Source organism: Muntiacus reevesi, unplaced genomic scaffold (genome assembly GCF_963930625.1).
Source record: "Muntiacus reevesi unplaced genomic scaffold, mMunRee1.1 SCAFFOLD_57, whole genome shotgun sequence".
NCBI classification, from domain to species: domain Eukaryota; kingdom Metazoa; phylum Chordata; class Mammalia; order Artiodactyla; family Cervidae; genus Muntiacus; species Muntiacus reevesi.
Genome location: NW_027078029.1, coordinates 402,238 through 474,326, shown reverse-complemented (window position 1 = coordinate 474,326; position 72,089 = coordinate 402,238). Strand labels below are relative to the sequence as shown.

General features: G+C 38.1%; 1 long non-coding RNA gene across 1 annotated transcript; it reads right to left on the bottom strand.

The window, feature by feature from the left end:
* Positions 1-18,885: 18,885 nt before the first annotated feature.
* LOC136155420 (uncharacterized) lies at positions 18,886-51,699 on the bottom strand. The gene is made up of 6 exons (XR_010660815.1): positions 51,647-51,699; positions 35,965-36,043; positions 29,873-30,184; positions 27,899-28,029; positions 20,930-21,028; positions 18,886-18,981 (listed from the first exon to the last, which is right to left on the bottom strand). It is a non-coding gene; the product is annotated as an uncharacterized lncRNA (long non-coding RNA).
* Between the last annotated feature and the right edge of the window lie 20,390 nt (positions 51,700-72,089).

Here is a 72,089-nt window from a genome sequence, read left to right as displayed (position 1 = left end):
GGTGGAATTGTTTTCTGGTCGAGTTAAAGTAACAATGGAGGTGGCAGCAAGGGCTCTCCAAATTTCTGGCTGTCAAAAAGTTTTACCCTTAGTTGTATAGGACAACATGGGGGGAACAAATTGATTATAATGCCATCTGCTGGGCACCAATGGCCAAGGGAGGGAATCATTATTTTAATTGCTAAGCCTACTGACAGCTCCTAGATTCTGACTTGGATTTGGATTGCTCCAGTCTTGTACCAAATAATTTCCACCTCCCGGTATTCTATAATCTATGTTTGAATTATAAGTACAAGATTTCCATACTGGGTATCCCAGGCGGTTGTCTATAGTTTTCCATATGACATCTGACGGAGCAACATCAATACAATTTGGATATTTTGGTGGAGCATTAAGGAACAAAGATTTATAGGGGTCAAGGACCCCAGGCATATGAGCCTGTAATATCCAAACCAGCCGATCTCCTGTATTGTCTGAAAATTTTGATGCTGGAGAATCTGTCAGAATTGTTTTGGAGGCTCCAACACGTCCCTCCTTAGAGGGAGTGATGAGATCACTTGTATGACTATGGGGGAAGTTAAAGCAAAGGGGAAGGTCATCTGTTAATCCCCTAAAAGTATAGTTAAAATTGATGGGATAATGATCTTTATCATAAGAACTATAGGATCCTCCCAAGAGATGAGGCTGGTCTGTGTTGACCCGTATAGGGTCGCTGTTCCAAGTAACTACTTGGAAGGTCAGGGGACCAGGGAAATATGCCCAGTATTTTTCTGAAGTAGAGGAGGTAGCACTTGCCTGACAAGACAGTAAAGCAAGCATAGCAATAAAAACCCTTTCGGGAGAGGCTGAAGATCCCTGCAGGGAAGCTATTCCCTGTGCTTGATGACAGAGTGACTTAATTTGTCCCCATGTGGGTATGGAGGCTTGTTGAGTTGTCCACGCAGGACGTCCTGGTGGTCTTCTGCGACGTGAAGGAGTAGGAGGTTGGGCGCCATCTTTCATGCAAAGCCATGACATCTGTTTAGTGGGTGGATCCGCCGTTGGTTCCTCCGGGATCTCTGTTGCCGGTCATTTCCAAGTCTGCTGGACTTCCCGGGTGAGTGACCGAGGCGAGGGCAGAGGAGTGCTCTTCCTCTTTTGTGGCTGAGGCTGCGAGGGAACCGGAGGTCTGGGGGACTTCGACATGGCAAATCAGTCTGTCTGGGATCTAAATTGGCGAGTCAGCACCCTGTGGGAAAATACAAGCATACCCTCGCCCACTGGTTAGCAAGGGATCAGGTCCCTTCCATAGTCCGGAAAGGAGGTCTTTCCACTTTACTAAAGGTTTCATATCTTTTTGTTCTGGGTTCCAGTGACGGAACATAGCTGTTAAACCGGCTTGATCAGCGTTAAGGTTATTGAGCACAAAGAGGGCGTGCTGCAAAACGTGGTGTGGAGAACTGTATTTGAACTGCCCTTCTTGTAATTTAGAAATTTGTGTTTTAAGTGTCTGATGTGCCCTTTCTACAATTGCTTGTCCCTGGGGATTGTAAGGAATTCCTGTAGAGTGGGATATACCGAATTGGGCACAGAAATTTTTAAGGGACTTAGATGTATAAACTGGAGCATTGTCTGTCTTAATTGATTTTGGCATTCCTAAATAGGAAAAACAGGCAAAAAGATGTTGAACTACATCTTTATAGGCTTCTCCCATTCTGGCAGTAGCCACAATGACATGGGAGAAGGTATCTACAGTAACATACACAAAGGATAGTTTTCCAAAAGAAGGAACATGTGTTACATCCATCTGCCAAAGCACATTAGGTAGTAAGCCACGGGGATTTACCCCAAAAAGCAAAGCGGGAACTGAAGTAGGGCAAAGTTGACATGTTCTAACAATCTCGAGTGCATATTCCCTAGGAATGTGGAACTGGTATTGCAGGGCAGTTGCATTTTGATGATGCATAGCATGTGAGGCTTTAGCATCTTCAAAATCACTGGCCACTATGGTTCGGGTTAGCAAATCTGCCTCTTGGTTAAACGTATGGAGGGGTCCAGGTAAATTAGAATGAGCTCTTATATGTCCAACATAGAATTGTTTTGACCTTTTCCAAATTTGCTGTTGAAGGGTAGATAACAATATAAAAATTGTGGTTTTATTTTCTGGTAAAACAGCCGTTTCAATTTGAGGGAACAACCTAACTACATACTGTGAGTCAGAAAATAAATTAAAAGCCTGGTCTAAAAACTCTTTGAACGCCTCTATCACGGCTGTTAATTCTGCTTTCTGGGCTGATGTTTCCCCAGTATTTAAAACCCTTTTTGAAGTCTGGGTGACAATAGCAGCCTTTCCATTAGAAGACCCATCTGTAAACACCAACATTGCCCCCTCGATAGGGGAAACTTGACACCTTTCTTGAAATATCACCGGATGTCGTGAGAGGAAATTTAATAAAGGACTAGCAAGTAAATGGTGTAAAATTTGTCCTGGATAATTACCAATGACAATCGGCCAGTCTTCATTTAATGATAGAAGGGCATTTAGTTGCTCTTTATTATAAGGCACTATGATTTCAGATGGTTCTTTTCCAAACATTTCAATGCTTCTATGTCTCCCTTTAATTATTAAAGTAGCCACTAGTCCTGGATAACAGGCCACAACCTTTTTGGCCGTGACAGGTAAATGCAACCATTCTAGGGGACCCTCTTGCCAAAGCACCCCTGTAGGGGCCACAGCTGTGGGCAACACTATAAATTGCCATGCCATACTATAATCAAGTCTCTTAATATAATTTTTATCTAAAGCTTCTTCTACCTTCATTAAGGCTTCCCTGGCTGCAGGTGTCAGCATTCTAGCAGAGGTGGGGTCTGGATCCCCTTGAAGAATGTCAAAGAAAGGCTTAAGATCAGAAGTAGTCAACTTTAAAAAGGGCTGAATCCAATTTATATCCCCTAACAACTTTTGATAATCATCTAAAGTAACCAAATTATCTTTTCTAAGCTGCAAAGGTACATGAGTAACTGTTTCATTATTTAGGATTCTTCTCACATATGTTATAGGCATATTCACTTGGATTTTTTCAGGGGCCACCTTTAGGCCCCAGCGATTCAAAGTCTCTTGCAATTTAATCAAAACTTACTGTAAATAAACCCTATCCGGGTGTGCTAGCAATATATCATCCATATAGTGGACTAGATAGACATCCCGATGTTTCTCCCTGATACCTTGTAGGGCAGCGTCCACAAACTTTTGACACAATGTGGGACTATTTTTCATACCCTGGGGAAGAACCTTCCATTGAAATCTCTGATGAGGTTGTCTAAAATTTTCTGAGGGAAGACTAAAGGCAAATCTCTTTTTATCTTGAGGGTCTAAGGGAATAGTAAAGAAGCAATCTTGAAGATCAATCACTATAACATTGTAGCCTTGGGGAACAGCCACAGGGGAGGGAAGGCCAGGCTGTAAGGCTCCCATATCTTACATAGTGGCATTTATTGCTCTTAGATCTTGCAAGAGTCTCCATTTCCCCGATTTTTTTTTTATTACAAAAACTGGCATGTTCCATGGACTATTTGAAGACTCTATATGTCCAGCCTTTAATTGTTCTCTCACTAACTGTCGTGCTGCTGAAAGTTTTTCTGAATTTAAAGGCCATTGTTCCACCCACACTGGATCAGGAGATTTCCAGACTATGGGGTCAGCGGCGAGAACAATGGCCTCTCTTATAAATTTGGATATCTTAAGCCTTGTCTCTCTCTTCTTATTTTTGGGACAACTGGCTCAATTTGTCTCTCTTGATCTTTACTCAGACCCATAAAAGGATTATAACTTATCTGCGACATCTGTGCAGCCACCTTTTCATCTGGGCAATACAGCAAAACTCCCATCTGAGCAAAAATATCTCTCCCAATGAAGGAATTACATAAGGTTGAAAATGTCCCTGGCAGTCTTTATCTACATACCAAAGTAAAATTTGTGAGCTCTTTGTCACTGAAGGTGCTCTACCAATGCCAACCAACTCATTAGCTGTGGTTTGAGTTGGCCAAGCACTGGGCCAGTCACTGCCCGCAATACAGGAAATGTCTGCTCCCGTGTCTAGCAGGCCAGTCACCTTTTTACCATTAACTAGAATTGTCTTCATAGGTCTTTTTTGAGTAACTTGTGTAACCCAAAAGGCATAATCACTTGAATCAGACCCCCTGTCCCAACACTTGGCAGCTGAAGCTGCTTTTCTTGTGTCAGCATGACAAGGTAGCATCAGCAACTGAGCTATTTTCTGTCCTTTATAGATTTGAATAGTCTTAGTGGGGGGAGACACCATTATTTGAATTTCACCAGTATAGTCTGAGTCTATGACTTCTGGAATCACTGTGATCCCATGTAAGGATGTGGGGCTCCTGCCTATTAATAGTCCCATCGTTTCTCTAGGCAAAGGGCCATGAACACCAGTGGGAACTTTCACAGCGGTGGAGTCAGGTGTTAGTATTGTTGTGACGGTGGAACAGAGGTCCAGTCCTGCACTGCTTGGGGTTGCTCTGATGAGTTCTGTGACGGGATGAAGGGTATGAATGGGTTTAATGTCGTTGCCCCAATATTCAAGCTTGAAAAGGTTTAGAAGTGTAAGCAGGGGCGTTGTCAGTTTTAAGACATTAAGATAGCACAAGTCTAACAGTGAGGGGTTATTTTTGGTAGAAGCAGAATGAGCTTTTATATGTACCATAATCTTAAATAACACTTATTTATTGAAAGATTCATTCTAAGAAAACTTTTTTCTCTTAACATAGAGAGTAGACTAAATTCCAGTCTGTTACCAATTTACTGGATAGCAAACAAACAAATTTTTTTAGTTAATCTTAGAAAAGTCTTTTTATAAATCTCGAAGAACTAGCAGTATTTTTTTAAAAGGCATGAGAGTGAAACCATACAAGGCATGTTTAAAATCTAATTAAATTGTAGCCTGGTCATTGCTGTGACTTCTAACACTTTAACGTGATAGCTAAAATGATAACTGACAATATTTTACCAGGACATATCAGATTTTCATGAATTTCACATAATTTCTAGGATATCTATATAAGTAACATCAACCATACAATATAACCTGAAGATTTATCACTCCTCCAACAGTAATTCCCATGCAATTTAACAGGTCAAATGAACTCAGGTAGTTTAATAGCTCTTTGGGATGTCTCAGGGGCCCTCTGAAGCATCCCAAAGTCAGCTAGAAGTCAAGTTATTTAGGCAGTTTTGTCAATAAATATCAAAAGGGTTTATAGTACTCTGTCAGGTAGAATCATATAGATCACTGTGAAATAATATATTTACTTAGCCAAAGTAAAAAAGATTTTAAAGGTAAACATAGAACAGACCACTTTAGACGTAAAGAAACTTAAAATCCATTATCAAAGGCAGTTCAACGTCTCAAGAAAACTTGTATTTATGCACAAAACTCTTCCCTTGGAGTGTACTTTCCATCAAGCCTTCTTAACACTTTTTGTACCCATTACTTTGTTCTCCCATCCTGAAACAGCCACCTGTAAGTCAGACTTACTTTCTTTTCCCTTCGTAAAATGTAACTTTATTTTTTATACCTTTTTTACTGAACACACACATCCTACTTTCTTTAAGCAACCAAGAATTTACCTTTATATTAGCACTCTATAGATTGGTGAACATAAATACCAGTGATAATTTCTAAAAAATTTCTAATGAACATCTCAGGATGGCATCAAACATTATTTATTAATAGTCTAAAATCTTTAGTTTCTCTGTAAGTTAGTATTCAGTAATGAATGTTTCAGAATCTTATTTTATTTGGAAATGACCAAGCTATTTAATAAACTTCTGCTATTAGTTTAGCACAACTTTAGAAATTTAGGTTACCAAAACCTAGAGAAACTGTTTTAGACAGATATTTTTAATCTTAATAAAGTTTAAAAGCTCATATCTCACTTACCTTCTTTTTTTTTAAGTTTCTTACTTGAGGTACTTTCCTTGCTGACAAACTTGTAACAGATATTACAGTATAACAACATTTAACTTATAATAAACCTAGGCATAATGAAAATATTTTACTAGATGTTAATTACTCTAAGACATGTCTATATTAGATAGGTCAACAAACAAACATTAATATCAGGTATTTAATATTGAATATTTTTTAGTTTACCTGAACCTGGAATTTATTGTTTAATTTAGAATTATTTGATTTGTAAGCACTTACCTTTTTTTTTTAAGCCAATTAAATAGAGCTCTTTTACAAATTAACCTAAAAAATACTACCCAAAGACAAAGATATACCAAGACATATTTAGACAGACACAGTGCGAGATCTAGCTTCATATTTTAAGTTTGGTGATGAATTAGATATTATAATATAAAATTTACTAGTTTATAAAAAAGTTGAAATAAATAAAAAATTTTAAAGGCTTTTCCCCTTTTTCTCTCAGTCTCAGGAGTTAGAGATGGTCTAGATAAGTGTTCCCTGGTCTCAAGGCACAGGGAAAGAAAATCAAGTTCTAACAAAAAGCAAAATAGCCATCAAAAATCACAACACAGAACACAGAGTTAAAACACACACATATAAACCTGGCAGTCCTCATCAGACACTCCCTTAAATACAAGAATACAGTCTCTCAGAAAACCTTCTAGATAGACACAGAACTTCAGATGTCTTCAAAGATTTTGAGGAGGAAAGGAAAAGGAGAAGGAGGAGGAGGCGGGAAAGGGGGGGGCAAAAAGGGTGGCCTTACAGACGTCTCCTGCCACCTGCAGGTACCCAGGCATCCAGAGAAGGGAGGACTGGAACTCGGCCCTAACGGAATTCGAGTTCTCTGCCAAGAGGAGGTGATCAGTCTCCAATCCTCAGCTCAAGCTGAGGCCCTTCGACCAAATTACTGGGGGATTAGAAAAACGGGAGGGATAGGAAGGGCTAAGGAGAGGACAGAGAGAGGGAAGGGGAAAGAGGTCAATAAAGTCTCTTGTTCCTTACTAGTCGGGGCACTCTGGCCAGTTGTCTGTGTCAGGAGGAGACCAGGGACAAAAGGGTCCCAGTTGCGGCCGCTGGGTCTGGTCCATTGGCAGGCAAGCTGGCCTCTGAGTACCCTGAGTGGTCAGGATGTCAGTCTCAGGGAAGAAGAGTTCCCACCAGTTGCAGGAAGGGGGACCCCTTCTAGGGCCCGTAACTGAGCTCTTATAAATGAATTGTCGGAGGAGACACATGTGCTGAGAAAGCAAGAGATCTCATTGGAAAGAGCACCGGGGTGGAGGGCAGGAGGGTAAGGGAACCCAGGAGAACTGCTGTCTTCTGGAAAACAAGGACATTGCTCTTGGACAAAGGGGGAAAAGGACTGAACACTGGTCTTTTTAACTTTAATTCCTCTGTAGTTAAGAAGTTGCATTATGATTCCAATAAAAAGTTGTCTTTCTTTTAACTCACTGTTACCCATTTTTGTTGCTAATTAGAAGAAGAAAAAAAGAGAAAAAAGGAAGAGGCTTAATTTAGAGAAGAAGGAAACTGAAACGTACCCACTTTTCTTACCCTACCTTTCTTATGTAGGGGGGCCTGTAGCGCCCTAGTAGGGTTGTAAAGAAGAAACCTAAAGCCTACCCACTTTCCTCACCCTACCTATCTTATGCAGGGGGCCCTGCAGCACCCTAGTGGGGTCCTAGCCGTCCTGAAAACTGAACAATGGGGGGGGCTTACCTTCGGGTTCCCTGTTCGTGGTGCCACTTGCCGGGATCCAGCCTCGACATGATCCAGGGGGTACCCTCAGGATGAACGGCGTCGGCGAGAGAGAGAGAGAGAGACGTGAGACTAGCCTTGATAGGCCCAAGTCTGTGTTTTACTTTCTGACAACCGGTTTTATACCCTTTCACAGAATGTTTTTAAGGTACAAGATGTTTACTCATGATTTCACAGGATTAGCATTACATCATTTTGAATTTTAGGAAAAGCAGGATTTTTTTGCTTTCTAATTCTATAGTAATTTTTAGCACATGATCTTCTGGCCTTGAGGCTATTAACATTTTATGCAGGTCAAGTGATTGTAAACCTATTTTCCGATTTTATGGTGACCTTAACTGAAAGGTAACAGGGTCATAGGGAAACAGTACAGAGTAGAATTATATTCTTGTTAATACAAAAATTAATCTTAGTGCAAAAGTTGTCAGTTGCGTTTATCTAAGAAGTTTACCCCATACAGACTCTGCGGCTTCAGTGAGGCAACTTCTGCCTAGTATTCCTGGCTAACAATTAACAACCGTCTCATTGTTACCACACTAGGGCTAAGTTCTTATTTGTCTAGATCTTTAACTATATTAACAATGGTTTTTATAACACAACCTTAGCACATTAAAGGCAAAAATACAGCAAGCAAAACACAGCAAGCAAATCACAACCCAATAACCACCTATAGAATAATTTTCTTATGTTTTCTAATAGGACTCCTTTACCCCTTAAAAGGGCTCTATGTCTATTAGGGCTTTTATATAATCAGGTTCTTCATGCTATTTTATGATTAGGATATTATAAGCAATCATGCATATTAGTACCAAGCGCATAAATGCATTTGGCTAACAAAACTACCAGCAGAGGTGTTTGAATTAAAACACTCCTTTCACCCTGAATAATCTCATAAAAAACTACCACCTGGGAAACTTATTGATTAAAGTTCTAAATTGATTCTTATTTGGGAAGAGATCGGGGAAGGCCTTCCTGTCTGTGTCAGAGAAATTAGGGAGTAGTCCATTGAGGCAGGCATCAGAAAGACAGATATCATCTTTAAGGTTAGAGCCGGGGGCAGCTTTTCAAAATTCCTGAAAACCTGATCTGCCTTGCCTGTCAGGCTTTCTCCTCGTGACCTTGTCATGGGTGGGATCTTGTGAACTAGCCTTTTCGAAAACCCCTGAAAACCTGATTCGTCTTGCCCATCAGGTTTTCTCCCTCATGGCCTTGTTAGGGGTAGGGTTTCGTGAGCTGACTTTTTCGAAACCCCTGAAAACCTGATTCGCCTTGCCTGTCAGGATTTCTCCCCTATGGCCTTTTTAGGGGTAGGGTCTCATGTGTTGGCTCCCGGCAACAGGCGGTGCTGCTGGGCTTGCCCAGGAGCTGCCTGACAGACTCTGGCTCACCCGAGCTCTCTGACGGTGCAGGGGGCAGGAACAGACGTGTGCATGTGGTTCTGCCTTGGCCTGGGAGTGTGGAGCCCCTCGCTGGCCCCCAGGCTCAGGGGCAAGGACCCTGAGAGAGGACCACCCTGAGGCGTTTTTTCTTAATAGAAAAATACTGCAAAAATTGCTTAAAGTATCTAGAAATATAGGCAGGGCCAGTGTCTGTTTTAACAGAACTAGGAGTTTATGGTGGAGGTTTCTGTATCTAGGAATACAAAAACTCAATATTTAGAATCAGAGACTATATTAATGGGGTAAGGATATAGGCAAATAACTTGAATAAGAGCATATAATTTATTTCATTGAGCAGAATGAAATTTAGTGTAAAAGACTTGTATTTTTCAACAGACCAGAAAGAAGCTTCGGCGTTTTTTAGTCCCATTTATATAAAAAAACCTCAGCTTGTGGTATAGGCTGTGAGTTGATAATGCGAGAAATAATAAATCTAGTGTTTCTGAAGAAATTTCACAGCTTACCAGAAGGATCATGATATGAAATTTTTCTACAGTATTTTAGAAAAGTTATTTGGAAACCAGTATATGTTGGTAATGTGTTCTCAAATCGAGACTTATTCGTAATAAGGTTTTATTAAAGTATAAAGGAGATAGAGAAAGCCTCTGACATAGGCATCAGAAGGGGGCGGAAAGAGTGTCCCCCTGCTAGTCTTTGGCCAGATGTCATATAACTACCAGCAGTCTGTTAATTAGAGAAAGGAAATGTCTCAAAACTGAAGAGAATAGCACCAGGCCCCTCACCTACAACATGTACTCTGCGAAAACCTAAGCACCGGGTGAGTTGTCTCCGGCCACAAAATGATTGACATGAATCTTGAAGAAAGGCAGGTTTTCTAGCAAATACACTTTCATTCACATAACTTAAGAGAACATTTGCATGAGTAAACATACCAGTTTGTCAAGTCTGAATATGAGTCTTAGGCAGAACCAACTTGAAGACAGAGTCTGGGGTAAATGTATAGCACATTAACACAGTATTTTAAGAGAAACCTCTTTGCAAATTCATATAGAGAAGAAGAAAAATTATACATACATACATATATATATACACTTACTACAACTGACTTCCAGTTAGCTGTGGTAGAACAGGAAAAAGAATATCCAACTCTGTATTCTTAACATTATGAAAATATTATTCGTTTTATTGTTTACAGTCATCCAATTCTAACTTTCTGAAGTAAGCATTCAGAAAAATAAAAAAACTGTCTAACTACTAGGCGGTCTCCCATCCAAGTACTAACCAGGCCCGAACCTGCTCAGCTTCCCAGATCAGAGGAGACAGGGCACGTTCAGGGTGGTATGTCCTTAGACCGAGGCAGCTGCCAGGCGCCCTAAGAGCTCTGCATTGCACCTCCCTTTTTGTTCTGACCTGCTGGTCGGGCCTTGAACCGCAGCTCTCCACGGGGGGCGCGCGCTGCACTTGAGCCAGCCGCACGACCCGTGACTGGACTCCGGCCGGCCAGGCCCTGCAGCTCGGAGAGCAGCCGACGCCGCCCCAGCCCCGCACACCGCCACCCCCAGCCAGCACCCGCCTGGCCCGGCCCGGGGCGCTTCTGGGAACCTGAGCGGCTTTGCGAGCCTGCGGGAGCTGGGTGGGGCAGCGAGCGGCGCCGCACCGCTCCCCCCCCACCGCCCCCCACCATCCCGTTTGCTACTCAGGGTTCACGTGGCTCCGGAGGTGTGTCGCTTTGGCCCGGGGCCGCGGTCCTCGGAGCCTCCTGCGGGACACCTTTTCGGGATGGGTAGAAGCATTTCCCACTACAGACAAAAGAGCCCACACAGTGGCCCAAATCCTCCTCACAGAAATTATCCCCAGGTTTGGCCTGCCTTCATCCCTACAGTCTGATAATGGCCCAGAATTTACATCCAAGGGCACCCAACAACTTCCTCAATTCTTACAGACACCCTGGAAATTTCACATTCCATACCCTCCCCGGTCCTCAGGAAAGGTAGAAAGGATGAGTAGAACAATCAAAAAAACCCTTACCAAACTAACCCTTGAGGTACATCTGAATTGGAGTAAACTTTTACCAATTGTTTTCCTCAGAATACAGGCTTTGCCCAGAAAGCCCCTGGGGCTGAGCCCCTTTGAGGTGATGTATGGAAGGCCCATGCTCCCTCCTGGACTCCCCCCTGAGCCTCCTCCCATACCAAGCTTCCTACACTCCCCCCTCTGCTGACGCAACTCCGCAATGCCCTCTGGAAATACATCAGTCACAATCTGCCTGCCCCTGACCCCCAAGCCTCCCTGCCCCCTTTACAAATTGGGGACATGGTCTATCTGTCTGATCATCCCCAGGGTGACCTAACCCCACAGTGGCAGGGACCATTCAAAGTCATCCTCCTTGCCCCAACTGCAGCTAAACTCAAAAAGGTCGCCTCCTGGGTACACCTCTCTCGTCTAAAATGGGTCACCTCCAATCCTGCGCTGCCCTCCTTAAATGACACCTATCAGGTCTCCCGCACAGCACCCACCTCCTTAAAATTCACCCAGCGACAACCCCTGCCAACTATCGGAGAGGACACTGAATGACCTGGACTCTCTTCAACCTACAACTGCTCCTGACCCAACTACTACAAGACCTCTGGATCAGCGCCCCAACAGGAACTTCCTTCAAAGACCTGACTGCACTGGTGTCTCAACTGTGGCTCCAGGGAACCTTCTACAACCTGACTCCAGACGAAATTGATTTCTTTACTCTCATTCTCTACATCATTCTACATCCTAATGAGCACTGTTCCTCCTCAGATTCAAATCACCACCAACTTGGGGCCTTCTGCCCCTCACCCTGACTGACCTCTCCCTGTCTCTCTAACTATAGCTGCACTCCTAATCTTAATCCTTGCTGTAGGCCTAGTAACTGTCTCCCCTCAGGACTGGCCACCTATTCTTCATCTTTCCGTGGGTATCGCCTACATTGCTAGCTGGGTTCTACTCCTAGGGTGCTATTTCCTCTGTACTGTCTAACTAACAGCCCCATGACTCCCCTGCTCCTTATCCTTGCTGCACTCCCCAGCCTCCTGGCTACTCCCTGCCCCTGCTCAGACATTTATTCCTACGTACATTCCTCATGTTACAATACAGCTCCAAAACCATGCACCATGACATGAACCTCGGGGGCGGGAAGTCCAAATCCCTACTCACTGTCAAAGTACAAAAGAGAGGGAGTTTCATGAGTACCTGCCATAAGCCAAATGGAAGAAACATATGTTTCTATCCCATTACCCACTGGGGGTACTCAGACGGGGGTGGGGTACTAGATCAAAATCGGGAAAAGAAACAAGAACAAGTTACAAAGAACATAATTTCCCGGTTACAGTTGACCCCTGAGCCTTACAAACACCTAGACCTCCTTTCCCAATTACGGCCTCTCCTAAAACCTACCTCTGGCAACCAACACCTTCCCCGCCTTCTCAACTCTTCCTTTCAATTCTTCCAGTACACACCACACACATCCCAGTGTTGGATATGCATGTCACTCTCTCCCTCACCACACAGAGCCATTCCCTTACCCTCAACCTGGCTGTCACAGGGCAACTGTACTTCCCCTTCCCAACAGAAAACTACACAACTCATTGGGCCAGTCTCTGACAATGTCCTTACTCTCAGCCTCTTCAAACCTAACCTGTATTGACTACTCTAGTCCCAACTGCACTGGTCTTACAAACTCCACTCCCTCCTTCTGTTCCACTTGGGTTCTCTGGAACAGCACAAATAATTGCACCAATCCAGGAATCTTCATTCTCTGTGGGACCTATGCATATTCATGCCTCTCCTTAGACCCCCGTGGACCCTGCATCTTGGTCTTCCTGACCCCAGGCCTAACATTCCTCGAAGAGGGAGAGCTAGAACAAAGAGTTTACCCCCCAAGGGGAACTTTCCCACAGAAAAAGATGAGCTGTCATCGCCCCCCCCCCCCTCCTGGTTGGGACTGGCATAGATAGCAGCAGCCCTAAGGCACCGGGATGGGAGGCATCTCGACCTCTGCCCATTTCTATTACAAGCTGTCCCAAGAACTTAATGAAGACATGGAGCAGGTAGTAGAGTCCTTCGTTTCAATCCCAAAACAAATTAACTCATTAGCTTCTGTGGCCCTACAAAATAGGCGAGCCCTGGACCTTCTCACTGCAGAAAAGGGAGGGACCTGCCTTTTCCTAGGAGAGGACTGCTGCTATTTTGCTAATGAAACGGGGATAGTCCAGGGTCGAGTCAGAGAACTTAGAGACAGAATTGAATGCCGCAGAAAGAGTTAGAAAACCTTTACATTCCCCAAAACCTGTTCCCACAGATCCTCCCTTGGCTGCTCCCTTTCTGGGGCCATTAGTATTTATCATTCTATTCCTCTTATCTGGACCCTGTCTCTTTAATCTCTTTCAAAGGTTTCTCCAAGAACGGATTCGGGCCATCTCTTGAGATCAGGTCAAGACTGTTTTCTTCTTCTCGAGAGCCTCACCTCAAGCTCAGAAAAAAGGAGACTGTGGGCCCTAGGACGATCCTCCATTCCAGACCCAAAACCGTCGCACCATCCGGCAGGAAGTAGCCAGAGAGATAAGGCGCCCTTCTCCCCCCCCCCCACCCTTTTTTTTTTTTTATGATTTCAGGGTCTGGAATGAAGGAGTCTTTTGGGCCTAGAAAAGAGAGCAACAGTCTCAAAGGCCCCTTGCTGAATCATCTAACTTTGGAGAAAACAAAGCATAATTTTAGTTCCATCCTGATGCTCCAGGCCAGTTGCATCTATCTGGGACTTATCACCCCCTGTCCGGAAACCTACCACCCCCTACACCCGCCCAGAAGACTTATCACCCTCTGCCCAACTATAGAGTGTCATTTCAACAAAAGAATACTTAAAATATCCCGCCTGATTGACGTTTCCCTTATTGCTTCCACAAACCTCCCTATAAGTATGAAGCCTCCCTGATCCCTCTCGGTGCTCAGCCTTGTCGTTAGGCCGACTGTCGCCCCTCCTTGCCTGAACAAAGGCAACCTACTTCTGTTGAGGTCGGCTCTCCTTTTCTGCCTGGCCGGAACTATGCCTTACAGATGTCACTGAGGGTGGTGCTTTCTGGAGATCTTTAGCGCAGCCATGGCCTGTATTGGAACGTCTTCCTCTTAGGGCTTTTGTTGTTTCCATTTTGAATGTCGGGGGCCCCCTTGGGTCGAATTTTCCGAGGAAAAAGTTTGTTGGATCCACCTGGGGAAATACAAGCATATCCTTTTCCCTGTAAGATTAGTTTCCCAGATTTCCATTGTTTCATTAACCCGTCTTGGTACCAAATGGGCAGGGGAAGAGACGTGTCCTTCAGTTCCTCGAAATGCCTTTCTGCCCTGGTTAAAATATTTCCCTGTGGCAGGTTTAAAAACTTTAAAATGAATAAAGCTGTATTAACAATAGTGATGGGTTGAGAAAATATCTTATGTTGGAATCTAGTAAAGTCTGCTCTGGATAAGGAAGACAGCAGTGTTCCTGTGTATTCCCCTTTCTTTAAGTTCTTTTTATTTGTAACTTTAGTGTGTGAGGTGCTCGTTCGACTATGTCTCATGTCTGTGGATTATAAGGAACACTTATAATATGTTTAATAGAAAAAGATTGTAAAAATTGTTTAAAGTATCTAGAAATATAGGCAGGGCCAGTGTCTGTTTTAATAGAACTAGGAGTTTATGGTGGAGGTTTCTGTATCTAGTAAAACAAAAACTGAATATTTAGCACCAGAGACTCTATTAATTGGGTAAGGATATAAGCAAATAACTTGAATAAGAGCATATAATTTATTTTGTTGAGCAGAATGAAATTTAGTGTAAAAGACTTTGTATTTTTTAAGAGGCCAGAAAGAAAGAAGCTTTGGCATTTTTAGTCCCATAAGAATCACCTGGGCCACTTACTGGATTTCATTTTGTTATCTAGTGCCTAGCACAGTTTCTAGGACAGAGTTGGAAATTAATAAATGTGTACATTCCTGGTATTATAGTCTAAAACTTGCAACACTAATAGTTGCAAACTTAAATGACCCTAATGGTTGTAGAATTTTCTTGCATCTACAAAAGACAGTCCTAGCTGACTGGGCTTAGGAATTTTTCTTCATCTACTTGGGACTTCTTTCCTCCTATCCCTCACTGTCAGATCCCTTGTGCTACCTGACTGCATCTATCCACAGTCTACACACCTAGTTTCTTCTTTGGCTCCAACGCAAAGTCAGAGGCTAGGAGTGAGAAGGTAATCCCCTGTGGCTACATCCCCACAGTAACACCCCCGTAGGCCCCATCCTGCTCCTCACCTGAAAGCCCCTGCCATAGCTCCTGGGATGAAATGCCCCGGGTAGCCTTCCTACCTGAAGAAGGAAGAGGAACAAATACTGAGTCTAGATTTCACTTGGAAATTCAGATGATTAATGTGGGTCAGTCCTAGTCTACAGTTCATTGGAACACAGGGACATTTAGAGAAAACATTTGTGGGAGCTTAAAACTGGATTAGTTTTCCTGTTTGTTCATTATTTTTCTCATTATTATGTGTTAAAAAAAACCAAAAAAACCACCCAAACTTGAAATTTCACCAATGCTGGATTGTATTGAGGAGGGGAGAACTCACAAGTGCATACTCAATTTCACAGGAACCTGGGGAGTAAGGGAAGAGAATCAAGTGGGCTAGGGCCTGTGGGGAGAAACGTGCAGCTGGGGGCCGGCGGAGACCAAGTACACACAGCCTCCCAAAATGACGGTCTCAAGGGGACAGCACTCATTCTCAGCTGTTCAGGTTCTCTGCGTCTTAAGAAACTCACAACTTTGTCACTTTTAAGATAAATGATGAATGAAAATGGTAAGGGTGGCAGAGATGCAAAGCGGGGCCTGGAATGAAAGGTAACATAAACAGCACAGAAAGCAAGGGCACAGCTACACCAAGATGGAGACTCAGTGCGTGCTTCTTGCTTGTGGCATGACTACAGCTATCCAGGTTCACATGAGATGGCTCAGCATGATGCAACTTACAAATACCACATGTGCAAAATGAACCTAGAAACCAAAGAGAAACCATCACATGAAAAATGGGGGCCACAGAGGCAGGTTCTGTAAGGTTCAGAGTATGTGAGAATACATACTGAGAGTAATCCTTCCAAAATTAATGGAATGCTTTCTAACATAAATTAGAGAATAATGCTTTTTCCATTATTGACGAGTTTCAGAGATACCAAACACACTGCTTATCATGAAAATCCAGTAAAGTACGGATGACCATGAAGATAAATGAGAATCTTAATAATAATTCATTCCTGTGTCCATCAGAGGTGACTGAGTTCAAAAATAATTACAAAGCTCCACATCATCACATCTCAAAACGATTCAAATTACCCTCCCACCAACTGTCACCCAGAGTCTACCTTGACAATATTGGCAGGAGTGGCCCATTTATTTATTTATTTTCGCCCATCTCTGGCTAAGATTTTAAAAACCCAAGTTAGGCTATAAAAGGGTAGCAGTTTCTGTCACTTAGGACATTGTCTTCTCTTGAAACCAGTCACTTGCTACAAGGAAGAAACAGATGGTAATAGAAGTTAGTGACCTTATATCCTAATTCAACAATGACAAAAAATCTTCAGGATTCTTCTATGGCATTAAGAAACATTTTTATCTTACCGAGTTCATTCATTGCATGTCTATGCTCTTCATCAAATGAAAGTTTCATTAGAACACACACAGCAGGACAGATCTGATGTTCAACAGGAGCTGGCACTGAAAAATAAAGTTGACATAAACCATAATGCTTTGTTTTCTCAAAGTAGTGATGTTTATTATACCTAAAAAATACTGAGTTTGCAGATATACTTCTCATGCATGGTAGCTTAGTGAATCAACAAGTATTTGCTGAAGAGATGAATAACTACTATACACATGGAAAGGAAAATACAGGTAAAGGGCTTTCCTTGGTTCTGTAAAAATGTTTACCCCTCACCAGCCTTTCACCAAGTCTGCTGGACTAACTCCCATGTAGGTTTATGCTATAATTCAACTAATAACTTAAAAATTATACTGGTTATTTGAAATAATAAAAACATTTTGGTATAAAACTATTTATTTATAATTTATATTTTCAAAGCTGAAAGGCACATGGCTGTATAGAAATGTATAGAGAAACCTAGTGCAACTCTAGTAGAGAAAGTTTATTATATAGACACCAGATAGTAAATAAAAATTTAAAGGAAAAGTGTCTAAGAAAATGTACTTACACATTTAGTGCTATACATAAAGTTTCAAAACTGTTACTTGAAATAAAAATTGAAAAACCAAGTCTATTTTTCAGAAGTAATAGTATTTATTCTATTTAACTTGTCTGAGAACAGGTATTAAGAGCACACAATACAAGTCATTACATAATTGTGGACAGCCAAAGAAAACAATCCAGAAAGATAATGTTCTCCCAGTAAAGCAACTTATTAATTCTCCCTAGCCCTAGGACAAACAGAAAGGACATTTCTGCTATATTCTTACTGTTGAAAATTTTTTAATTTTAAATAAATTCACCTTTATACCTAACCCTAAGAGAAATCTACTAAATCTTTATAGATCAAGTTCTCATCATCAGTCTTTCTCCTGCTCCCCCAATCAAGATACTGACTCGATAGTCCTTTGCTGTGTGTATGTCTATGTGTGGGTTCTTACCAGGTGAAAGGAGGTCTTACCTTATATACTTACTGCTTTTGGTTCTTCCCATAGGAATGAAGTAACTTATCTCCTCAAGGGTCCCAACTCCCATGATCCCTGCTCCTGGGGGAGAGGGTTTCTCCCTGAGAAAAGAGCTGGGTGGCTGATCACCCCAGCAGCTGGGGCCCCAAGGCCTGAAGACAGGCAGTGAAGTGGGAAGGACACTGGGCTGAGGGTCAGGGGGTCTGGCCTCTGGCCCTGGATCCCCCACCCACTACCTGTGAAGCCACAGGCAAGTCTTTTGGCCTCTCTGAACCTCAGTCTCTTCATCTGTAAAATGAAGATGATAATATCTTCTCTTCCTACTTCACAAGGCTGTTCTAAGGATCAAATAACAGATATAACACAGCTCTGCATCCACTGAGTAAAGCGATATGCAAATATAAGAGAATGGCTTGGTCACTCACAGCTGAAGGAACTTACGTAAAGTCACTTTCCTGAGCTTAATCTCAAGAGAAGGAGAACATAATCGCTCAAGTTCTTTCTAGATCAACTATGCTATGACTGTTTAAGTCTACTTTGATTTTCTGTTATTTTCTGGTTGTACTGTAGTGCACACAACATTTCCCTTTGCTAACTTTTTTTCCTAGGGAAATAGAGAAATTAAGCTTTAAACTATGTGAGCGGTGCAGGTGGCTAATATGAATTTCCCACTCTGATTCATAAAGACACCGTCCTAATTAAAAAACTTTTCATTTCAAAAACTTTTACATTTGCTTTGTCACATGCACCATATGGAACATACTTGGATTTTTGTCCTGGTCCATGCCTTGTTCATGGGCTTCTTGCCACTCCCAACAGGTTTCACAGTAAGCTCGTATCTGTTCCAAAAGATGAAGGACTCGGATTTCACGCCTGCCTCTCTTGTCATCAGGCTGTGAGTGAATGATGTTGTGGAGTGCTGCACTGGCCCTGGCCAGAGCCTCTTTACCGCCCCAGGAATTGCTCAACAACACAGAGTCTTTGTCATTGCCGTGTAAAAGCTGGATGAGGAGAGGAAGACATCCAGACTGTCGCATGGATATACAGCTGTCTTGGGAGCTAGACATAGCTAGCAAAGTTCACGACATATCATCCTTATCATGAGTACCAAGCATTGACAACAATGAATACACCATTTCCACCTGTGGGCCAAATGAGTTTAGAAACAAAATTATGACTTTAATAGCCAAAAGCCAACACCAATGAAGTGATGAATGGGATATTAGCTGTAACTCAAACAAAAACAGAAACAAAAACAAAAATCTCTTTCCAGGATGAAGTAATGAGCGTTATTTCAAAATCCATATTGCTATAATCATTATCACCATCTTCTTTATGAGTAAATATTAGTAGTGGTAGTATATAGTCATAAGGAGACAGTAGGTTCTTGCATACCTAAACTGCTATTATCTGGATCAGTGGGTGAAAATCTGTTATCATAATGAAAGACAATCAACTGATTTTTCTCTTTCTCACATCTCCCCCACCCACCACACACACACACACCTACCAACACATACAGAGCAAGAAATGTGGTTTATCTAAAATTCTTTACACAATTAAAAATTTTACTTTTTAAAATCTACAACCATAATCAGTAAAATGTTTTTTAGCAATTACTATTTACTAAGTACTGGTTCTAAGCAATTGCTAACCGTCACCAGATTATAATATTGTTAAAATTATGATATCTCCCTTATACATGTAAAAGTATTTTCTCATAAAGGGATCATATAGGGATGATCCCTGATCATATAGAGATACAAAGTCAATATTCTTATTTAATTTTTTTTAAGCAGCTGGTAAGCATCATTACTCCCTTCCTGTAAATTCCAAGAATTTACTCAGAAGCAGATCAGAAACAGGAAATAGCACCCAGTCATCCTGTCCTGTGATCAACCGCATTTTTTAAAAGCAAGAGCTACTGTGTGAAAGTTGAGGCTATTATAGAAATGCATCATATCTATAAATTAGTGGTTCCAAACCAGGGGCAACTTTAGCCACCTTGAGACTCTTCTGGTAATGTCCTACTATTTGCAAGTGAGCTGTGTGACACAAGCAGGTTACCAGAGTTCTCTGAGGTCCAGCTGTCTCAGCTGCCAAACAGAGTAATTTACCTAATAGGGTTTTCTTTGTGAAGATTAACTAAAGTCACACATGTATACAGGACAGTAGCTGGCATTCAAAAATGTAGTAAGGTCTTAATATTATCATGCAAAAATCACTCCAAAAGGAAATGGTATTCAAGCTGCCAGTTTTCAAGCAATAGTACTCTTATATATTAAAGGTTTTCTTTACAGTAAAAACTACTCGTGTTGGACAGACTGGGGTGGAATTCTAATTTAATTACCATCTTTTTGGCTTTAGTATTCTCACTTAAAAGAGGGGCAAGAATAACACATTCAAAGGGTTTTGGAAAAGATCAGAGATAGTTTACGTACAAGTCTTAGCAGTTACTGGCATATTAGTGATCCCAAGTAGTAACTATTGTGAGTTACTAAAAGGATTAAGTTTTATATTAATAATATCACTGCTACTCTAAAATTCATTTCTTATATCGACATTAGTTATGTAATGCTTTTCCTCAGAGCCATTATATTACTAAAGTAAAGAAAGAGTATGTAGAATATGCTATGAAAACAAGGAAGTATTTAGATGTAATGGAAAATATACTGTTTAAAAAATAGTCCCCGTGCTCCAAATGTAGTGCTTCAAAGGAGGCAGACACAGACTGCATGGGCAGGTGCGAGGGCCCTGGGTCAGAAAACGCTCTGTAAAGAAGGAAAGCCCAAGAAGAGCTCTGCAGGCTGGCGAGGACCCTGAGGGTCACTGTGCAGCAGGGTGGGAAGTGGAGGGCTGCACCACTGCAGCCAGGGCAGCCAGGCAGAAAGTCACGGGGAGGGGAGAGCTCAGGGGGGCGAGCCAGCTGTGGGCTGCACCTCAGGATGCTTGCAGAGACCTGGCTGTCATTTCTTTAAGAGACTGCGATGATGGAAACAAAAGAATACTTAAGCCAAAATTAAAAGAAGCATGAAGAATGTTTTAGTAGAGCACTCAGAGTTCTAGCGACAAGACTCTATAATCCGTTACCTTGGTTCCCAGATGACTGGTCAGCCTTCAAGGAGCTTAATGTGTGCTACTAGAGCTCAAAACACTGGCTGTTTCATGATCTATTCGTGTACTTGACCCCTAGAAATTAAGCAAATTATAGACAGTATAATTTAGATTATAGATAAATATAGCTAGCTTCATGCTAAGATACTCCAAATGAACTGTCTTTAGGGTAAATAGCTAAATATACCATTAAAGTGTGAACATTTATAACTGCTCAAAATGAGTATTTTTATCTATAAACTTGAGTAGAATTTAGAGAAAGACTGAAGGAGGAAAAAAAAAAACTGTTGTAAAAGACAAAGTACAATGTAGAAGAAACCAAACACTGAAGACATTCTAAGAGTAATATTCTTTCCCAAATCAAAAGGCATGAAACCATATTCAGCTAAATATACACTGGCTGGAAGAAAGCCCCATTGAGTGATGAAATGCTTCCCAAGGCCCACTAGACTTCACACTCCAGGATGTCTGGCTCTAGGTGAGTGACCACACCATCGTGGTCATCTGGGTCATGAAGGTCTTTTTTGTGCACTTCTTCTGTGTATTCTTGCCACCTCTTCTTAGCATCTTCTGCTTGTTATGTCCATACCATTTCTGTCCTTTCTTGGTGCAATGCTAGTCTGTAGGAATGTAAGTGAGTAAGACACCCCCACCCTCGCTGCATATGGAGCCTGGACAGGTTGCTCAACATGTAAACACACAGTGCCGTGACGAGCGCAGGTGTGCAGACAGGAGTGGCGGGCACTCAGCTCAGGATTGTAGAGTAAAGGGCTGTCTGACTGTGAACGACAGAGAGGTGTCTCCTTAAAAAAGAGGAGGGTCAGCCACACAGCAGCTCAGATGAGGCAGAGGCCCTAAGCACAGGTCACAAAGAATGTGTACGTGTGTGTGTGCCTGTGAGAGAGAGAGAGAGAGAGAGAGAGAGAGAGAGAGAGAGACAGAGAAACTGACTCACTTGGAGATTAAGAGCTTCTTCTGATTGCAATAAGGAGGATGGAGTTGAGGGACCAAGACTCAAGATAAAGAGAGCAGGTGGGAGACTTTTAAGGAAATTTTGGCAAAGGGCTGCTTTTGATCTACAGGAGGAAATGAATGACTCCTTATGCTGAAGCAAGCATACTGTCTTTAAGGATATCTAAATACTTTGACTGTTTCTGGTGGTGAGGATGTAACACAACCCGTAAGGAGCCTTGTCTTCTAGAATTCACCACCTTGTGAACTACTCCTGTGGTTAAGTGTAGGCCAGATTTTGTGTTAGGCTTTTAGCGAACAGACTGCTATAGATATGATGAGAAGTCACTTTCAAGATAAGTTTACAAAAACTGTGGCTTCCATCCTGGACACCCTCTCTTGTTCTTCTCTGAGGGATTGCCAGATACTACACTATGAACTGCTCTTTGCAGAGGCCTTGGTGGCAAGAAATGATACCACTGGCCGACAGCCTGGACATCTCAGGCCTGCTAACAGTCATATGGTGAGTTTAGAAGCAGATCCTCCCCTCATCAAATCTTGAAATGACTGTGGCCCCAGCCAACATGGCAACTGCAGCCTATGAGAGACCCTGAACCAGAGGCACTCAGCTAAGCTGCACCAGGATTCCTGACCTACAAAGACAATAAATGGTTGCTGATTTAAGCTGCTAAATTTGTCAGGCAGCAATAGATAACTAACATATTGTTTGAAACAGAAGAGAAACAAGAGGTTACATTACAAAGCAAGGAAAAACCCATGTCTACGATGAAACATGTTCTGACATTCATTTCAGTGTAGACATCAATCACCTTTAAGCTTCAGACTTAGTATCTTTCTATATAGATTCTTGATTTTGGGACACTCTCCACTCTGCTCTCCCAAACTCTCTAGCTAGAAACCTAGATGGATTTATTATAAGGAGATTCCAAGAGAACATTCCCATACCCATACTACCTATAAGCCAGAACTTGAGTCTTGAGAATCTTTCCTGGGCCTTTTTATTATGATTAAGTCTGCACCAACATCCTTCAGAGGGACCAGAGAAGCAGTAACCTGTAAGAAATGGTTATCGTTGTTTGGTCGCTAAGCCAAGTCTGACTCTCTGTGACCCCATGGACTGCAGCATGCCAAGCTGTCCTTCACTATCTCCTGGAGTTTACTCAAACTCATGTCCTTTGAGTTGGTGATGCCATCCAACAATCTCATCCTCCTTTGCCCCCTTCTCCTCTTGTGCTCAATCTTTCCCAGCATCAGGGTCTTTTTCAATGACTTGCCTCTTTGCATCAGGTGGCCAAAGTATTGGAGCTTCCAGATCAGTTCTTCCAATGAATATTCAGGGTTGATTTCATTTACTATTGACTGGTTTGATCTCCCTGTAGTCCATGGGACTCTCAAGAGTCCTCTCCAACACCACAGTTCAAAAGCATCAATTCTTCACTGCTCAGCCTTCTTTACAGTCCAAATCTCTCATCCGTATATGACTACTAGAAAAACCATAGCTTTGACTATATGAACCTTTGTCAGCAAAGTGACGCCTCTGCTTTTTAATATGCTGTCTAGGTTGGTCATAGCTTTTCACCCAAGGAGCAAGTGTCTTTTAATTTCATGGCTGTAGTCACCATTCGCAGTGATTTTGGAACCCAAGAAAATAACATCTGCCACTGTTCCCACTTTTCCCATCGACTTGCCATGAAATGATAAGACAGGATGCCATGATCTTCATTCTTTGAATGTTGAATATTAAGCCAGCCTTTTCACTCTCCTCTTTCACCTTCATCAAGCGGTTCTTTAGTTCCTCTTCACTTTCAGCCATTAGAGTGGTATCATCTGCATATCTGAGGTTGCTGATATTCCTTCCAACAATCCTGATTCCAGCTTGTGAGTCTCCTAGCCTGGCATTTCTCATGATGTACTCTGCATATAAGTTAAATAAGCAGGGTGACAATATACAGCCTTGATGTACTCCTTTCTAGATTTTTAACCAGTCTGTTGTTTCATGTCTGGTTCTAACTGTTGCTTCTGACCTGCATCTCCTTTTCAACACACATTAGAATCAAGCACTTCTCTATCTTCTGGTCCTCCTTTATCCACCTTTCAATATCCACTGCCATCAGAGGCACTCAAATGTGTGCCGAGGGGCCCAAGAAGGACTATGCCTGGCAGTTCAATCAGTACAGCTGGGACACAGTCAATTTCAACTACACTTGCTGGGTACAAATCCCTCTTCTATTATCTACTTGCTCACTTTAGGAAGGGACTCAAAAAACAGTATTTTTCTGAGAAAACAAAACAAAACAAAGTGACTCTAAGAAGTTCACCATAAAGGTAGCAACAGTCTCCAACTCTCTGTGAAACTGTGTAAGAGGGAGAAGAAGCAAAAGAAGCAAGCACCCTCCTCACCTTGCCTTTTTTCATACAGATGGTACACGGAAGTGGCCCAACAGTAGATGAGAAGTTTCTCTTTATTAAAGTACTACAGCTAATTCTACAACCCTTAGTGAATTAATAAAGGTAGACATTAAGTATAAATGCTGTGAATATCACAAAAAGATGTTATGTGCTTTCTGGTGGAAGACCACTATGCTACCTATGAAAGTCTCAGGCATAGAATGAGGGCCTGAGACCAAATCTGATCACATTGCTAGACCCAATACCAATTTACAGGGAATACAGAAGACAGAGAGATAGGTCAAACTTCACCATGCAGATGTTCCTAGCAAAATTCAGACTATGGAAAACTTGAGAAGACAAATAACTTTGGTTATTCAATAAATATACAGCAAAAATCTAAGAGACAAAGAAGAAATCTATAGATTAAAAGAAATTTCAAAGACACACTAACCAATCTCTGTGCATGAACTTTATCTGGCCCTTGTGTCAAATAAATTTAAAAATTATGACATTTACGAAGCAACTGCAAATTTGAAATCTGATGCTACCGAGGAACTACTGTTAGTTTCTTTGGGAGTGTAATAATGGCATAATAGTTATGTATTCTAGGTGTCCTCTGGCTGCAGGACTGCTTTAGCAATTCTGGGCCTTTTGTAGTTCCATAGAAATTTTAGTATTATTTGTTCTAGTTCTGTGAAAAATGTCATAGGCATCTTGACAGGAATTGCATTAAATCTGCAGAGTGCTTTGGGACTTCGGACAATACTACCAAGCTACAGTAATCAAAACAGCATGGCATTTGTACAGAAACATGACAGATAGACACACAGACCAAAAGAACAGGATAGAGAACCCAGAAGTAAACCCACATACCTACAGTCAGTTAATCCTTGACAAAGGAGATAAGAACACACAACGGAGAAGAGACGGTCTTTTCAGCCAGTGACACTAGGAAAGCTGGACAGCTACATGTAAATCAGTGAAGTCAGCACACACCCTCACACCATAAACAAACAAGCCCCCCAAATCCCTCAAATTGTTTTAAAGACATAAGTATAAGACATGATACCATAAAACTTCTGGAAGAAAACATAGGCAAAATAGTCTCATAGTCTCAAATTATAGCAATATTTTCTTAGATCAGCCTCCCAAGGGAAAACAAATAAAAGCAAAAATAAATAAACGGGACCTAGTCAAAAGATTTTTTTCCAGTAAAGAAAACTATCAACAAAACAGAAACACAGCCTACAGACTGGGAGAAAATATTTGATTGACAGTCAATATCCAAAATGTACAAACAGCTCATACAACTCAGTATCAAAAAAATAAAAATAAAAAATAAAAGCAACAAAAATCAAAGGATGGACAGAAGACCTAAACAGACATTCCTTCAAAAGGCATACAGATAGCCAACAAATCATGAAAAGATGCTCAACATCACTGATTACTGAGAAATTCAAATTAAAAATGGCCACCATCAAAGCAAAAAGTCTGGAGAGCATGTGGAGAAAAGGAAATCCTTCTACACTGTTAGTGGGAATATAAATTGGTACAGCCACAATGAAAACCGGTATGGAGGTTTCTTAAAAAACTAAAAATAGAGTTACCACATGATCCAGCAATCTCACTCCTGGGCATAAATCCAAAAAAGATGAAAACTCTAATCTGAAAAGATAAATGCACCCAAATGTTCACAGCAACACTATTTATATTAACCAAGACCTGGAAAGAACCCAAGTACCCATCAACAGATGATGGTTTTAAGAAGATACAATGGTTTAAGAAGTCACAAAAAAGAATGAAATACTGCCACTTGCAGCACCATGGATGGAGCTAGAGAATGCCATACTAAGTGAGGGAGTCAGACAAAGACAGACATTATATGAGATCACTTATATGTACAGTCTAAAAAATAATACAAATATATCTACACACAAAACAGAAATAGACTCACAGACACAGAAAACAAACTTACGGTTACCACAGATGACAGAGAAGGACAAATTAAAGGTATGGGATCAACAGATATAAATAATCCAAAAAATATGTATATGTTACTGAATCACTTTGCTGTAGAGCTAAAACTAACACAATAATGTAAATCAACTGTATTTTCAATTTAAAAGAAAGTATTCTTAGACACAGAAAACAAACTTATAGTTATTAAAGGGGAAATGGGAGGAGGGATAAATTAGGAGTATGGGATTAACAGATACATACACTTTGATATATATAAAATAAACAAGGATTTACTTTATAGTATGTGCATGTGTGCATGCTAAGTCGCTTCAGTCACATCCAACTCTTTGTGACCCTATGGACCATAGCCCGCCAGGCTCCTCTGTCCGTGGGATTCTCTAGGCAACAACACTGAAGTGGGTTGCCATGCCCTCAAGATCTACCCAACCCAGGGATCAAACCCGCAGCTCTTTTGTCTCCTGCACTGGCAGGCAAGTTCTTTACCACTAGCACCACCTGGGAAGCCCTAGCGAATTTTATTCAATATCTTGTAATAACCTAAAATGGAAAAGAATTGGAAAAATACAATATAACTGAATCACTTTGCTGTATACCTGAAACTAACAATGTTAGGAATCAACTACATTTCAATTAAAAAAATGTTATATTCTGTAAATACACAGTGAAGTATTTAATATTTAAGCAAAAAATGATGATGTCTGGGATCTTTTCCAAAAATAAAATCAGAGGACAAAGTATATAGGGTACCTGCAGATTACTCTATTACTCTGTTTGCCTCTGTATATATTTGAAATTTTCCATAATAACAGGCTTAAAAACATATTATTGGCAGTGGAAAAGGTTCTCCTACCATTTCATCTCTTTCCCAGTCTTGTTTGAACTTCATCACTACTTACTGGTTGTCTCACTAGAGATCTGGTTCTAAACATTAAATGGAAAAGCTGAGATCGATTCATAAATGAATTACACATAAAGTTATATACTAAGCAAGTAGGGATCTAGCCCATATAATTTATTTCTAGCTTTCTCTTTTCATTTAACATTCAAGGGAGATTAATCACAGATCAAAAATCCCTCTTTCTAGAAGGGATGTTAGTTATCCCTTCCAACCTACATATATTCATTGCTATTATCTACTATTTATTTATCAGGGACTGTGGGGATATAAAAATGAATAAAACTGGAAAGAATCTTTGTCTTTCTGGAGCTTACAATTTAGTAGGGAGAACAGAAATAACCACATAAATAAATATAAAACTGCAAATGTGGTCTTCAAGGTGAGAAGAACAAGCGAGGACAGCCTGTAATGGGATGTGAACAGTTCAAGCCTCTTGAGAGAAATCACGCTAAAGTTCAGACACACACAAACTGCTGTTAACTGAGTGAAGTGGGATGAGAAGGCACAAGAGGGAATGGGCAGATGGTGTGCAGGCTGCAGCAGAGGAAGCCGTCAAGGGGAAGTCCTGAAGGGCCAGCGTGGCAGGCGTGCTGAGAGCAAAGGGTGACAGACAGCTGGCAAGTTTAGGCAGGAGCCAGGTTATACAGGTCGTAGTAAGGCTTGTCTTTTTCTGAGAATCAATGGATGCCAACAAAGGATTTTACCAAGAGGGTGATTTACTCGTGAAAGATCATTCTGGCAGAGTGGCTGTGGGCAGGAAACCAGGTGAGGTACAATGAACTTCCTTCCCCAAGGGCACTAGGGCAGGAGCTTGATGGATCATATTACTGTGATTCTGAGAAAGTCAAAGAGATTATTTTCAGTTTTGTTAGTGTCAACTGTTTTGTCTCTGGAGCAAATAACAAAAGAAATGAACAAACCCCAAGCGTCTGACAGGTAAAGGGATTTTGGCATAACTGGATCACAGTCTCACAGACACACCTCTTATCTACATTAAGATCTGGAAGTAGCTGTAGCGTCATTAATGTGATTTTGGTTTTTGTCTTGTAAGTTTGTTATGATTTTATCGCACACTAAAGTCTTACATTTTTAAATGAAGCCTATGGTTCTTTTATGGTTTCCTACTCACTTCATGATTATAAAAACTCTATGCTCATTTCCTTAACTTTTAATATTTCTAACAGTTTTCATTTGGGGGACTTCCCTGGTGATTCAGTGATTAAGAATCTGCCTTCTAATGCAGGGGATGCGAGTTTGACCCCTGGTCTGGGAACTAAGATCCCACATACTGCAAGGCAACTAAGTCCGAGGGCCACGACTTCTGGGCCTGCACGGCGTAACAGAAGATCCCGCATGCCGCAGGGAAGAAGATCTCACATGCCACGACTAAGACACAACATAGGTAAATAAGTAAACTGTTTTTTAAAGTTTTCATCTTTGACATTAAATCTAATATATTCAGAGTTAAATTCTGATATAAGAAATGAGATAAGAATTCAATTAAAAAAATAAATATTGAGCTTATTGGCTAGGTGAGGCTTTAAAGGATATAATAATTGAAATATGACCCCAAAGTATTAATAGTGGGTCTTAATCCTAAAGCAAAAAAAAAAGATTTTTGTCAAGAAGACAGAACTTCTTTCTACATATGTGTAGGAACACATGATAATCCCAGAGAACTCCCTAAGTAGTAGACAAAGAACCCAAATGTACTATTGGAATATAATTTTTTTTGCCCTAATTTACCATCTGTAGAGTATTATCCAGTACAATGTGGACCAGTAATATTAAAATGAAGTATATTTTTGTTTAAATGTGGTAAATTTAAATATTTAAATTAAGTATGAGACATTTTAAGCTTTAAATTTTAATGAACTAATAGAACAAATAAATAGTATCATTAAAAGTAATCTATAGGCACTAAAGGAATATTTTATATCAACAGTAAGAAAATTTCCTTAAAATCAACTTAGTTGAAACTGTATTTTAAAAAATCATTCATTTAAAACATAAAATATTGCTTGAAAAAATGTGGAGAATACAGAACACTCCAAAGAAAAATACTCATTAGGATACATTCCAATCAAACTCTAATAGAAAACTGATGGCAGCACAACAAGATAATGTTCTACATTTTAAAAAATTGTCTTCCATAATTTTGCTAAAGATGATAATAGTAAATATGACTAGGGTATTTATTTACTTTTATTTTAATGGGCATTAGAATTGTTTATTTAAATGCTAGGTTTCTATAATCCTGGAATACAACTGAAGATGAAAATATTAACTCTTTATGATTTTCTTAAAAAACACAAAAATATCTTAGAATGCCACAGAGAAAGAGCAAATCTATTCAATGCAAGCAGTAATAACTAGGTCAAATCACATATGACCAAAATGCAGCTTAGTATTTATTTTTCAAAGAAACTCCACTCACATTAATCATTTTAGGCTAAAACAGAGACACATACTTTAGAGCTATAAAATATACTTGGAAATTTGAAAGCTTCATAGTTAAATATAATAAAGAAAAATGACATAGCATTTTAGTACTGAATTCTTCTGGAGATATCCATTTAGGAAGGAAACAGGTCATGTGAGAATCATCTCACTCAGTATTTCTTTTAAAATATTTAAATAGTTAACTAGAAAAGAAATTAATAAAATAATCTATTTACCTGACCGCTACCCACAGTTGCCATGTTGATTTCTGCCACTCCTTGACCTTCATTCTGCCGTTCGGCTTCATGTGAGCCAGCTTCATGCTTGCTCTGAGATGACCTCTGTTAATATGGAGTTAACATCAATACATACAAAAACGGTGCATGCTTTCTCAGCCCACAGCTTTCCTTCTTTCTTGCTCTAAAGCTCTGAAGGCCTCAATGACACAGGTTCACAAAAGCACGGAGCTGCACTCCATAGCCTCCAGCGGGCTGTCAGCTGCCTGTCTCGGTCACAGCAAAGTGAAGTGTGTCCCTCGAACACTAGGGCTGCACAAGGCAAAGGGTTTTCTGAGACCCACAGAAACACCATCCTCCACCAGCTGTGCTCACATCACTATCGGGGACATAACCCAACTAGAGCAAATAACTGTCTTTTCCGCAAGGTCACATGGTTCTGGTATTTAATAGAGCTGCAAATATAGCAGTTACTATAGCTTATAAATACCTTCTATGTAAGTATATTTATACTTACACACACATATATTTTTATATACATCTGCTAATAAAAGTAATATGAAACCAACAGATAAGCTCTTAGATTCTAATATGAATAAAACCAAAACCTTTTCTAATGTAACCACCATCTGTTAGGTAAAGTGAAAGGGCAAGATTATATCCAGTAAAAGCAGTAATTTCAAGACAGATTATATCTAGTACAAAGCAGTCACTTTGAAAACTATCACCACAGAATCAAAGAAAGAAAATAATCAAGTATCTTTTATAGAAACAATTACCAGTGTGCCTCCTCTAGGAACATTATAGGCAAAATTAAAAATTACACATTAAAAATTGTGACATAATAATGGAAAACTATGTTACAAAATGGCTTCCACTGGAATTTATTTAAACATAAAGCTTTCCTAGACCATTTAAAATGTGACTTTAAAATAATTTACATATACTATTTCCATCAATAAACAAGTGTAAGTTATACATAGGCAAAAGAGAAGTAGTCCCAATAATTCAGAAACAAGAAAAAACAGTACCTTGGGAAAGTGATACCACAAAATTCAACAAAATCATCTAAAGCAGAGAATACAAAGTCAGTGAAGAGAAAAAATGAATCAACGAGCACTAAATCTACAAAGATTTGACACTGACATCACTGAAGATGTCAATATAAAAGTAATTATTGAGTATGTGCTATGTCAGTTACTTGCAATAGGGCTGGAGAACACAGTACTGACAAACCCAGGCATCGTTCAACGCACTCTTCCAGATTTAGTCTAGTCAGGGATGCTATCAAATAATGAAAGAAACAACAGTAAAGTTAAACACTTCGACAAGCACTCTGAAAAAAGAGCACAAGTTGCTTATAAGGATATATAACAGAGGGACATCAGACATTGTGGGAGTCAGGGGAAGTGCTCTCTTAGGAAGTATTGTTTGGACTGAGATCTAAAATATAAACAGGAGTTCTAGGAAACGGGATATGGCAGAGGATGAAGGAAACAGAGACCACATGCAAAAATTTAGGGAAATAGAGACCATATGCAAAGGAGCTGTGATGGGAGAAACGTGGTTTGCTCTAGGATATCAAAGAATTACAGTGTGAAGAGTAGAACAGAGAGATGGTTAAAAAAAGGAACTTAATGATTTTGTTGAATTTTAGTGTGATTCTCAGATGGCACTCATGCCCCCACATAACCAATACTCTAAAGGAAAAAGGTGCATGTATTCTGATCGTTTAAACTCAAATTTTGAATGGTCTAAGAAGATGGGAAACACAAGAGATCAACTTGCAGACTAAATATTAAAGTAAGTGGGAGATGACAGTCCTTTACACCCAGGGAAGCACTGATGCTTGGAGACAGAGGTCAACCTGAAGGACTGCACGACAGACTGGATACAGTGAGTGGAAGAAGAGATCTGGGGTCACAAACTACTCTTCTGTTTCTTAGCTCACACAGCTGAATAATGGTGGTACCATTCATGGAGACAGATAATACTAAAGGAGAAGGAGGATTTGGAGGATGTGGGGGTCACAAGGAGGACTTAGGAGGAGACCATCATTAGTTGTGCTTTGGTTACGTTGGATTTAAAATGCCTTTAAGACAATTCACCCACTTTAAGTGTACAACTCAATGACATTGAATAAACTTACCAAGAATCACTATATTTCAGTTTTAGACCATTTTCATCATTCTAAAAAGATCCTTCATGCTCATTTATAGGTAATCCCCATTCCCACTCACAGCTCCAAGTAACTATGACTCTGCTCTGTAAACTCGTCTTTTCTGTACGTTTATTGTAAATGGAATATACGGACTTACATGTCTAGCTACTTTTACTCAGTATAATGTTTTTGAGGTTCACCTCAGTTATAGTGTGTGTCAACAATTTGTTCCTTTTAATTGCCGAGTAGTATTACATTGTAACGGTATACATTTTATTTATTGATTTACCAGTTGATACACTTTTGCATTTTTCTACTTTTGGGCTACTGTGAATAATACTTCCATGAATATTCAAATTAAAGTCTCTGTGTGGACATATGTGCTCATTTCTCTTAGATAGCTAGAAGTGGAATTGCTGGGTCATATGGTAACTATACCTTTAATACTTTAGATAACTGCCAAACTTTTCCAAGTGGCTGAACCATTTTACATTCCCATCAGCAACATATGACAGCTTCTATTTATCCACATCCGTGCCAATGCTTATTGTTTTCCTCATGATTACAGCCATCCTAGTGAGTATAGAGTGATATAGCATTGTGGTTTTAACTTGACTTCCTTAACATCCAATGATGTCGAGCCTATTTTCATGTGCTTATTAGCCATTCCTATGAATTTTTCTGGTGAAATGTGTATTCAAATCTTTAGCCCATTTGTAAGTTGGGTTGTCTCTTTATTAATGAGTTATAAGAGTACTCTGCATGGGATTTTAAAAACTATTTCTCATTGGCTATTTTCTAGAGACTATTAAATCATGCCACAATTTTCCTTATAGCTCCCATCTTTTGGGGCCCCTCCCCCCCAAATGGTATACATTTGTCAGTAAATAACCTATAGAATACAAAAGAAAGTGGTAGGACTGGTTGCCTCATGTACCCTCTTGGAACTTCTGAGATTTGAATCAAGTGCAATAGTTATATCATCTGAGTTATATCCTGCATCTAGATCTTAAACCAGAATTGTTAGCAGGTAGGGCAAAGATAGTGTTATAAGATGCTTCATGGTGGAGAAATTATTTGGCAGACATCTTTTCTTCTCAGTACTGTATGTGAACTAATTTATGAGTATCTGATCCCGTTTTCTCCATTTTCTAGCTTCTCCTTCTGATAGTAATAAAGAAACAGCAAACAGTAAAATTAAAAACCTTTCTTTCTTAAATAAGACATGATACCTTCTTTTAGTTTATATTCACTGAATAAATGTAACGACTTAAGGCTATGAAAAATATGGCCATTTTTATAACAAAAAGAAACAAGAATAGACTAGGTTATGGTGGTAGACAGTTGGTCCCAAATCCAATGATATAAATGAAATCTTGAACAGATAAAAAAACACAAACAAGCCCCCAACCTGCAATAAACTTATAATTGTACTGATAATGAGAACTATTATTAACAAATGACAATTTTTCTTAGGAATTTCTAGAGGCCAGAATGTTGGTAACGTTTGGAAATGTACTGACAGTGAGTATATTATACCAGGCAAATGATGACCAAAAGAAGCCCCGTGCAGCAATACTAACAGCAAAGAAGGCTATTTAACACACATGAAAGAGTCAATCAAGTAGAAAAAATAAGTGTAAATATTGATTTAGAAATTTAAAAAAAAACAACCCTGTTGATGCAGCCAAACAGTAAAAATCATAATACAAGAAAGATGGTGAATAAAAGCTAACTATAACTAAAGAAGCTAGAAAAACAACAGCAAACACTCAAAGCAGAAAAAATATATATAAAAAGAAAATATAAATGCAGTGCTGCTCAATAAAAAACAAAAGTTGCCTCTCTAAAAACAGTTTTAAAAATAGAGTATAGTAATTTTGATCAAGGGGAAAAAAAAAACAAAACACCACAGATAAACTACCCTGGAAACCCAAAGGGGCCATAATAACCAGAATGCCACATACAGCAATGCCAATGACATTGAAAAAGGAGTAAAGAGATAGTTTTGTTTTATTTTGGAAAGAAAAAAACAGTACTGAAGAGTTAATATTGCAAAAAGGACACAGTCTGTATATTACAAATATTTGGTTCATACTGACTTAAAACATCCAGATTAAACTACTTTTAGCAATATGACTATTACACTGAACTTGACTACTTAGCAAGTACATGTTTCTACATATTTCAAATTCAAATGTACTGAAGCCAAAGCTTCTAAGAGATTTAAAAAGCAAGGCATGCATGACCAGAGTCTTAAAAGACACTGTTTTCAAAATTATACTTTTTGACATTAGAATTAGTTGTCTTCTCTGTGTGTAAATGGGCTTGCACTAAGTTTCTGCCTCCAAACAGAACTGTTCATTATCCGGTCAGATTCTCAGGGCTGGCAGTAAGTGCTGTTGCTGTGGTTTACTTGCCAAGTCATGTCCGACTCTTTTGCAACCCCATGGACGGTAGTCCACCAGGTGTCTCTTTCTACTGGATTTACTAGGGAAGACTACTGGGGTGGGTTGCCATTTCGTTCTCCAGGGAATCTTCCCGACCCAGTGATAGAACCTGCGTCTCCTGGGCTGGCAGGCGGATTCTTTACCATCGAGCTACTTGGGAAGCATGCTGGTGATGAAAGGACACGTCAGATTTGTTTCGCATACAAAAGTTTTCTCTCACTCTAAAAGCTGTGCAGCTACTATAAAAACATTACAAAACTGGCCAAACTAAGAAAACAAGGAGGTATTAGCAGTGGTTACCTGCCTTTTCATATTATTTCTGAAAGACTGTTTGTGCATATTAAAAAATGGGATCAAAGTGTACATACTATTTTGTATCTCATAAACATTTTAAAATATCAACAAGCACTTCATCATGTTTTTAGTAATTATAGTTAGAAAAAAGCACTAGGTTGATATTTCATTCTTTGCATTCTCTTCTTTTTTCCTGTATGATCTGGAATGTGAGTCTCAATCTGGCTGCATATTAGAAACTTTGCATTGGTATATCCCCAAATACTGAGCCAATTTTTCCTAGCAACAATTCTGTATTGTTCAATGAGGACTTTTATTCAACACTTTTTGCTCTTATTGCAGAGAGACAGGTCATCCTGTAGTTGACTTAAGAAGAAATACTTTATTTTCTCTGAGCCTCCCACATGCTATTTTTCCTTATTCAGCAATAGTTCATTTAAGTTCCATGTAGGTTTTCTTTTTATTTACCCATAAACAAAGTGACAAGTGCCCAAATTCAGTGGCTATAAACAGATAGCTGAAGGGATGGTTTTTTATACCCCATCCTTCTGTGTAGTGATCAAAACCAAATTTCAGCTGAAGAGCTGACAAATATGGTTTTAACCCCCTTTTTAATCCTCATTTCCAGAAGTACCTAGTGTAACCAACTCTGGAAACTTTCAGGACTCCACAGTGTAAAATGAGTTGCTTTGTGACCTCCTACTGCTCACTCTGGGGTCAGCTCTCTACCATAATCTAGAAGAATTATTTGTTTATCTGCTTTGCAGTTCTCCAAATTTTATTGTCACCTTCCCTGGTATTTGTGCTTTTTCATTTTACCCTTTTACTGTCATTTTAATGAAGTTTGTAAAGTAAGCACAGATAAATGTATATGATCAACTTTTACTATGGATTACACAAGGAGATAGCTTATTTACAAACTGTTAGTAGCCAAATTATATGTAAACAGATAACTGAAGTAAGGTATCTATTTATGGCTCTATAAGCTTTAATTGCATAAAAGTTATGAAGAAATCATACTAGTATAGATTTTTGAAATCTATACTTAATTTAATGAAAAAGCTTATCAAGTGTCTCAATTCTCTAGAGCATCTATTTCAATGATGCCATGCTAATTATACATATTTTCTTTTCTTAGAACAACCACCTATCATTATAACTACAAACAAAAGAGACAATTCACTAACCTTCGGTTGCTTGGGACTGTAAAAGCTGTCGTATACGAAGTATGTCCTTTTCTATTTGTTGAATTCTGGTTATTCTTCGCTAAAATAAAATAAGTAACCAAGTTAGATCTATTTTTATTAAAAAAAAACATTAGTTTTTAATATTAATTTAACATTAACCATTCTATGGTTACCATTTAAAAGTAGGATTATATCAAATCATTCTTTTTTCTATGCCAAGTCATTCTTATGTGAGAATTAGATACATATACATATACATATTCATATACTGAGGACATCAGTGCATCAGTTCAACTTTTTAACATATCTAACTTTATAAAACAGATCCCTAAATTTAGGAAAACTGTACAAATGCAAGTTATGTATCTACTTGGACCATAAAGAAAGGTGAGGGCTGAAGAACTGATGCTTCTGAACTGTGGTGTTGGAGAAGACTCTTGAGAGTCCAGTGGACCGCAAGGAGATCCAACCAGCCCATCCTAAAGTCCTGAATATTCACTGGAAGGACTAATGCTGAAACTGAAGCTCCAATACTGTGGCCACCTGATGCGAAGAGCCAACTCACTGGAAAAGATCTTGATGCTGAGAAACATTGAAGGCAGAAGGAGAAGGGGACAACAGAGGATAAGATGGTTAGATGGTATCATGGATTTCAATGGACATGAGTTTGAGCAAACTCAGGGAGACAGTGAAGGACAGGAAAGCCTGGCAATGCTGCAGTTCACAGAGTAGCAAAGACCTGGACATGACTGAGCAACTGAACAACACATGATACATAACAGTGTGAAACTGGTATATAAAAGCTGTTCTCAAAAACTTTCAAAAAGAAAATTACATCTGAATTTAAACTTTTATATTAATTCAGATGTCAGTACAGTATAATGAGTTTATGTAAAGTATGGCATCCTGTAAAGAGAAAGAGCATCTGCTTTTTTTAAGAAGCACCAGTACGTAAACAATAAGAACAATCTTCCCTAAAGTTATTCCTATTACAGGTCAGCAGTACCTTTCAGAGTTAGCTTTCCCAAATACTTCAGCTAAACATTACTCCAAACACTAAAGATCACAATGATGGTAGGAGTTATTGCTTCCCCCATATACTGAGATCTTCAAGTGAACACAAAGCAGTAACTACAGATCAAACAATGTGGAAGTGAAAAATGTGGGAAATGTTTTAAAAATAAGTACTGCCAATATTTTATCATCAACTGCCAGAATTCCATAGTTGACACTGTAACATTGGTATAAGAAACTGTATTGTAAGAGTAATTGTTTCAATGAGGAAAAAGTGTCAGAAAATAGACGGAGTGATTTGCAAACTTTTTATGATTATGCACCCATCAATGAAAGATTTTTGAGCATGTATACTTCAATAGATAATTAAAGTATTATAACGAATAGCTTTAAGTATATACAGCTAAAAAGCTTACATACAAAACTTACCCTTGAATCATACATAGTTTTGTTTAAATACAATGTCCTTATGATTTTATTGCCATAGTAGGAATCATTATTGTTGCTGTTTTTTGGAAAAGTTCAAAACAGATGTGCTCACCAAAAAAGAAACCTTCCTCTCTCAGTCCCTCAGTTGTATCACTACAACTATGCTAATTCTCTATCACAATTCTGAAAATAGTGAACTTAAGGTAAATAATCACACTCCTCTCTCACGCTAGTAAAGTAATGCTCAAAATTCTCCAAGCCAGGCTTCAGTAATACATAAACTGTGAACTTCCAGATGTTCCAGCTGGTTTTAGAAAAGGCAGAGGAACCAGAGATCAACCTGCCAACATCTGCTGGAACATCGAGAAAGCAAGAGAGTTCCAGAAAAACATCTATTTCTGCTTTATTGACTATGCCAAAGCCTCTGACCGTGTGGATCACAAAAAACTGTGGAAAATTCTGAAACAGATGGTCACACCAGGCCACCTGACCCACCTCTTGAGAAACCTATATGTAGGTCAGGAAACAACAGTTAGAACTGAACATGGAACAACAGACTGGCTCCAAATAGGAAAAGGAGTACATCAAGGCTGTATATTGTCACTGTGCTTATTTAACTTATATGAAGAGTACATCATGAGAAATGCTGGGCTTGAAGAATCACAAGCGGGAATCCAGACTGCTGGGAGAAATATCAATAACCTCAGACACGGAGATGACACCACCCTTACGGCAGAAAGTGAAGAACTAAAGAGCCTCTTGATGAAAGTGGAAGAGGAGAGTGAAAAAGTTGGCTTAAAGCTCAACATTCAGAAAACTAAGATCATGGCATCTGGTCCCATTACTTCATGGCAAATAGATGGGGAAACAGTGAAAACAGTGGCTGACTTTATTTTCCTGGGCTCCAAAATCACTGCAGATGGTGACTGCAGCCATGAAATTAAAAGACGCTCACTCCTTGGAAGGAAAGTTATGACCAACCTAGATAGCATATTAAAAAGCAGAGACATTACTTTGTCAACAAAGGTCCGTCTAGTCAAGCTTATGGTTTTTCCAGTGGTCGTGTATGGATGTGAGAGTTGAACTGTGAAGAAAGCTGAGCACCGAAGAATTGATGCTTTTGAACTGTGGTACTGGAGCAGACTCGAGAGTCCCTTGGACTGCAAGGAGATCCAACCAGTCCATCCTAAAGGAGATCAGTCCTGAATATTCATTGAAGGACTGATGCTGAAGCTGAAACTCCAATACTTTTGCCACCTCATGCGAAGAGTTGACTCACTGGAAAAGACCCTGATGTTGGGAGGAATTGGGGGCAGGAGGAGAAGGGGATGACAGAGGATGAGATGGCTGGATGGCATCACCGACTCGCTGGACATGAATGTGGGTAAACTCCGGGAGCTGGTGATGGACAGGAAGGCCTGGTGATCTGTGATTCATGGGGTCACAAAGAGTTGGACATGACTGAGCGACTGAACTGAACTGAAGGTAAATAATATTTTCTATTTAAGACATTTTACCATGTCCAATTTTCACCATGAAAACATGCTGAAGAAGAAATATTTTTAGTAGCTCTCTAAAGATTCTGCAGAGATGAGTGATTACTTCTACATCAGACACCAAATACATCCTGGCATTACAGAAACAACAAAACTATCTACACTTATTAGTTTCATAATATTTCATTGTTTTCCTCTCTCTATATAACCAGCTCCCCGTCACCAATAAAGTCCCAAGTCAAAATTTTTAATATTTAGAGGGTGAAAACAGGAAAATATACCTAACATTCCTCTTCACAGAACTGTATTTCTGTATTGCTATTAGGTCACTAGACCCTGTAATCAAGTCTGCACCTTGATGACTGCTTCCACAATAACATTTGTGCTTTCGTTACTCAACATAAAATGGAAGAAGTCAGTAGCACTTCTTTCCATTCTCTGTATGACAATCTTGAATATTTATGAAATTAAATAAAATGCAACATGCTTAATTGTTCAGGCATATAGACATGGTATGACTTTTGAAAAACTGATATAAAAATTATTTAGTAATATAGTTTGATATATATATTGAAATACCATGTAGAATCAAACCCCATACTCGCCAGAGACACTCAGAGGGCTCAAACAAACTTTATGTGCACCAGGACCCAGAGACTCCACAGAGACGGAGACAGAACTGTGTTTGGGTGTCTCCTGTGAACATGTGGGTCAGCAGTGGACTGCTGCAGAGGCAGGGGCTCTGAGTACAGTAGACCTGAGTATGGCATAAGCTGTCTCAGAGGAGGTCACCATTAACCCAACATAGAGCTGCCAGAACTCACACAGGACTGGGGAAACAGACTCTGGGAGGGCACAAATAGAACCTCGTGTGCACTAGGACCCAGGAGAAAGGAGCAGTGACCCCACAAGAGACTGACCCAGACTTGCCCATGAGTGTCCAGGAGTCTCTGGCAGAGGCAGGGGTCGGCGGTGGCCTGCTGCAGGGTCAGGGGCACTGGATGTAGCAGTGCAGGCATGTGACCTTTTGAGCGAGGTCGCCATTATCTTCACTACCTCCACCATACTTTGGCCTCAGATAAATAACAGGGAGGGAACATAGCCCTGCCCTTCAACAGAGGATTGGATTAAAGGTTCACAGAGCATGGCCAAACAGAACAAGAACCAGTTTCCCCCTCAGTCAGTCTCTCCCATCAGGAAGCTTCATAAGCCTCTTATCCTGATCCATCAGAGGGCAAACAGACTCAAAACCACAATCACAGAAAACTAACCAAACTGATCACATGGACCACAGCCTTGTCTAACTCAGTCTAACTATGAGCATGCCTTGTAGGGTCAACCAAGATGGATGGGTCATGGTGGAGAGTTCTGACAAAACATGGCCCATTGGAGAAGGGAAAGGCAAACCACTTCACTATTCTTGCCTTGAGAACCCCAACAACAACATGAAAATGCAAAAAGACAGGGCACTGAAAGATGCACTCCCTGGGTTGGTAGGTGCCCACTATGCTCCTAGAAATAACTCCACAAAGACTGACGAGATGGAGCCAAGCAAAAACAACATTCAGTTGTGGATGTGATGGTGACGGAAGCAAAGTCCAATGCTGATAGAGCAATACTGCATAGGAATGCTAGGTCCATGAATCAAGGCAAACTGGAAGTGGTCAAACAGGAGATGGCAAGAGTGAACGTCAATATTTTAGGAATCAGCAAACTAAAATGGATTGGAATGGGTGAATTTAATTCAGATGACCATTATTACTACTGTGGGAAAGAATCCCTTAGAAGAAATGTCATAAGTCAACAAAAGCACTCGAAATGCTTGGGTGCAGTCTCAAAAATGACAGAATGATCTCTGTTCATTTCCAAGGCAAACCATTCAGTATCATGGTAATCCAAGCTTGTGCCCCGACCGGTAATGCTGAGGAAGCTGAAGTTGAACGGTTCTGTGAAGACCTACAAGACCTTCTAGAACTAACACCCAAAAAAAGATGTCCTTTTCATTACATGGGACTAGAATGCAAAGTAGGAAGTCAAGAAACACCTGGAGTAACAGGCAAACTTGGCCTTGGAGTACAGAATGAAGCAGGGCAAAGGCTAATAGAGTTTTGCCAAGAGAACACACTGGTCATAGCAAACACCCTCTTCCAGTAACACAAGAGAAGACTCTACACATGGTTTTCACCAGACGGTCCACACTGAAATCAGACTAATTATATTCTTTGCATCCAAAGATGGAGAAGCTCTATAGAGTCAGCAAAAACAAGACCGGAAGCTGACTGTGGCTTAGATCATGAACTCCTTATTGCCAAATTCAGACTTAAACTGAAGAAAGTAGGGAAAAACTACCAGACCAATCAGATATGACCTAAATCAAATCCCTTATGACGATGCAGTGGAAGTGAGAAATAGATTCAAGAGATTAGATCTGATAGACAAGACTGCCTGAGGAACTATGGACGGAGGTTCGTGACATTATACAGGAGACAGGGAGCAAGACCATCCCCAAGAAAAAGAAATGCAAAAAGGCAAAATGGTTGTCTGAGAAGGCCTTACAAATAGCTGTGAAGAGAGGTGAAAGGCAAAGGAGAAAAGGAAAGATACACTCATTTGAATGCAGAGTTCCAATGAATAGCAAGGAGAGATAAGAAAGCCTTCCTTAGTGACCAATGCAAAGAAATAGAGGAAAACAACAGAAAGGGAAAGATGAGATTTCGTCAAGAAAATTAGAGATACCAAGGGAATATTTCATGCAAAGATGGGCACAATAAAGGACAGAAATGGTATGGACCAACAGAGGCAGAATGTATTAAGAAGAGGTGGCAAGAATACACAGAAGAACTGTACAAAAAGATCTTCACAAACCAGATGATCAAAATGATATGATCACTCACCTAGAGCAGACATCCTGGAATGCGAAGTCAAGTGGGCCCTAGGAAGCATCATTACGAACAAAGCTAGTGGAGGTGATGGAATTCCAGTTAAGCTATTTCAAATCCTCAAAGACGATGCTATGCAAGTGTTGCACTCAATATGGTAGCAAATTTGGAAAACTCAGCAATGACTGCAGGACTGGAAAGGGTCAGTTTTCATTCCAATCCCAAAGAAAGGCAATGCTGAAGAATGCTCAAACTACCACACAATTGCACTCATCTCACATGCTAGCAAGGTAATGCTCAAAATTCTCCAAACCAGACTTCAACAGTATGTGAACCATGAACTTCCAGATGTTCAAACTGGATTTAGAAAAGGCAGAGGAACCAGAGATCAAATTGCCAACGCCTGCTGACTCATCGAAAAAGCAAGAGAGTTCCAGAAAAAACATTTATTTCTGCTTTATTGACTATGCCAAAGCCTTTGACTGTGTGGATCACAACAAACTGTGGAAAATTCTGAAAGAGACGGGAATACCAGACCACCTGATCTGCCTCTTGAGAAATCTGTATACAGGTCAGGAAGCAACAGTTAGAACTGGACATGGAACAACAGACTGGTTCCAAATAGGAAAAGGAGTACGTCAAGGCTGTATATTGTCACCCTGCTTATTTAACTAATGTGCAGTGTACATCATGAGAAATGCTGGGCTGGATGAAGCACAAGCTGGAATCAAGACTGCTGGGAGAAATATCAATAACCTCAGATATGCAGATGACACCACCCTTATGGCACAAAGTGAAGAAGAACTAAAAAGCCTGTTAATAAAAGTGAAAGAGGAGAGCGAGACAGTTGGCTCTAAACTCAACATCAAAATTAAGATCATGGCATCTGGTCCCATCACTTCATGGCAAATAGATGGGGGAAACAATGGAAACAGTGACAGACTTTATTTTTTGGGACTCCAAAATCACTGCAGATGGTGACTGCAGCCGTGAAAGGAAAGACGCTTGCTCCTTGGAAGAAAATTTATGACCCACCTAGACAGCACATTAAAAAGCAGAAACATCACTTTTCCAACAAAGGCCCGTCTAGTCAAAGCTATGGCTTTTCCAGTAGTCATGCATGGATATGAGAGTAGGACTTAAAGAAAGCTGAGTGCCGAAGCATAGATGCTTTTGAACTGTGGTGTTGGAGAAGACTCTTGAGAGTCCCTTGGACTGCAAGGAGATCCAACCAGTCCATCCTAAAGGAAATCAGTCCTGAATATTCATTGGAAGGACTGACGCTGAAGATTCAACTCCAAGACTTTGGCCACCTGATGCGAAGAACTGACTCATTTAAAGACCCTGATGCTGGAAAGACTGAAGGCGGGAGGAGAAGGGGACGGCAGAGGATGAGATGGTTGGATGGCAACACTGACTTAATGGACATGAGCTTGAGTAAACTCCGGGAGCTGGTGATGGACAGGGAGGCCTGGTGTGCTGCAGTCCATGGGGTTGCAGAGTCCGACATAACTGAGCCACTGAACAGAAGTGAACTGAATAGTTCAGTATGAATTCAGGACAGCTCTCAAGAAATTAGGAATAGAAGGTAAATTCCTTAACGTGATAAATGGTATCAAAAACCTTAAGTAAACAGCATACTTAATCGTGAAATTTCAGAATTCTCTTTAAAGCCAAGGTGAGATGAAGAAGACCAATTATCATTGCTTTATTCAAAGATGTATTACATTTCTTATATAATACAAAGAGGGAAAAAAGGACTGGAAAAGACAAAACTGTCATTACTTGGAGACAATTTAACATCTAAATGAAAAAATCCAAGAAAATCTTAAACTACTGAGACAATCTAACAAAAGAGTTCAGGAAGACTCCTGGATACATCAAATTTAGTAATGTAAACTAGAGAAAATTCCATTCACAATAGCAACAAAAACTAAGATATCTAGGAATAAATGAAAAAAAAAAAGATGTGTAAGAGGATCATGAAGAATATGGACTACAGAGAATGAGATGTTTGGATAGCATCACAGACTCACTGGACATGAATTTGAGCAAACTGTGGGAGAAAGTGAAGGACAGGGAAGTCTGGTATGCTGTAGACCATGAGGCTGTAAAGAGTTGGACATGACTTAACAATTGAACAACAAGGGTTTTATGAAGAATGTTATAAAGCTTTTCTGAAGGGCATAAAATAAGACCCAAATGAATGAGATACAAAACGAGTAACAGTACCTAATATTTACTTGGAATTTGCTAAACTCCAAGGGTTTTATGCATATTAACTCATTTAATCCTTACATTTTTTACAGGGAATCATTTTCTACATTTTACCAATGAGAAAACTGAGGCAGAGTTTAAACAAGATCACTGTGCTGATAAGTGACACGGAATTAGAATCCAGAGACCAATCTTTCAACCAAGATCCAATCTTCATACTGTAAAGATATAAATTCTCCTGAAATTAATTTATAAATTCAATATATAACTAATCAAAAGTCAATAAGGTTTTTCCTTGAAGAAAATAAGCTGATACTAAATTTCAAATAAAAGAGTAATGAAACAGAATATAAACACATTTTTACAGACGTAAATAAGTAGGACTCATACTACAAGACTTAAGATTAATAAAATTATAGCAAATAAAACAAGTGTGGTATCCAGAGAAGCTAAAACAGACTAATGGAACAGAGTTCACAAATATTCAGCAAATACAACTTCTCAAATGCCAAAAACAGCATTACTAATCCATGGGGAAACAGAGATGCATCCAATAAATGTTAATGGAAAATTCTGTTAACAACATAAATATATATCTATCTGTGTGTATCTGTATGTCTGTATATATCACTAATTATACAATTATTGAATAGAAATTATACTGCATATAACATATACTATATACACACATTTAAAAATCATATGCATGAGTGTTTATATATATATATACATAAAATTAGATTCCTACCTCTAAAACTAAAAGATGATGCTATGAAAGTGCTGCACTCAATATGTCAGCAAATCTGGAAAACTCAGCAGTGGCCATCGGACTGGAAAAGGTCAGTTTTCATTCCAATCCCAAAGAAAGGCAATGCCAAAGAATGCTCAAACTACCTCACAATTGCACTCATCTCAAACGTTGGTAAAGTAATGCTCAAAATTCTCCAAGACAGGCTTCAACAATACATAAACTGTGAACTTCCAGATGTTCAAGCTGGTTTTAGAAAAGGCAGAGGAACCAGAGATCAAATCGCCAACATCTGCTGGAACATCGAGAAAGCAAGAGAGTTCCAGAAAAACATCTATTTCTGCTTTATTGACTATGCCAAAGCCTCTGACTGTGTAGATCACCACAAACTGAGGAAAATTCTGAAAGAGATGGGAATACCAGACCACCTGACCTGCCTCTTGAGAAACCTGTATACAGGTCAGGAAACAACAGTTAGAACTGAACATGGAACAACAGACTGGTTCCAAATAGGAAAAGGAGTACGTCAAGGCTGTATATTGTCACCCTACTTATTTAACTAAAGTGCAGTGCTCGCTTTGGCAGCACATATGCTAAAATTAACTAATGTGCAGAGTACATCATGAGAAACGCTGGGCTGGATGAAGCACAAGCTGGAATCAAGACTGCCAGGAGAAATATCAATAACCTCAGATATGCAGATGACAGCACCCTTATGGCAGAAAGTGAAGAACTAAAGAGCCTCTTGATGAAAGTGAAAGAGGGCAGTGAAAAAGTTGGCTTAAAGCTTAACATTCAGAAAACTTAAGATCATGGCAACTGGTCCCATCACTTCATGGAAAATAGTTGGGGAAACAATGGCTGAGTTTATTTTTTGGGGCTCCAAAATCACTGCAGATGGTGATTGCAGCCATGAAATTAAAAGACACTTACTCCTTAGAAGGAAAGTTATGACCAACCTAGACAGCATATTAAAAAGCAGAGACATTACTTTGCCAACAAACATCCGTCTAGTCAAGGCTATGGTTTTTCCAATGGTCATGTATGGATTGTTGGATTATAAAGAAAGTTGAGTGCCGAAGAATTGATGCTTTTGAACTGTGGTGTTCAAAAGAGAAGACTCTTTTTTTTTTTTTTTTTAATTCCCCATCCCGATCCCCTCTCCCACCTCCCTGGAGAAGACTCTTGAGAGTCCCTTGGACTGCAAGGAGATCCAACCAGTCCATCCTAAAGGAGAGCAGTCCTGTGTATTCATTGGAAGGACTGATAGTGAAGCTGAAACTCCAATACTTTGGCCACCTGATGTGAAGAAATGAGTCATTTGAAATGACCCTGATGCTGGGAAAGATTGAGGGCGGGAGGAGAAGGGGATGACAGAGGATGAGATGGCTGGATGGCATCACCGACTCAATGGACATGGGTTTGGGTGGACTCCGGGAGTTGGTGATGGACAGGGAGGCCTGGCGTGCTGCGGTTCATGGGGTCGCAAAGAGTCGGACATCACTGAGCAACTGAACTGACTTACTGACCTCTAAAACATATATAATAGCAAATCTGAGATGAATTAACGATCTAATTGAAAAATAAAACATTAGACTTACTAGAAAAAAATAGGGTATATTTAAAGATAGGAAAAGATGTAAAAATAGGTTGAAGAAAGCACAAATACGACAATATAACTAATTTAGCATTACAATAAAAAATAATTTTTTGTTATCATTAAGCAAAAGTAGGTAACAGATTTGGCAGGGAACAGTTATGAAATACATCATGTATAACAGATGGGTATTAAGAGTATATTAAAATATCTCTCAAATATAAATGAATAAGACATCTAACAATATGAAAAAAACAGCAAAAAGAAAATCTTAAAAGTCTAATACATATATGAAAAGATATTCAACTTCAGTAGTACTCATGAAAGTATAAACTAAATGACAAGATAATGTTTCATATGCTCATTGATTGTTAATTATAAAGTTTGACTCACAATTTCTGAAGGAAAAAAAGAAAACAAGAGTCAAAGGAAACAGAATTCTCATATACTCCTGGGAGAAACGCAAACTGATAAAATCATTTTGAGGGCAATCTGGCCAACACTATTCAGAACACTCCTACCTTAGGACCAGCAATTATGCTTTCAGGTATGTGTACCAGAGCAGAGGTCAGCAAGTTAAGGCTTGCCAGTCATCTGTTTATGAATCATGTTTTACTGAAACACAGTCATGCTCATTTGCTCATATACTGTTGTCTATGGTTGCTTTCTTGCTACAAAGGCAGAGTTGAGTAGTTGCAACAGACCACATGGCTGACAAAGTCTAAGCTACTTACCATACAGCCCTCTAAGAAAAAGACTCTTGACCTAGAAAAACTTTTGTGCACGTTTATAGGATATGGATAAGTATGTTTATCAGAGTTGTTTCAACAGTGAGAAATTATAAATCACCTAAATATATGTCAAGCAGAAAACAGGTAAAGCTACACAGAACTATGTCATCCATGTATTTATAAAACATTACGGCAGCACAGAAGGATAAGTAACTTTCGTTCTACCAATCTCCAACTCCCAGAAAAAGCTCTTATGAATAAGCTGATGTACATTTATCCAACCTTTTCTTACACGCATAGAGGAGAGTAGGGAGCACCATACTATGAGCCCAAATTTGTGTTGAACAAATAAAGAAACAAATAAATAAATAACCAAACTGTTAATGGAGACAGGCAGAGACTAATTCAAATAGGCATGGGCAAGAGTGGATTTTGTTTCAATTTCCCCAAAACTGTTCCACAGTCATTTGTATGTGTTTTATTGGTCATCTGCATTTTCTTTTCAATAAACTGAATGATTACATCCTCTGCCCATATAAAAAGTTGTCTTTTTCTTCTTAGTTTGTAGAATTCTTACAGTACAGGGATATTAAACCTTTCCCCCTTGATGTGTCACAAATAGTTTCCCGTATTTTTTTTTCCTGCAGGATGAATGCTTTAAAATTTTACAAAATAAATCCTGTCCCCTCCTATTGCTTTTGAGTTTCCATTCTTAATTAAGATCTCTCTTGTCCTATATTTTCTTCTATTAATTTTATTTTTTACATTTAGATATTTAACTCACCTGTAACTCTTCATGTACAAGATGTGAGGTAGGGATCTAATTTAATTTCTCTACTACTAGATAGGGCTTCCTTGGTGGCTCAGTGGTAAAGAATCTGCCTGCCAATGAAGGAGATGTGGGTTCAATCCCTGGGTCAGGAAGATCCCCTGGAGAAGGAAATGGCGACCCATTCCAGTATTCTTGCCTGAGAAATCCCATGGACAGAGAAGGCTGACGGCCTACAGTTCACAGGGTCACGAAAGAATCGGACACGACTTAGTGACTAAAAAACAACCACCACCAGAAAGGTTCCCAGTTATCATCTATGTTCTCACTGAGTTATTTACCATTCCCCCCCCCCAAACTTGCAACTTCTATCATTAAAAGATTCCAGATTTTCTTACATCTTTTTCTAGTCTCTATTCTGTTCTATTTGCCTATGTCTATTCCTGTGCTATTAATATCATACTGTGATTACTGCAATACCTTTACAGCAAATTTTACCAAATGGTAAGGTAAATCCTCACTCACTATAATTTTCTTAAATACTTTTGGAAATTCTTACTTTACAAACTTAAAAATCATTTTTCTGGGCTCTAAAAAAATTAAGATTATGACTAGAATCATATTATATTTCTATATCAACTTTTTAAAGAAAGACATTATTAGGATATTAAAATCTTCTCACCCAGGGATCTTATTTATTTTTAGCAACAGAGACATCAGTGGTTTAATGGAAGGGGGATCTTACACACCTGAAACAAAGTCCTGGAGTGATACCCTACCATGTGTGACGGATGGCAGGCAGGACACGCAGCAGGCTTCCCTCTTGGGTGGAAGGGGAGAGTGCCAGTTACACAGTGATGTCAGGCTGGCTCATCAGTTGCCAGGGAAAGCCACAGAGGGGGAATGCCCTTCACTGCCCCAGTGATCAGCACAGACAATAGCTGGGGCCAGGGGCAAGTGTGTGGGAAGGTCAGGCTTGTATGCAGGGTGCAGGGGAAGCAGGCATTCACAGGATGTACAGACAGCAAGAGTGGTCTGACTACTCACTTCACTCCTCCATACCCTGCAGGACCTTACAATCTTAGTTGGCCCCTCTTCTGTGATATCCCTGGCATCACTGCAACCAGATAACACAAATACAATGCAGAGAGCCACACAGGCTTTTCTACTTCTAGGGCCCCATAGTGTGTCCTTTAGCAATTTTATATTTTTCTTCATGTGGTCTGTGTTTGGTATTTTAAAATTTCCTGTCATTATGAAGAGATCATTCTACCCAATTTCCATTTCCAAATGGTAGTCATTGCTAATAGAGAAACCCTAATGTATCTTAACTCCAGCCACCCTACTGAGTTCTCTCATTAGCTGAAAAACTTTTTGGCTCTTCACCATGGTTTTTCTAGGTAGACAACAATGTAGTTTACAAATGACAATTATTTGCTCTCTTCCCTTCTAGTTGGAAAATAGTGCAGTAGTTAAACAATTTGTTTTCTTTCTACCTGAATTAGTGGAACCTCCAAACAAAGTTAAGTAATAGTGATGAGAGCAAGCGGCAAACCATGTTAATGACTGCAAAGGTAATAATCTAATTATTTCTCTATTTTCTCAATCTAATATAATGTTGGCTTCTGTTTCTGGTACATGATTGTTTTTTAAAAAAACTTTCACTCTATTTTTATTTTACTTGGAATTTTTATCCATCTTTTCCTTGCAAAGGAGGTAACACATTTTTTTCTCATGGCCTCAGGCCTTCTTGGAATTCACTTTCATGTTCGTTAGCTGACCATTCTAGTCTTACGTGCTGAGTCACTCAAGCAGAGTTATGAGGGAGAGAATTACTATGGACAATTATTTTCATTATTCCCATTACCTAATTATTAGTGTTTGTAAGAGTTGCATACTACTAATGTAATAATTTAATAACTACCCAAATGGTGGACACTGCAATCGTCTCTCTCTCTCTGTCTTACAGTGTTGTGATGAATAGCATAAAATCCATACTTATATTCTTGCTGCTTTAACTCGACATTCCTGGAGGACATATTCTGAGAGTCTTACAGAATTACTATGTCAGAGGGTACAAACATTTTAACTTTGACAGGTAGTGCTACAGAGTCCTTCAGGACTGTACCAGTTTATTACAACAGGCAGACAACGATGCTTCATATTACAATCTCTCAAAATCTCACCAGTATTACATGACACTAAACTTTAAAGCTTTTGCCAGCCTGATAGGCAGAAAATTAACCAACCAAACAAGAAACCACCACCACAAACAAAAAACAACATTATTGTATGTTACTTTTCCCTGATAACTAGTGACGTTTAAGTATATTTTAACAATGATTTATTAACCACTTGTACTTTTGTGATGGGACTACTCATACCTTCTGATTATTTTCCTCTTTGGTTGTCTTGTTTTCAATTGATTTGTAGGTGCTTCCTGTATATTAGGGATAGTAACTCCTCATATGTACTGCAAATACTTCCATTTTTGCTTTGTGTACAATATCTCTTTAGCCCTAAGCTTAATATATTTCCAGAATAAATGAATGTTTGCTGTATTTATAAAATATGGACTAAAAATTCCTTAGAATATTAACTAGCAAAAGAACACTATATTCCAGAACAAAATTAAAATGAATACATCTGCACATATCTGGACAAAATGGCCAAGAAAGAACTCAAGTTAACCTGTTCTAGAGTAAGCTGTCTGGAATATACTTATTTATATTTATACATTAATACAGACATTTTCATATCAACATCTCATTTCTTAAGAACCTCTAAAAGCAAACACATTAACAGATATAGAAAAACATGTATACAGTATTCCATAAATTCACATTCTAAAAACGTAAATTCATATAAACCAGAGTAAAATTTCTCATAGTTTTTCTATCAACAAACAAAATCTGCCTGGTATTTTAAAATAATTTCATGAAAACACCAACAGTTACAAATACTAAATCTGTATTAATTGTATCATATAATTTAAAGTATCTTTGGAAATTCATTATATATTCTTGATTCCATACCACTTATATGGTGATAAATACCTTCTCCCAATATGTAACTTATCTTTTCACCTTTTTATTTTCTTCTTTTGGCCGTGCCATTTTGGCTTGCGGGATCTTAGTTCTCTGACCACAGACTGAACTCAGGGCCTGGCAGTGACAGCACTGAGTCCAAACAAATGGACAGACAGGGAATTCCCAAACATGCTTTTTCCCCTTTTCATTTTCTTTAAGGTACCTAATATAAGATAAATTCTTAATTTTAAAATAGTAGAATTTTACCAGTCTTTATAATTAGTCTAATGTCTTAAGAAATCCTTTCTTATGCCAATATTCTTTCTTTACATAGTTGAGGGTAGAAACATGAGAATGTTCTCCATTCAATTTGTTTCTCTTCCCAAGGTTCTTTTTATATGTTTCTCTCCTCGAATGAGACTTTCCTTTTTTCATTACACAAACACAGAAGTAAAAATCTCAAAGGATAACTGAAGTTAGCTAGCAACTAATAAGATGACCAGAATTGAATTCTTCTTCCCTCTTATAATTCCAAGGCATAGCAGAACAGTATCCGAGAATTGAAATATGAAGGCAGAATTATGTGAATACTGGTTATGCTTCCCAGCAGCCATAGTAAACTATTCTTATTTTGAACTAGTGCCAAAGTAAAGATAGACTTTAAAAAATCTTTAAGAATAAAACTTAACCAAAGTTAACAGAGCTGTAATTCATTAGATTCTTCATAGAAATCTAGCTACTACTGTTTCATAGTTTAATAATAAATATGTTACCTGTGCTCGTTTTTCCATATCCTGGCAACTACCTAGTTGTTCTTCCATTGCAACTCTGATTTGCCTTGCCTCGTATTCCAACTGCCTTCTGGTCATATCTGTTTGTAAGGAAAACTAAAACCACAAGTAAAATGGAAATGTTAATATCTTGTGTTTATCAGTAAAAATAAAAAAGCATATAAGTATCCATAAAGAAAATGAATAAACAAATACATAAGTTATCATAAGAAAGTTATTTTTTACTCTAAGAAGTCCTAAAACTTGATGATCACTGCCAGGCTCAGCCTGGCTTTCTGATGTGAAGTGAAGAGTTGAAACACTTTTACTGCCCCACAGTCACAAATAGTTTTAATTAAATTGTACTAGCTCTTTAAAATATATATATTTATCCAGTTAAGGTAAGCCTATTTTCAGTTACCTTACAATTCTTCTGCCCTGAAGAAGCACTACTTTGAACTGTTAAAAATTAGAATATTAATGTGGACAAAATAGAAAAATCAAGGATCAGGTCCATCATCCTTAAGTTTATACCTCACTTCAGGATTCTTATGTACATGGAGACTAAATAGAGAGAACTTTCCCACATGTAAAATAAAGAAGACAGAATAAAGAAAAGCTTTTATATAAAAATAAATTGCAAGATAACACAAACTTTTTGGTAAAAATATAAATATGAACCAAAGTTGAAACAAACCAAAAAAAGTACTTCTTCATGGAGTGGGTGTTAGTGCATTCAAAACTTTATTAGCCCTCTTAACTACAATTCCAGATGTTGTGGTAACTGCTAGGTATAAAAAATGAAAAAAGGAGAAGGCAAAGAAACTTACAAAGACATGCTCCAAGGCTAAAAGAACAGCTGGACAAAATAATGAGTGACAGTTATAACAGACCACGAAGGGAATAAGGAAGTGCTGTAGATTCTTCATGCTCTGTAAGTCCAATAAAAAGCTGCATGTGGGCAATTCCCTGGAGGTCCAGGGGTTAGGACTCCACACACTCACTGTCAAGGGTGAAGGTCTGATCCCTGATCAGAAACTAAGATCCTACATACACACACACACACACACACACACACACACACACACACACACACACACACAGACAAAAGCTGCATGTGTATGTGTCTGACTCAGAATAGCATTCTGTAGGCCTAAGAATCCCAAAATGTGTTGTCAGGTTAAGTTAGAGAAGCTTTCACCCTTTCCCCTTGCAATATACAGACGACATATGCAGGATGCGTTCCTATAGGCATATCCACATTATGTGTTGCAACACAGTTGAAATAGTCTCCATGCTGTGAGTCATGTTATAACTACACTTATTTGTCCTCCACTTCCAAAAATCCCTTGCGCAAAAGGTTGAAGATGACACATTATATTACAATAATGTGGTTTATATTTGATGTTTTAAGCAATGCCTGGTAACCTGACAAGTATTTCTATATGAAAGCATTCTTAACCTGCCTTCCCAATATAAAATAAAAATTTTGTGAATTTAAAAATATTTATGAAATATAAGCAATTTACATTTGCTAATGTTGCTTAATGGTCTATAATGTCTTACATATCCTCTTAAATAAATGTGACTGACTATATGGTAAATTAATATGGGAATGAGCTGACAACTGATCTTTGTTTCAGGTATTAACCAATTGCTCTTGAACTGTTTCATACACAACTGCATGCAGACAGCTAGACTCTAAATACTGTACATTTTAATTACCAAAGTGAATGTTAAGCAAAACAGTGCTTTAATATTAAGAGCAACGATCCCTCCAAACCCTACTGAGTTCCTAATTCTCATACGTCCACACTCTCTATGAACTGTTCTTTCACTTGTGGTGTCTCCTTAGCTCCCAAAATGATGTTAACGACATTGTCAGGAAGGGAGATTCTTTCCCTCTCACAACCTGGATAAGTTTGTGCTCAGGAGGCTGACCACTGAAGTTTCTAGTTCTAGCTCCCACCAGACAATGCCCACCCACGCAGGAATGTGATTAACTGCGTGTTCTGGAAAAGGTTTTTCCTTCATTGTTACTTTTTCTTTTATAATGTCCTCTCAAAACTATTAGAAAATGAAAAATCTAAGCTAAGAGTGGAAGATTAATTTTAACTGGCCTATTTCTAAAAAATTGTTTTAAAATTTATGGGTAACAGTTAAAATAAAGTCTTATTTAAAATTATTAATGTATTTCAGAAATGTTCTTATACGTGTCACCCCATGAATAGAACAGTTGACTTGGAGAGCTTGGGTGGGGAGGGAGAGGCTGACAGAATTAAGTTATTTTTTACATAGTTATATTAGCAAAACAAACAACTTTTAGTGCTTGCAAAAAGCTCTAACATCTGTGCCAACAGCTACTGTCATTTACAATAACTAGAATAGGACTCAGGTTATCTCAAAGATACTTTCACTGCAAAAACCATCTGGCACGAGTCCTGTAATATAGTTCAAAAAACAGACAGATGGTAATAAACATTTCTACAGAGTATCTTTGGTAATTCAACACGTCAAATAATAAAACACCTAGTTGAATCCTGAATCTTTTAGTTTTATCATCTCTACATACAAAATTCATTGACTATATATTTATGTTGAAGTTGGATAAAACATATTACAGTTTACAAATAACTATATAGTTATAAACTTATATACACTTTCAGATATAAAAATAAGTTATTTTGTCAAGTTACTTACATTTTCAGTTAAAGGAAGGCTATCTGTTCTTTTAGTGAGATTCTGAAGTTGAGCATAATACCAGTCTTTTTCCTTTTCTTCTTTGTCAAGGTCAGCAAGAAGCAATGATCTGTTTTTCAAAAAAAAGTTAAGTTTACACAATGCTAATATGGAGCACATAACAGCAACTCTCATAAGCTATAACTGTAATGTTTTCTATTTAAAGTAATATAATAAATAAGTGAGAATTTTACTAATTTTAGATTTCTGAAGGTGGGACTTAGATTACAGTCATTAAAATTTGAATATTAAAAGTTTTAAACTTTTTCAGCTAAATAAGATGGCAACCATTCTTACTAGAATATTTACATTTCAACCAAATGCTTTCTTCACATGTAGAGTCTACGAATTTGATGTTGGTATACAGTTAAAAGTATAGATTTAATAAAACTCAAATATAAGAATAAAAAGTATAATAAAGGAGCAAAGAAAAGCAGTAATTATGCAAAAAATAAATTTAGAGTATAGGGAACTATTGCACGTAGCTTTCAGCTTCTTATTAGTCAAAATAAGAAATATATTATCACTGTGTGGTAACAGGAGGTTGTTCTGAGGGAGAGAGACATTTTCTTAGGCTTGGAATCTGAAGATGAACTTGTTACATAATTTCTGACAACCCAATCGATGATGTCCTCAATAACAACCTATATCAATATTCTATATCAATACTCCGTATCTGATCAATATAAACATAAATGCAAAATAAAGGGTTAAGAGGAAAAAATCAGTAGGTACAAGAAGTATATATGATCTATGTCCTTTTTTGTGACTCCTTCCCTAAGCGACCACTATTATTCTCTTATATTTATTTCCAGAGACATTCTATAAAAATGAAAGAATATATGTGTACATATGTACATGTACATTTTAAAACATAAATAATAGCATATTATTATCTGTGCTGTCTTATAACTTTTTACCACTTAAAAGTCTATCTTGGAGATCATTCTTGTACCAGAATATAAAAAGGTCCTATGTGGTTTTTTGCTAGCTGCAAAGATATTTATGAATCCATAAAAGAATAAATAATAACTGGTTCTATGTTAGAGGGCATTTAGGGTCTTTCTAATCTTTTGCTATTATAAACAGTGCTTCATTGAATATACTTATATATAACTTCATTGTACAAATATGCAAGCATGTGTAGATGACAAATTCCTAGGATATGTAAACTTTTAACTTACTGTCCTTACTAGATATTGTACCAATTTATGCTTCTGCCACCTTTGACAATATAAATGCTTCATCAAACCTTTTAGATTCTTTTACATTTCTAGGGTTTAAAAAATGGTATATCATTATGGACTTCCTTGTTTTCAGCCACACTGCACAGCTTGTGGGATCTTAGTTTCCAGACCATGGATGGAACCCCAGCTCATGGCATTAGAAGTGCGGAGTCCTAACCACTGGACCAAAAGGGAATTCCCTATCACTATGGGTTTGTTTGTTGTTTTTTTTTTTTCACTATGGTTTTAATTTGATTTCTTTTAGTATAGGTAAGTGTAAGCATTTTTCCAAGTTTAAAACCCATTTTTATTTCCTTTTCTGTGACTTTTTCTTATTTATAGGACCTCTTCTGTATTAAGAATGATAGTACTCTGTCAGTTATAAATACATTTTCTCAGTGAATCACTTGAATATGAGGATATTTTTTATTACAGCTTCTGGGCTTCACTCTTACCGAGTCATTCCCCACTCTGACTCTGTTATTAATACTTTAAAATTCTATTTGATTGTATTTTCTTGATGAATAAGTATGCATGTATGTGGAAGGTTCTACTCTTGCTAAACTTTCCATTCTTTACTGAGAAGCAACTTAAAAAATAAGAATAAGCCTTCACTTTTTGCTGCGGCAACCTCAGTAGTGGGGGAATTCATGGGAAGAAGCCAGCTCCTGGTTACGATGTGCCAACCTGGGGCAGAGGTGCTGACCAATGAGAAGCTGCCCTCTCCCTTCCATTTTTGACAACAGGAGCAGGAGAAAGCAGTGCAGAAATCCTGAACCCCTTCCACAGGCTGGGTATTACCACTAGCAAAAACATGAGATCTGATCCTATTTTTTTAATGATCCCTGGTGAGCACCTGCAGGACCCACCAGGACCAAGGCAAGGGAACAAGGGACAGAGGGAGATGCTATTTCTTCTGATTAATCTTCAATAAATTGGCCTATTTAATCAAGATCTGGTGCTAAAAGTGCTCAAATGAATAAGCTAATTTTAGTGATGGTAGTGGAGTGAGAAAAACGTTAAGGAGAATAGGGCCAAGTTGTTGCTATCAAGTTTTAAGACTGAACTCTGGCAAAATACTCTTGGGAAGCCAAAGTCAAGAGCCAACATGGTAACAAGTGGCTAACTGATAGGAACTGATCTTATAACTCAAATCACTGTATTTAAGGCTCAAAACTGAAACAAGGCACAGACTCAGAAGCTGGTGGGTCTTTGTTGTTTAGCATATTGAAGGCGTATTTAGTGACTGTCAACAGTCTTCTTTAAAATGTAAATGTTAGCTAGGAAGTTAGACATAAACAAGGGGAGGCCTGGCTGAAAGGGATGCAAACTGATCTCTGACCTCCATCCCAGACACACCCATGAGAGCTCACAGATGCTACAAAATAACCACAGAGACTTTTCAACACATGGGCCCTGGGCACACAGTGGACAGAAAACCACCATAGGGACTTCTCCAAGTAACTTTAGGCAGTTAGGGGACCATTAAGGGCTCATGAATATTCTACATCTAATTATAAGATGGCATTAGGCGAAGACACATGGGAAGGCATAAACAACACAGCCTGCTGTTATATAACTTGAAACTGTCAATCGGCCTTGAATGTTTGACCATTTGCATTCCTCTCATTGATTGGTGGCGGGTACAAGCCCTACTCTGCACCAGGCATGGCCAAAAGGAGGAGACTGGACACATAAAAGAGGACCAAGAGGGATCCACAGGGAAGATGAGGAGGGCTCCTTTGGGAGTATCTTACTAATAAAAGGTCTGTCCGCTTGAGCTGAACTGAGCTGTAACTTGCCTGATGTTCTATACCTTTTGGTCCATTGCTCCAAATTTTTGCTGCAATGAGACAAGAACCAAGGAAGATAAATAAACTGATCTGACATAAATTTCAAGTCTTCTTAGTCCTCTAGCTAACTCAGGATCATCTAGAAGAACATGGCACATGTATCAGGCATTTAAATATTTGTTAAAAAGTATTACTGGCTAATGTGACAATAACTATTTGGGTGTATCAGACAAGAGTACTAAGGAGTTTTTTAAAAATATCTAATTTCATCCTCACAACATCTTTTAACTGGAAAACTGAGGTTCAAAAAGGTCATGGAGCTTCCCTGGCTGCAGAGCGGTTAAGAATCCTCCTGCCAGTGCAGGGACTCAGGTCTGACCCCTGGTCCTGGAAGATCCCACATGCCCAGAGGGTAACTAAGCCCACGCATCACAACCACTGAAGCCTGTGCTCCCTAGAGCCCGTGTGGCAGAACAAGACCCCATTCTCTGCAACTAGAGAAAGCACCTGTGCAGCAAGGAATACCCAACACAGTCAAAAACAAAAATAAATTAAGAAAAAAAAAAGGGTATGCATCTGGGCTTGAGTTCTGGCTTGAGTGTTTTCTAACACTTACGTCACTTAAACTTACTGTATCTATAGGTAATACAGAGAACAAGGAAAAAAAGATACAGAGATAGTTCTCTGACTTAAGGGATGTCTAGAAAGAAAGAACAGAAAAACAGAGGGGGTAAAATCATCAAAGAAATAACAGAATTTTCAAAAGTTGAAGAAAATAAATTTCCAGATCAAAAGGGCACAGTGAGTAGTATCCAGTATGATGAATCAAGAAAACACATATCAAGGTACTCTAAAAACTTCAGAAAAATGACTTCCTGCAAAGGAACGTGAATTAAGACTGATATGCAATTTCTCATCAGTGACACTGATTATAAAGAAGGAAAATGAGTTTGAGCCTAGACCTAGCCAAACTATCATTCAAGTACAAGAGCAAAACACAGATTTTGTCCCATAAACAAGGGCTAAATCTACCTTCAAACAACGGTGGGAGCCAGGAGGACACAGGGTATTGACAACTACATACACACACACTCTTTGTGAATAAAATTAGGCCTTTATCACATAAAGCAAAGTAAGTTCTTAGGAAAACTGGCATGCTCACATGCCTCTTGACAGAGTTCAAAGGGGACAAAGCGATGGAAGAATGTACACTCCAATTAGCTTCTGGTTTTTCAGGACACTGTTTCCTAGACTCTCAGAAAGAGTCCTGGTTCAAGATATGAAACAGAGATTCACTGAAACTCAAGAGATTAAAGAAAGCTTAACACTATTTCTGGCCCATGATTATTGTTATTTTTAGAGATGTACACATCTAAAACCAGAGAGAAAGTAGTAAAAGGTCTTTTGCCTCTCAATGAGATATGCTGGGTATTTTCCATATGTTAATATCCATTGTTCATAACTCCACAAGGTAGAACCATATTCCTATTTTACAGAAGGAAATGACACAAAAATTTAAAGACTTGACCAAGATCCCAGAGAATTTATACATTTGGACATTTATGCAAATTAACATTTATACATTTGAGTATTTCTTGAAAGTCTAATAGAACTTTTAGGAATATCAATATAATATGGTATTAATCATGCAAAAGGAATTTATAATCTCATAGGACGTACAAAAATACTTGACCAAGTGCTTGGTAACTATATATTCTGATACTTGTAGTGTGATGATTTTAACTTCAAGAAGAAAAGAATTAACACACTAGCTCTTAGAAAGGAGAACTGATTCTCTATCAGGCAACATTTTTTTAAGAAACCAAAACTGATAAATTGCTTCATTTGTGACTCCTTGAAATAGGTCTTTAATAATGGAAACCAGTCACCTTATACTGAATCTGGTAGTCATTTAATTCATTTGAAAAGATAACCAAAAAGTCAATCAAAACGCATTACATATTTTAGCCACTGTGATTATGCATACTATTCGTACATTATTCACTGTACAGAGCATCTGAGCACTGGAGTCCCAAGAAGCTGCCTCCTTCACGTTTTCAGGTGTAAGGTAAGGACGCCCAGTAATTCATCACTCTGAGACAATGAATGGAAAATGCTCTCTAAGTGCTGCTTGTGATCCTCCAACACACGCTTCATAACTCCTATTCTGTATTGCCACAAAACGACAAAATCTAGCAAAAATTGGAGCATAAAAGTTTACTACTTAATGAAGAAATGTTACCTCTCTTTTTCAAGTTCTTCTAAATAACCGGTATTTTCTCTGCTTCCATTTACAAACCCTCTTCATGGAAATGAACCCATAGGAACGGGACTGCACTCTCCTGAGTGACTAGATACAGATCCTTCTCGGCTTCCGTAAGAATGGAGGGACATTTTTGGACCGTAGTTTCACTCCAGGGAAATTACTGCTATCTAAGTTAAGTTCTAAATAAAATACAGACAAGTTTTTAATAAAACAACTGCTTTAAGTGATCTAAAATATTGCTAATGTATTATATTATCTTTTAATAATGAAACCTTAGGTTCACATTTAGCCCTCAAATTTTAAACCATTTTATAATTGAAATACATTATATATATATATCACATAAAGTATGCAGGAGTACTAAATTATTGCAGTTATTGAGCAGCAGATCTATACAGGGACAGAAGAAATCCTTATCTCAAATGCTGATGACCAGAAAAGTTCACTGACTACTGGTTCTAAAACAGAAACGTCCTGAAAAAAAAAAAAAAAAAAAAAAAACACCAGGTCAAAGCACTTATAAAAGGGTACATTTGTGGTGGTGACCATCTTGCAATATACACAAATATTGGGTCATTAAAAAATAAAAAGTGTTCACCTTTTGGTTTAGAGGCCTGCAACTATAGATTTCTATCAGAGAAAGCCACAAATGTATATGAGTGAATGAACAATTATTTATGAACAGAATAGCTAAACTTTCCCTCCAAGATAGCTTGAGTCAGTCTGGTGGGGAAAAAGTATGTTAAAGAAAAATTAGACAGAATGTGCTTTCTTAGATTCCTACTAAGTAATAATATATTTGGGGATCCAAAAGTAATTTCTCTGCCCATCTTCAATTACAATTAAAACTTACTGATTTGACATTTGAATTTTTAAGTGATAAAACAAGAAAGACATTCTTTTAAAATTCTATTTAAAATGGCTTAAAATCAGTGTTGTGTGTATATAAGTGCAAAGATAAAGCACTTCTATTCTGAATGGAACAAAGAAGGGCACTGACTCCTTCAAATGAAGCAATGGGTCCAGTCTATAGCATAAAGCTTAATAAAGGCCTACTTAATGACTGGCAAAAGAGCAATGCGTTTTAGAAAGAGCTGAAAATTGTCAAGAAAGGTATCTAAAATAGTTTATTTAAAGGCAGTTAAATGTTATAACTGAAAAAATGACAAGCAAATAGACTTTTTACGTATTTGTACTTTAAAAATTACATCCTAATGCATGAGGCTAAGAAAATCCAACACCAACATTCTAATCAAGAGAAGCTGTATTTGGACACACACACCTAAAGCTGACAACTGGAGCTTAAAAAAATTACTTTAAAACACTTTTTAAAAATTTACCTTTAAGACGCTCTAATAAATCAATCTGTCCAGAAGAAGCCATAACTTCATCTTCAATACTTCCTTGTAGTTGTTTAAGTACTTCCTGTAAAAAAGAACACAGTATCTCAATATGATGAAATTCTAAATGACTTTTTGAAGATATGATTTTAACTTTCTTGGCATTTAGGTCTGCTGGGGGAAAAAAGTTATTTCAGATCTATCTGAAAACATATAAAATGCAAAGTACTTTACATATATTACCTATTACTAATTATAAATAATAAATTACAGCCCAACAACAACAGTGATACTTTGTGGTGATGGTGATTACAAATAGTCTCCATACAGTATACACGGAATAGTTAAGATATTTGTAACTTCTGAAATAACATAACAAGGTGGATTACTCTCATTTTTCAGACAGACCAACTGAGACTCAAAAGATTTGCTGAAGACAGAAAAACTAAGCTTGTACCAACATGGCCATGAAAGACAGCAAATTAACACATTTAACACCCCAATAAATACCAAGCAGTTATATACTAAATTTATATACATTCTACTACATTGATTTATACTCAGCAGTTAAGTGACTGTATGCTGTCTCCTGACTTTTGGTCCATTGCTTCCTTTCCCATCTAAAGCCTTCTCTCAACAAATTTTTGTCAGAGGAGGTCAAAAACTTTCACTTTCTACTAGTTTTTCTGTATATTCCTTAACAATAATTTATACATATTTTTACATTTTACATATTCTGAGGCATCCCACTCTAGTTCACAGCAAAATCTTTGCTGGCCAAGTAGGATTCCAAATGCAAAACAATGTATTTGAACAGTTACAATCCTATAGCTATGGGCAGTGTTCCTCTATGTGAAAAAGGATCCATAAATAGATTGAAAAGAAAATCTGTCAAAAAGAGTAAATATAGTAAAGACTATGTCAGTGGTTTACCTTGATAGTGACATTAGAAGCATTAAGAAAAGAATTCCTATGTTAACAATAAGAAATAGCCTGTGACCTTAATGATCTGACCTTCAAATAAAGACCATGTTGGAAGTTAAAAGGCTTAGATAAGTAGATGTGGGAACGTGGAGGTGACTGTTATTTATAGTCAGAAATTGTGTCAGTGTATCACAACTGTGGGATAGGAAATAAATTTGCACAGGGATGTCTTTCTTGAATGAATGTAGATTACTATAAACATCAGGACACAATTCTCTTCCACAAAGTTTGAGAATTACCACTGAAAACTACCTGCAGTTTTCAGGATCCTGGGTCTCCTTCCATCCACTGCAGCTTGTAATTCAAAGATCTTTTAATCTTATCCTATTTCTTACAATTCTCAGGCTCACAATTCAACAGCTACCTTTCTCAAGGAACTATCAGTGGTATGCATTCTAGGCTTAATATCTCTTATTAGCCATCTCTTCTCTATTTTTATGTCATTATCCTGACTATTGACCCCACCAAAACTACTAAAATAATCTCCTAAATGGTCCTACCTTGCATAGAACTAACAGATTAATAAGACTTTTAAAGCACAGCTCTGATCAGGTCTTTCTTTATAGATGATCCTTCTCTACAGCCTATCATCAAGGTGTTAACAGTGAGTATTCTATAGAAGTTGGGATTACAAGCAATTTTTGTTTTTGGTTTCCTCATTTTAAAACAACAGATATTATCAAAACAAATACTGTTTTCAGAAAAAGTACAAGCATTTAAGAATTCAAAAGCAACAATTAAAAGAAATCCCTGTATATGTCATAGGACATATACTTAATTTTTGAAAATTATATGTCATAGTATATATGTCATAGGACATATACTTAATTTTTGAAAATTAATGGCACATTATTGGTTTTTAAAAAACATATTAAAAAGAAGGAAAAATTAAAATAACACCAACAACAGAAATGAAAAGGCGATGTACAACAATAAAGGATTAAATAAATTTATGGCATTAGCCGAACAACGGCATATTATACATCTGTGAAAATACTATAAAATACTTAATGACATGAAATGATAGCTATATTAAATTAAAAAGCATGCTGCAAAATATGATCCCATTGAATGCATGCTTGCATAAAATGCAGAGAGAAAAATATACACATTATCAAAGGTTACCAACATTAAAAAAATGTTTTTAAATGGGTGAGCTTGATCTCTTTCTGTCTGTATTTCCTAAATTTTAAAGATAGTGACTATACATAACTTGTAAGTTTTAAGTTTCTGTGCATATGGCTAGAAGTCTATTGATAAAAGCAATAACCATAAAGTAAATAAAATTATGGAAATTTATAAAGTTTAGAAAATTAAAATTTCAAAGCATCTATCTTGGAAAAGCTACTTATTCCAATGTGTTCTCTTAAATTATTCTTGTAAATTCTGAGTTATGAATCTCAAAAATACGCAGTTCATTTATAGATCCAGTTACTTTGTCTCAAGATGACACCACCCAGCATGACTACATTACTATTTTCTTGTGAACAGTTTGTGTCTATTCCATAATAAAAATTAAGCTCATTTCTTTTCTGTTTTACTGAGACAGAACATACATGTGAAAAGCACGCCAATCTTAAATTTCTTATATAATCCAAGTATCCATGTAATTGCCACCCAGGGAAGACACAAAACATTTCCAGTATCACAGAAGGTTCCCTTTTGCCCCTTATCAATCAGTATTCATTCTCCAGAAGTAATCAGTACTCTGATTTTTGTTATCAGTTAGTTGGCCTCCTTGTGAATTGCATATAAATGAAATTATACAGTATACAGCCTTTTGTGTCTCGTGGTTTTTGCTCATCAAAATCTCTATGACACTCATCCATGCTGTTGTATGTATCAGTTATTTAATACTGTGTAGTTGTCCACTGTATGAATAGATCTCCACTGATACATCCCTTATCCTTTTGATGGGCATTTGGGTTGTTGCCAGTTTGGAGGCTATTGTGAAGAATGCTACTATGTACGTTCTTGCACTTATCTCCAGGTGGACACACGTACTCACTTCTCTTGAATATATATCTGGAGGTTTAAACCCTGAGTCACAGTGATTAAAAGAAACTGCTGAGTGGTTTTTCAAAGTGTTTGTGCCCTTTTATACTCCTACCAGCAAGGTTTAAGTTTGAGTCTTCTTAATTATAGGTTCCAATTCTCTGTTGAGATTTTCTGACTCTTTATCCACTTAATCCATCATTTTTATCAAAACATTTAAAATAATTATGTTAAAATCCTTGACTGTTACTTGCTTACAACATGTGGATCATCTTGGGATTTGCTTCTATTAACTATTTGTTCTGTTGGTTATCAGTCATTTTCCTATTTCTTTGTATTTCTTGTAACTTTTAACCGTATGCCAGTCATTATACATACAAGAGCAGGAAAGACTTGAAATTAGAGTTTCCCTTACAGAGTTTGCCCTTTCCACCATTGGGGTCTGATTTCCTTCAACCAATAACTGAAAATGGGTTGCAGATGCAGTTTAAGTGAAATTCATATGAGATTCCCTAATAGCTCAGTTGGTGAAGAATCTGCCTGCAATGTGGGAGACCTGGGTTCGATCCCTGGGTTGGGAAGATCCCCTGGAGAAGGGAAAGGTTACCCACTCCAGTATTCTGGCCTGGAGAATTCCATGGACTGGATAGTCCATGGGGTTGCAAAGGGTTGGACATGACTGAACGACTTTCGCTTTCACATCTGATTTGGTTTGCTGAGTTCTCTGAATGTATCTCTTCTCTTACACTGAGGCTGAGACCTGCTTTAGCAGGACACTGCCTCTTAGTGATCTGCTTCCTAGTCCTCCCGGGCATCTTCCCCCCAACAAGACTCAGCTAACACCCCATGCATTTGGAGAGAATGTGAGACACTAGTCATACACTTGGAGCCCTGCTAACTGTCAATGCTTTGCACATGTCCACGTCTTTGCCCAACGGTTTCCTTCCTCCAGTGGAGTCTCAATGCCTGTGTCAATGATTAATTATCGGTGTGTTACAGAATCAGTAAATACCCCTGGGGAAGAAAATTACTGGTGATCTCAGCTCATCTAGAAAGGACTCTTTCCTCTTAGGAATTTTAGTTAGTATAGTTCTTGATGATTTCACAGTTCTCCAATGTCTTTAAAAGAATGGTTTTTGTTTTTATCCAGTGTTTTCTAATTGCTGCGGTAGGGCTGATCAATTGCTTGGGGTTGCATACTGAATACAGCCTAAAAAGAAGTCCTTAATTTCAAAGAGGTTTTTAAAAGATGCAGCACAACTACAAAGCAATTCCAAACAAAATATTTCAAAAAATGTTTTGAGAAATGACAGTTTTTAAAATAAATATGTAATTTTAAAGGAGAGAATATTCATTTGTATTTATAAATTCTGGAAGTTTGGTTTTAAAAAATTAATCATATAATCAAACATTATTTTTAAAAAGTTAAGATTTTAGAAACATGAGAGAATTAATTATTACAGACAAATATACTGTGGTCATATAAGTGAATAGAAAATATGAATGAGTAACTGTGTCATTTCAAGGGAGTTTTCAACTTGATCCACTTCTGTTTTCCTCACTATGTCACAGTTACTGATATTTTTTATTACTAGATAAAAGTATACTTGGTAATTAAATCTTCAAAATAAATTATGAACTGTGCCAATTTGAATTTTTACTTCTCATTTTTTTCTTACACTCTGAAAATACAAGATACTCTCCATATACATGGTTTTATAGTTAAAACAATTTATAAATACTTCATTTTGCTAAAATACAAGAGATATAAATGGTTGGTTAATATTTTACCTAGATATATTTTTCTACACCATGCCATCTTTCAATTTAAATGCTTCATACTTCACCATATTTTGGAGAAGAAAATGGCAACCAATCCAGTCCTCCTGCCTGAAGAATTCCGTGGACAGAGGAGCGGGACAGGTGCAGTCCATGGAGTCACAGAGAGTCGGATATGACCGTGCAACTAACTTAATTTTTCACCATATTTATCATGCTGCGATGCTCAGCATTTTAAAGTAAATCACATTGACTTCCTGCCCTGGAGTAAGAAGTATACTATATAATTTCCCTTAAGTTTAGCTATAATTGCTGCATTCTTATTCTAAATCCCACAAAATCTGCAGTTTATTTTAATCACAGAAGCATCAAGTATATCCATAAATGTAGAGAATAATGTAATGAACTCCTATGTATCCTCATGTTAGTTCAAACATTATCAACTCATGGGCTTCTTTCATCTATGCTTATAACCACTTCGTCCATTCCCCCTCAACCCAAATTTATTTGAAAAACAAATCTCAGTCATCATACTGTTTCTTCTCTAAAAAAATTCTACATGTATATTTAAAAAGGGATTCTTCCTAAACACAACCACAATGCCATCATTAGAACTACAAAATAAACATTTTCTTAATATTCTCAAATACAGTCAATGCTCACATTTCCTTAACTGCTGTACACATATTTCCCTGACTGTCACACACACACAGAATATTTTTATACTATCAATGACATGTAATCAATAACAAAGCAGTATTCTCTTTTGCCACTAGATGGCACTACTGTATAAATTTCAGAAATCCTGAAATAATGTAGTTGAAAGAGACACACCTTGCCATCCACAGGGTGGACACATTACACAGGAACGATCAGCAAACATAATACAAGATCATATGATGTATTACAAAGTCTAAAAAGTTATTTTTTTGAAAAATAACCATTGTTTCGGATTAACTTTAATCCAATGTAGTAAGTTCCAATGTTTCCAAGTGTCTTCATTCACACATCAGTATTTTAAGACAAAATAAACAGAGCATGGTTTCCTGTTAGTACTATAAAGCTGCTGCTGCTTCTTTTTTTTCAAAAAGCTTCTTGAAAGGAGATACATAAATAACTTCAGTATAAGGGCATAATTGCTATGATACCATACACTAAATCCTGAAGAAATATGTGGATGGCTTTGCAAGGATGTCTGTAAAAACACTCACTGAGCAGTAATCAATTCATGGTTGAATTCAGACATATCTTAAATACTAATATTCATGATGTATATTCATGACCTCATTCCTAAGAGGCCAACCTGGTATTCCATTGCAGAAACTTAAGGATCTGCCTTATAGTGTTACTCTGAGAGACATTCCACATTTCAGCATTTCCATCCATGGAGATAGATCTAAAGGTATGTTAAAATGTTTCACCAAAATGAAGTTTCAATTTGCTCAAGTAGTTTATAAAAATAAAAAACTTGAAAAAGGGACTCAGAATTCTGCACAAGAGACATTCAGATAGGTGTGCTAGGAAGAATTCTCTACAAAATATACTTCTGAAGCAGATAAACCATTAGTCTTGCTGGGGAATTTAAATTTTGTATCTTTAAACTTTTAAAACGACGTGTCATGAACAATAATTTTAGATACATTATGCTGATCAGTGTTAAAATATCAAGCTACGCTTTTTTAACCTAGTAGGTAATTGATTCACAGCTGTTTTCATGGTTTGCAGTGAGAAAAAAAAATGCTTCTTTATAGTCTATAGAAAAAAATATTTCTTTATGAAGGATCTGAGATCGGTATCTTGGAGATCTGTCATTGCTACTGCCACAGAAATAGGCAACACAGTAGAAAAGATTTATGCATAGAAGAGAAAGAGAGAGAGAAAAAGAAAGAAAGGTTCAAATGAGTAAAAGGCTAAACTGCTTTGATAGTGAATAAAAAGGCAAAAGAGGAGCAGCTCAATAGTTCAGTAATACACAGAAGCTTGAAGAATAAGAGAGACCTCAAAATGCATGGAAAAAGAAATAGAAGAGAATAATAAATGAATAAGGAATAAGAGTAGTAAGCAGACAGGAAGAAGAGGGTCAGAAACCCAGATGGTAAAATGGCCAAGGCGCAGAAAAAACACGTAGCAAGAAGGATTTTTTTAAAAGAGAAGGAGGTAACAGTTTTGTTGATGACCTCCAGTTCTATTAAATTCAGTGAGAGGAAAATCTGCCTAACTGGAAATTAAAACAGTTAAAGTTTTGACTGCAATTATTTTGAAATAAGAACATATTTTCCCAGTGAACACTGAATATTTTATAACTTTTCATGGAGGTTATCACAGCTTTGCAATGCTATACAGCAAACCAATTTCAGGGCTTGAGTGTCGTGGACATCTTCTGTTAGTGCAATGACTACTTTTTCAAATAAAGCAATTTAATTCCAGAAGGGCACCCGACAGTCTGTAGCTCAGCTTATGGCAAAACCAGAAATAGAATCAGGTACTAATCTTCACTTCGGGACTCTTCTCATTAGGTCACCCCAAATTTCTTGACGATCTATCACTGCAGCACTTAAGTGATGACAAGATCTGAGGGGGTTGGGGATGATGACTATGCTTTGTTTTAATCCTTAAGATAAATTTGGCAGCTGTGAGGCTAGTTTCTGTGAATTACATAGAATGCTCAGCCTCACTATAGTGATGGTAAAGTTGGTCTCTCATTTTTAAGCTTAAAAATAACTAAGGACTAACTACTTAGTCACTGTGGTTTTATAATCATTTTCTTTATATGATTTGCTGGATGAGTTAAAAACATCTGGACTGAAAATATCAATGTTAACTTTTGCAAGGAAGAGTTTACAGATTACTGCTTAACTTAAAAAATACACTTCTAAGTAAGTGAAGTGTCTAACCCAAAGTTTACAGGAAGAAACATGGAATAAAAATGGATAAACTACAATTTAAAGTCACAGTCTTGATACCTTCATATTAGATGCCTCAGTTTCCAGTTTTGTAAGATGATTGAAATTATCTTCTAGCTCTTGTCAAAGATTTGAGTTCTCCATCTTCAGGGCCTCAACTTGCTTTAACAACTGACCATAGGAAGCTGCAGCCATCCTTGGCTACCCCTGGACCTATAAGGTTAAAAAGGATTTTGAAATTCACTACTGAAAAAATAGAGTGGCTGCTTGTTACAAAGAAAGGGATAAAGAAATAAAACCTCAGAGACATTTAACAAGAACTGTGTTAATGTAGCAGTTTCAGTACCAAAACAACACTGTGTGAGTGGCAGGGCCTTTCTGAGAAGCCGAAATACCGGGGTTTAATGAAAGACAAATAAGAGTTAACATAGAAGAGAATGTCAGTAGTGTTTGAAAAACACCTGCCTTTTCACAGGTGGGTAAGATTTCTATCAAGTTAGAATTTTTCTGAGGTTTCAGAGATATTTTAAATGGTCTTACAGACAAGATTTGGGAAATGCAGTTATTGATAAGAAATATATTGGTCATATTAATTTATTTCTGGATTTTGCCCAACAGTCACATAATTTTATAGCCCAAATAGATTAATGAGATTAGGTATTGCAGTCTACCACTTTTCATTTGATAAAAGGCTAGTCTTAAACATTATCCATGGGGAAATATGAAGTTCCAAAAAGGCCTCATTAAAAAGGCGGTCATTAAACAAAACAGACACAAGGGAGAGGATTGGATTGAGACTTCAACTCTTTTGGAAAGAAAGATGATAAAAACTGCTAATATAAATTATATTACATTTATCCAAAAGGATGAATACAATAGGCCATGTTATGGCATACGTATCACAGGACCCACTGTGCTCACATTGAGGCTGAAAGACACTTGAAGAAAACAGATGATTTTAGGAGTAGAGACTGTCAAAGAGAAGCGAAGCACAGCCTTGCTATTAATTACATTACCATGAAAGAAAAGGGGAGAAAAGAAAGATACAGATGATAGTCAGGTAATAAGAGGTCCTTGGCCTGAAGAATTAGAGAATGTTAGAAATTATGTTCAGACTACCGAAGTTCCAAAGACCCAGATCCTCTTTGTAGTTTAATTTCTATGGAATAAAATTCTACCTATCTCTTAAGAGTTAAAAAGTATAACAGAGTCTGTACTCAAGCAATACTTAATAGATCTGGACATAAAAAAAATGTTTCTGCAGTAAAAATCCACTATACGAAATAAGACAGACAAATTACAACACTGGCTAGTCATGACAATATTGTAGTTCAGCAACTGGAAGGGATACCCTAACAAGGGAAATCAAGTGACACAGGTCTCCATCTGTTCTCCAACAGCTAGGGACAATAAATCTGGAAGGAAACAAGAGTCCTGGGTGGTGGGGATCACCCTCAAAAACCTTCATGACTGAAAAGAGTGAGCGCTAGACTAGTATTTGGGGATCCGGGTCTCAGTTTCAGTCTTGGTCGTGCCTTCACCTTTGCCCCTGAATTTTAACTCATTTCACCATTCGTAAAATGGACATTTACTACCTTTTCTAATATAATTTACAGGGATATTGTTAGAATTGAGAAACAAAAGGATGGTCTAAAAATAAAAGTCCTGTGTAAGTTATATCATGAAAATACACTTACTATGTAACTTCCTTAGTAAGACCTAAAGTTAATCTACTGTTAAAAGCCTTAGTCCTCTGACCAATCGACAAGAGGTGAAGAAGTAATTCACTCTTTTGAAAAAGGACTGAGAAGGTACATGAGAAACAAAGGAGAAATTCATAGGTGGGATCACTTATCTGTTTTGTGTGCATGCATGCTCAGTTGGGTTTGACTCTTTGCAACTCCATGGGCTGCAGCCGATCAGGCTCCTCTGTCCATGGGATGATCCAGGCAAAAATACTGGTGTGGGTTGTCATTTCCTCCTCCAGGGCATCTTCCTGACCCAGGGATTGAACCCCAGTCTCCTGTGCTGGCAAGCGGTTTCTCTACTACTGAGCCACCTGGGAAGCCCTATCTATTTTATACCATACCACTAAGAAGCAGCTCTACCTACAAAGAGGCAGTACATTAAAAATCATGTGACAAAGGTGGGAATCTGACAGCATTTAGTAACGTAAGACCTAAAATTCCTCACTCCAAATAAAATCCTAACAGGCAATTTTCCACTAAAATAGTATAAATAAGAGAAAAAGTAATAATACAGGGAAAGAGAAAATTACTGGAATTATGTTTAGACACAGAGGCTATAACCACATACAATCACAAAAAGAGCCAGATGGACAAAATGAGCAAGAGACTACTAAAAGTGCTTTTTACTGGAACAAAAAAGAATTCAACCCTTTAGGTGGACAATTAAAACATACCATTATTTTTTTTCTCTCTCCCTCCAGAATCAAAACATTTAAGTCATTTCTGCTTTAGAAAACAGGATGTTCTCATATAATTTTATGAGAAAAATAAGATGTTTCGAGGTAATACTTTGCCTTATGTCCTTTTAATATGTTGCCGCCATACCTAAGTCAAAATTGCTTAATGCAAAATTTAAAAAATCATAAATTTGTTTTAGAAAGCCTTTTAAACAATCACAAGAATTTCATACCAAATATATCGTAAATGCAACTCACCCAGCATCATTTAAAAAAAAAACAAACTCAAAATTTATCTGATGAAATGGGAAAAATCTCTGAATCTTTAAAACATGCTTCTCAGTAAGCGAAAGGGTTAGCTGCTCAGTCCTGTCCAACTCTTTGAGCGCCATGGATTGGAGCACGCCAGGCTCCTCTGTCGACGGAATTCTCTAGGCAAGCATACTGGAGAAGGGAGTCAATCTCTTTTTCAATTGATGTTCCTGATCCAGGGACAGAACTCAGGTCTCCAGCATTGGATTCTTTCTGAGTCACCAGGGAGACAGGGTGTGCACTAAAAGGATTCTCACCTCTTAAGAGCAGGGTAGGGGAGAAGAGAGTTTTATAAAAGGACTGTTATCTAGACTTTTATCCAAATGGTCACTAGAAACAAATCTACAAGGACCCTAAGATATTAACGCAAGGAGGCAGAAAAGTTTAGGTAGGTAAGGGATACACAATTAGAATTAAATCTGAAAGATTCTTTATTATAAATTAAGAAGTTTGGGATTTTAAAAAAATTAGTTAAACTGCTTTTATTCTTTTGGTTTAATGAATTTTAAAAAAGATGTATTTGTCAGTACTATCAGATGGTAATGAAAAAAAAAAAAAAGAAAAATCAATACAAAAAGAAACCAAAAGAATCATAGAAGACTACTTTGCTCAAGTCTATGTAAGCAAACTTGAAAACCAAATGAAATAGATAATTTACTAGAAAGTGTACTTTTGATACAAACT